At 43.0% G+C, this 67,181-nt stretch overlaps 3 protein-coding genes and 1 pseudogene across 4 annotated transcripts; 3 read left to right on the top strand and 1 right to left on the bottom strand.

Annotated features, from left to right (window-relative positions):
• The first annotated feature begins 1,130 nt into the window (after positions 1–1,130).
• Positions 1,131–2,124, top strand: LOC116011872 (annotated as a pseudogene).
• A 14,591-nt stretch (positions 2,125–16,715) lies between these two features.
• Positions 16,716–19,549, bottom strand: LOC116014342 (transcription termination factor MTERF6, chloroplastic/mitochondrial). Of its 2 annotated transcripts, none has more exons than XM_031254381.1 (2): positions 19,325–19,549; positions 16,716–18,036 (listed from the first exon to the last, which is right to left on the bottom strand). In XM_031254381.1, exon 2 carries the CDS (start codon positions 18,029–18,031, stop codon positions 17,045–17,047), a length of 987 nt encoding a protein of 328 aa, XP_031110241.1. In that variant the 5' UTR covers positions 18,032–18,036; positions 19,325–19,549; the 3' UTR covers positions 16,716–17,044. The 2 variants fall into 2 exon arrangements, with proteins under 2 accessions (XP_031110241.1, XP_031110240.1); XM_031254380.1 differs by having other exon boundaries at positions 19,348–19,549.
• Positions 19,550–24,893: 5,344 nt separating this feature from the next.
• Positions 24,894–25,433, top strand: LOC116013146. Its single transcript, XM_031252799.1, has one exon. It carries the CDS (start codon positions 24,894–24,896, stop codon positions 25,431–25,433), a length of 540 nt encoding a protein of 179 aa, XP_031108659.1.
• Positions 25,434–30,259: 4,826 nt separating this feature from the next.
• Positions 30,260–31,621, top strand: LOC116013145. The gene has a single exon (XM_031252798.1). The coding sequence runs from the start codon at positions 30,260–30,262 to the stop codon at positions 31,619–31,621; it is 1,362 nt and encodes a 453-aa protein (XP_031108658.1).
• Positions 31,622–67,181: the final 35,560 nt, after the last annotated feature.

The following is a 67,181-nucleotide window of genomic DNA, read 5'->3' as shown; positions in this document are numbered from 1 at the left end:
ATATATATATAACATTATAGTTTATTTTTAATTGAAACATGAATTTAAAATCAAAAAAGTTAAATCCGAGCTCAAAATTGGACTCGAACTTGAGTTCGAGCATAAACCCGCGCTTGAATTCAAGCTCGAACTCGAGCTCGAGCTCGAGCTCGAATAATTAAGCTGCTCGAGCTGAACTCGAGCAGCTCGAAAATTGCCGAGCTTGAGCTCGATCGAGCTCGAGCTCGAACTCGAGCCGAGCCTTCCTTAACGAGCTCGAGCCACCCTAGGCTCGAGCTCGGCTTGGCTCGTTTACACCCCTATTTGAAAGTTATTACAAAATCTATATCTATATATCTATATTATATTATATCTATATACTCCGTATTAAAATAAAAGTGTCATTTTCCTGCTTATTTTTTTAAAAAAAAAAAAATTAGTTTGAAATTTAAAATCAGTTAACATAAGATTAGAATACTTAACAAAATTAAATCATATTTAAGTTAATACCTTAAATTCAGTATATATATATATACATATATATATATACACACACACACACACACACACACACACACACACACACACACACACACATATATAAACTTGATTTTAGATTTTACTGTCACTAATGAAAGAATGTTGAGCTCAAGCAACCAGATTTTCTGCAGGGTGGATGAAAGGTGCATTTCATGGTGGAAAGAAGGAAATGCAGGAATCAATACATGAGAGCCTTAATTTCATTCTCAGCACAGCTCCAATGTGGGGGACATGTTGGTTGTTTGATGTTTGTTCAGTTACATCTTTTATTATTCTTCATCCTTGATTTTTCTATAATTAGATCCCTCCTTCCTTTATCTATTATGTAACTGGATGGAAAAGTGTAAGTGTTTGAAGAATCCTTGAATTTTCATTTTATTTGTGTTTGGTAGCAAATCTAAATGTTCAAGTGCTTTTGAAATCCCCCTTCCTTTGTTGTTTTATTTTTTACAAATACCTAAGCCAAAGCCTATAATGGCCTTAAGCAATAGGGCCTACTTCGCTTCCTCAATAGGCAGATATAGAGCTACAACTGGGAGTAATAGAGCCCAAGAATTTATTTGCCCAACCGGAGTAACCAAAAGCAGCCTGATTCAACCTTGTTTTGTTTGAATTCATTTTTATGCCAATTTACTGACCACACCATTTCGATGAGTTTGGGTCAACCTAGAAATGTTGGGCTTCCACTGCTGAATCTTGTGAAGCTAAAAGGAGTGCCCATTTTGCAGCAACTGCACCTTGAGGAACGGCTGCTACGAACTTCATCCGATAATTGGTGCATCATTAATGATGGAACAAACACACCCACCATTGTTATGGGTATCTCTGGGTAAGCTTTACTCACCGAGATTTCTATTGCATTTGAAAATGAAGCTGATCACTTAATGCTAACAACCGATCGTGTTGAACATGATAAGGTTATGTGTATGAATAATTTAAGCTACAAAATCTTAGATGAATTTATTGATTAATTGCTAAAAGAAATTTTTTTTAAGTGGATACAATATTGGGCTTGCTGAATTTATGAGGAGGAATGGTTGATGTTATGTATATCATCTTAGCTTGAATATTTGATAATTGTGATGCCAATATGTCATGGATCTGTCTGTCTCTACATGAAGGATTTGATGATAGAGTTCCAAAGCTTTTACCTTTAGCTAATTACTTTTGGCATTGCAATTAGTTTGAAGTTTGATTGCTTTTCATTAAGTGTTTTCTGTATGTTTTCATCAAAGATTTCTTTTTGTAAGCTTTTTTTTTTATTTTTTATTTTTTATTTTTTATTTTTTTACAGCAATCCCACTGAACTTCTTGAAATCAATTATGTTTTACGAGACAAGATACCAGTTATCAAGTGGAGGTACTGTAATAGTTGATCATGGGACAATATTTGCAACTTTTATATGTAATAAGGATGATGTTCCCAGTGTACAACCGTATCCCCGACCTATCATGTCATGGAGCAGCTTATTATACAGTAAGGTATTCCAAGGAGTTGGGGATTTCTACCTTCGTGAAAATGGTAAGTTCATTCTAAGTTCCTTTCGTTTTAAGATCGTTATTACTTATCATAAATTTCACTTGTTTCTCAAATGCTTGGTCTGATCTAGAACCTCCCTAGCTAGCTTTTGTTTGTTGGCTGGCTACATGTTAATCTATTGTGTGAGCTAAGCACTAAGGACCCTGTGAAGAATATCTTTGATAAATGCATTACAATAGGGCTTTAGAAGTCTATTACTTAAGGTGGAAATTTCTTATTGTTACAGGCAGGAACTGTTATTGAAACTGTGGAGCATCTTGTAGAAGAGCAAAGCTTGGATCCACTCTCTTTTGAGAAGTAGGCTTCTTGAGATTTTAAAAATACATTACATTGTTACCTTAACTCACAAATAGTAGCTAATAGTTTACTTTTGATCATAGTATTGTTTTTCGATGATAGGACTCTGTTCAAGTGTAATGATTTAAAGTATTGTGTTAGTATAAAGTTTGATAATAATTTAATTGTGTGATGATATAAAGTTTGGTGTTAGTTTGATAGTATTAGGTAGTCTTAATGATAATATTGTGTTAGATATAGTGCGTTGATATGGATTTTAAATTGTAGCAGGTACATGAATTAAAAAAAATTAGGGGTTTTAATTAAAATAAATAAAATATTTTTTTTAAATACTAATCCGCTTAGGAACGGTAGCGGATGATTTTTTTATTTTTTATTTTATAGATCATCTGCTACCGTTCTTAGCTAGGAACGGTAGCGGATGACCAAATATTAAAAAAAATAAATAGTAATCCGCTACCGTTCCAGAAAGTCAACGACATTTAGTGACTCTCCCATCTGCTACTGTTGTACAATAGCAGCGAAAAGTCTTTTACAATAGTAGCGGATCTGCAGTTTTGTACTAGTGTATGGAAGAACAATATCCCATAATGGGAACATTCCAAAAAATTACCATACATTTGGAAACTGGACTCAAACCTTAAGTGTGCACACTCCTACATGAGGATTCCAAGCCCCAATGAGTAGTTAAAAGCTCAAGTAGGCAGGATATGTTTCTACTGACTACCTCTCAAAACAAGGTATACAACCCTAGTGGTAAATTCATATAACCACTCATTAACCAATAGGACACAAGGCCCTAGTACCCGGGATAAGTTCATGCCAAGTGCTTCACAAAACAGGGCGTAACCCTAGTACTCGGTAAACACCCTGATAATGACGTTTTTCACGCATGCATCAAGCATCAAATTACAGTATATGGTTAAGATACCATTCAACTGGAGATGACTCTTGTAATGTTAGGAATTGATGTTATGTGGAGTTAAACACAAGCTAAAACTACTCTTTTAGAAGCTAGACCTATCGTTAATGAGTTTGGTTGATATGGTTTAGCAAATAACAAATTTTGACAAACTGACGTTATATGTCAATAAAATAAAAAAAAATAGTATATATTATTTACGACGTCGGTTCTTGGCAAAAACCGACGTCATATGTTTTTAATATATATTTTTTTAAAATTAAAGAGAACCGACAACGTATGTTCTAAATAAAATTAAAAAAAAAACGTAAAGACATACTGTAATACTCATATTTTTAGAAAAGTAATTATATTTATGTTTATTAAATGAAGTCAACAAGTCAAAGTTTCTTAAATATGATATTGGATAAAATTACCAAATTACCCTTCCTTACTCTTAAAGGCTAAGGAATCACTTCATCTTGGATAAATATCTCATTTGAATGAAAAAGGATAAGAAGATTGACTAGAGAGATAAGGGAAGGAAACTTCTTGAATCTTTGAGCTCCATCTTCTTCAAGCTTAGGTCTCAAGTAATTGGAGTATTGTAGGTAAGTTTGACCTCCATATTTCACTCTTTTTGAGTTGGGTTTATCATTAGAGCCCTAAGATTGATGTTTCGAAAATGTTAGGGATTTTGACAATGAGTATTTGGGTGAGCTAAATAGCTAAGATTTGGATGTGTTTAGGTAAGTGGTTAACTCTTCTCTCCTTATTTTGCAAAACCCATAACTTATTTGGAATCTCTACCAATTGGAATACCCATTTTAGGGTTAGTTTGAGTTAACAATACGTTGGGCTTTTGATATAGTATGACTCAAGCTATTTATGATTGTTAAAGTGTGAGTTCACTATTATGCGATTTATGAGTTATTATTATTAATTTTTAAGTATATGTTTGAAGAAGTGCTATGATATGTTTTTGGGACTGTTAAACTTGATTATAGATATCTTTGGGCATGCCTAAGTATGGATTTTGTGAATAGGTGAACATGACCTTTTGGACTTTAATTGTAAGTGTGATTTGTACTAAGGGGTTTTGCTATAAGAGATGATCAAGTAAGTTATTTGGCAATTATTAGTTTATGAAGTCAGATTTGTTTTGCCAAGTTATGAGCTATACGGATTTCATATTACTTTTGGATATGCACTTTGTTATGTGGTGTATGTTAAGGAAACGATTTTGCTACAATGGGACATTTGATTATAAGAATTATTTGGAATGTTTGACTAAACTCATGAGGCAACCTACAATTTGTTATTTGTTTTGTTTGGCTTGGAACGTTCCTAAATGCTCATTCCGAATCGTCGAGCTGACTCATTCCGAATCGTCGAGTCTTTACTTTTGAATTATTTGTTGGAACGTTCCATCCGGCTCATTCCGAATCGTCGAGCCTGACTCATTCCGAATCGTCGAGTCTTTTTAGATCATTATACCAATAATGGCCTATGCCACAAGGTATAATGGTGGGAGTAGGTTGCCAATAAGTCATGGGTTAAAGAATGATTTGAGCTTTGAAGTATTGTGTTATGAAATAATGTTGATGCTCATGTAGCTAAAGCTAAAGTTTCTACTTTGGAGAACCTGTGTATGGTATGATGGAATTATATGGCTTCGATACAGTTTGAAGATCGTGATTTGCACCTATTAAATTACTCTAAAGCTTATTGTCTTTTATTAAGGTTACTTGATCCGGGTTGAGAAGAGTATCACTTACTGGGCATTAGCTTATTATTTGTATTTTTCCTCATGTTTCAGAGTAGTTAAGGATATGTGAATAGCATGATGCGCAAGTGGTGGGGTCTCGAAGCTGACTTTTGAAACTAGGAGAAAACTTAGTCCTAGTATTGGAGCATATCACGAGCTTTTGGTTATTCGGATATTCCCTTCGACCATTTGTATTTCTGGTAAATCATTGTGCTTGATTTTAGTGCTTGTGATGCATTTTGGACATACTACTATTGATTGTAAATATTTAATAGTGGTGAATTGATGACTGTTTTGGGAAGAACTAGTTCTTTGTTGTGGAATTATTATGTATTCAAGTGTTGTTATGAAGGTTTCGAGAGGTATGTATGGTTAGGCTTCGTATTGTTACAGGTTTTCATGTAATGATACGACCGGGTCATGTCCTAGAAGTGGGGCGTGACACATACGACGTCGATTCTCCCTAGAACCGACGTCGTATGTTATAAATAATTTATTTACAAAAGTTAAAGACTTAACGCCATATGTTCTGAATAAATTTTTTTTTAAAAAAAGAAGAAAAACGTAAACACTTGCGATTGTTTTTAATATAACATAGATCAGATCGTAAATGTAAACGCACACTCTTTTACTCTTCTTCGTTCCACGTACAAGAGCAGCAACAGTAAGTCTTCGTTCCACATACAGCAGCAAGTCGACGGCCTCCACAACGACTTCATAGCAGGTACGACGGCGACCAAAAATGGAAGGCAACGAGAGTGAGAAGATCTTCCTGCAAGTCGACGGCCTCCACAACCTTCGACGGCGATTCCTTAGTCGACTAAGCCTTTGATTTCTTCTAGCAGAAGATCTTCCTGCAAATTTCTCTCCCTCTCTATTTGTATATATTCCTTCTAGTAGTATGAGAAGCTATTTTTTTGAAATTGTTTTTATGTAGTTAAGGCAGCAACTATTCTGAAAACGTGGCTGAGGAGCAGTTAGCGGCTTTGTATATATTCCTTCCAGCAAGCTGATCGATCTTCTCCAGGTGGTTGAGGAGCAGTTAGGCAGGTCGAAGAAGAAGAGGAGGAGGAAAACGTAGGCATATTAGCATAACCTTTACTCCAACTGATCTAACCCTCTATAACCTTTACTCCAACAGTTTTCATCGCCTACAAATCTCACCAACTGATCTAACCATCCACCCTCCATGATCTAACATCAACAAGAGGCAATAACATTGAGTAGAAGAAGAACTGATACGGGGTGCGACTAGGCGGCAAAAAGCCGGACAGAAAATATTATACAGTTTTTTTAATTAAAAAACCGACGTCGTATCTATTTTTTTTTTTTAAAATAGAGATACGGCGTTAGTTTTTTGGAAAAACCGACGTCGTATCTCTATTTTTAAAAAATGACATACGACGTCGATTTTTAAAAAAACGACGTCGTATAATTTATTTATAAAGTTTGCTAGAACTACGTCGGAAAATAATAGACGTCGTATGCCCAAAATAACTTACGTAAAAATGTATTTTTGTAGTAGTGTCGGGACTTGGTTGATTCAAGCTAAGATGTCATATTCTACTAAGGATTAGTGGATTAAAACAAGGCATAGGGTAAGTGAGATGCACAAAAGTGTCCAAATACCACTGTTGTAGCTATTTGGACTTGCAACCTCACCTTGAACTCCACTCTCGTGGCAATCCAACCTAAAGTTGCCCAAACAAGAACACAAAGCATAAATTTTCCTTAATACCCGAAATACTCTCGTACTAGCATCAAGTGTGTGAATGTGTGGCTAGTGTACAAGCTCTACTCTCGTAGCAACACTTGGTGCGCTTGTCCTAGTATCTCTTCACCGACCTCTGATACTCGGCCATTCTACGCCAAGCTACATCTCTTCTTCCTCTAGGAAGTTCTTCTCTATCAGCAAACTTCCCTCATTCGCCTCATCAGTGTACTGCAAGACTCGGCTGCTAGGTTCAAGCACTTCGATAAGCACTTTAGCCTCAAACACATATGTTAAGGAGAAGGGTGTTTCATCAGTTGCCCTTCGCGGACTCGTGCGGTAGGCCGACAACACTCGTTCTAGGTCACTCACCCAACTTCCTCCAAGGTTGCTTAGCTTCTTTCGTATTCCATCCACGATGGTCCGATTAACATTCTTTACCTGACCATTCGCCTAAGGGTAAGCCACGGACACTTTGGTGTGCCGTATTCCGAACTGTTCACAGAACTCAACAAAGGGCCGACAATCAAACTGCCGACCGTTGTCACTTATCAGATGTTCAGGAATACCAAACCGACAAATCACGTTTTTCCAAAGAAACTTTCTGCACTAAAACTCGGTTATGGTGACAAATGGCTCGGCTTCCACCCACTTGGTGAAATAGTCCACGGTGATTATGCAAAACTCGTGTCGCCCTGGCGCGACTGGTATTGGACCCAACATATCTACCCCCATCTTGCAAAGGGGATGTCAGTGGTAACCGGCGTAAAGAAGAAAGCTGGTCTTGTTTTTTTCCGAGCAAAGGGCTGATAAACGGGACACTTTGCCACCTTCAGGATGCAGTCTCTGACTATGGTCAGCCAATAATATCTTTGCAACACTAAATTTCGTGCCAAGATATGAGCGCCTTGCTGTGCCGAGCAAATACATGAGTGCACTTCTTCCATCACTTTCTTGGCATCGGCCAGGAATAAACATAATAGGAGGAGTCCCCCGAAAGACCTCTTGTACAACCTTCGATCCTGCATAACATAGGATGGTGTCATTCTCTTGATTCTAGCTGCTTCTGTCGGGTCATCAGAAAGCTCGGCCTTTTCTTTGTACATGATAAGGTCGGCCAAGAACTGGGCCTCTGGAGTAATTTCCTCTTCCTCATCACTTTCCCCTTGGTTCCAGTCTTGCCGATTTATTACATTGACTTTCTCCGCACTCTCATCCCGAGCTTCTATACTTGGTCGCTCCACTATTTCTTTCCGAAAAATGCTCACTAAGCAATCTGGTATTCCACCTAACTTTATCTTAGACAGAACATCAGCCCCTAGTTTTCAGCTCTTGGAACATGATCAATCTCATAGGCTTGGAACTCCTTTAGGGGTCCCTCAGTCGTTTCCTTCTATCGCCTCATTCTTTCCCCTTTAGTCTCATCAGACCCTTTCACCTGCCCGACCACCAGATGTGAGTCAGTTCGAATGCGAAATTTCTTGGCTCCCAAGGCTTTAGCTACTCGCAGCCCGCCAAGGACGACCTCATACTCAGCTTCATTATTAGAAGTTTTGAATTGGTATTCCAAAGCATAGTACAATCAGAAGTCTTCTGGGTAGTTAGCATTACCCCCCCCTCCCCCCCCAATGGTGTTTTTGGCTTAAAGCACCATCAGCATGCATTTCCCACCATCCATCGGACTCGGGAATGGGCACAAAGTCATCCTTTGATTCTTGAGCCGTGCATTCAACTATAAAGTCGGCCAACACTTGAGCCTTGATCGTTGGTTGTGGTTGGTATTCGATTCTATACTGAGTAAGCTCTACGGCCCACTTGACTAACCGGCCAGAAGAGGTCAGGTTTTTTTAGCACTCCAGCTAACGGTTGATCTGTCAACACCCGGATGGGGTGAGCTTGAAAATAACAGACTAGCTTCCGGTTCGTCATTACCAACACATATACCACTTTTTCAAGTGATGAATAGTGAACTTCAAAAGCATTCAAGACCCTGCTCACATAGTATATTGGATGCTGAACTTTATCATCTTCCTGGATAAGCACCGAGCTAACGACCTGCTAAGAGACGGCTAAATAGAGAAATAGTACCTCGCCCTCCACCGGTTTGGACAATAGTGGAGGATAAAGCAGATATGCTTTGAGACCTTCAAAGGCGGTTTGGCACTCAGCAGTCCACACGAATCTTTCCCTTGCTTTTAAAGCATCAAAGAAAGGTAGGGAACGGTCGGTCGATTTAGAAAGGAATCGGCTCAATGCTGCCAGTCGACTTGTGAGACGCTGCAACTCTTTAACGGTCTTAGGCGAATGCATATCAATAACGACCCTAAACTTTCCAGGACCTTTCACCACCAGCATATCATCAACATAAGCAGCCATGGACTTGCCCAACAAATCTTTGAACAATTGAGACACCATTCTGGTATAGGTCGCACCAGAATTCTTTAGGTCGAAGGGCATGACTCGGTAACAATATACTCCGTCCAGAGTCACGAAGGCAGTATTTTCTTCACCAACCACATGCATAAAAATCGGGTGATAACCCCTAAAGGCATCCATGAAACTCAGTAAAGCACATCCAGTTGTCTCGTCTACCATCTTGTTGATCCTTGTGAGCGGAAACTGATCTTTAGGACAAGCTTTGTTTAGATCGGTGTAATCAACACACATCCTCCATGCATGCGGCTTTGGGACCAATACCACATTGGCCAACCATTTAGGATACTTAACCTCCCAAATGTGCCCAACAACGAGCAATACATCAATCTCCTTCTTCACAAACTCCCGATGATCAGTAGAAATGTGCCTTTTCTTTTGAACAATAGGTCGGTAGGTCAGATCTACATCTAATCGACGAGTGATTATTGATCGGTCTACCCCTGGCATATCTTCTAGTCCCCATGCAAAGATTTTCCTGTATTTTCTCAATACTTGTACAACTAATTCCTTGACATCCTCTAAAAGGCCCTTCCCGATCCTCACCCGTCTTTCAAGGTGGGTCAGATCAAGCTCGACTTTCCTCTAGCTCAACTGCTGGCTCAGGTCGTTCCAAGGCACGCTCCATCAAGTCTTCCTTCTTAGTGATGGTATGAATGCGAAGGTCCGACCTTCCCATCTTACGACAGGATTGCAAGTAACAATCACGAGCTACTTTCTAATCACTCCGCACGACCCCGACTCCAGTGGGTGTCTGAAACTTCATACACAAGTGTTGCAAAGATATCAAAGCTCCCAAATCTTCTAGCCCTGGTCTCCCCAGGATCACGTTGTGAGAACATTCTAGCTGAACAACCACAAACTCCATCTCTATGGTTTTAATATTTGGGTAAGTGCCTAGCTCGACCAATAGCTTTATGGAGCCCTCCTGTGATACACCGGATTAAATTCAAGCCTTAAACTCCGGTAATTATTCCTACCGTGTGATTAATTTTATTAATTGGGTTCTGTTTCATTAAATAGAGATGTATTCTATACTCTAGTTTATTTATTTAATCAAATGGCCCAATTCCTTGATTTAATCTTGTAAGGGATTTTCCATTGGATCTTTTATTCTTTATATTAAATTAAATATCTAATGGCCCAATCTTTGAAGGACCATGTTTTATATTTATTAAATTAATATTTAATGTGGATAGCCCATTCCTTATTAATGAGCCCATACTCTATCCTAACACCCTAATGATATATACACACTATGTATGTAATGATTTCCAAAGTTCATATAAAAGCCTTATAACAATAATTCCTAGCTTTTCCCTTCTCCTGCAAAAGATTTCCCATCACCCCTTTCATTTCCAAGGAACCCTAAACACACACTATCCTTCATCTTAACAAGACTTCAAGAAAGGTTACTCTTTTAGGAATCATGGTGCTTGGGTAAGCATTAATCTTTAGGTAGATTGCATTTCTTCTCATGATTTCTTAGTCTTTTTATAAGTTTTTATTATTTCTTCCTTGGGGTTTCTTGGGGTAAAGATGATCAAGGAGGTGAAGGTGACTTGAGGGATTGAGCATAGAAGTGGTGATTGCTTTTGGATTGATAAGCTTCAAGAGGTAATCTTCCATGTTACACTAAAACCTACTTTCACTCATGAATCTATGAATATTATTTGGTGTTGTGGAATCCTGTGGAATTTCTTGGTGTTTTAGCCTTTGATTTGTTGGATTGTGAGCCTATATTGTGGATCTATTGACTTGTGTTCATTATCCTTTCATCTTGATGAGTATGAGTATTTATTGTTATGGATTCCATGTATTATTTGGCTTTTGAGATGTGAAATCTGTGTGTTCTGAACATATTTCTTATTCTGGATTGGATTATCGTGTATTCTGTTCTAAGTCTGGATTCTGTTCTAAGTATGGATTTTGTGCGTTGAAGTTGTCCTTGCAGTGCGTTTCAATGGTATAATGTGTCCCGTTGGAATGTTCCGTAAGAAGACTAGTGGAGTGGTTTGGCAGAATGTAGTGTTCCGTGGGTTTGTTCCGTGACTATTTGAGGAGTGGTTCAACAGAATGAGGTGTTCCGTGAGGGGGTTCCTTCAGTATTGGTGGTGTGGTTCGGCAGAATGTGGTGCTTCGTGAGGTTGTTCCTTCAGTTCAAATTCTGGTTCTGTTCTAGTAATTGTTTGATGGTCTGTTGACTCTGTTGTTTCATCTTTAATTCTGGAATCTGTCCTGAACATATTGTTGAGTATTCCACCTTGGTTGTTGAGTAATTATTCATGATCATTGGTTATTTATCTTGACTTATTGAGTTAGTATTGTTGGTTGATTCCTTGGTTATTATACTGAGTATGTACTGTGTTCATATTCTGAGTTGAGCATTGTTGGTGGAGTAATTCCTTTGGGAATGAATCTGAATTTGGTATCTGGAGACATTGAGTCCTTATGAGTATTACTTTGGCTTATTGAGTCTTTAATATCCTTAGGAAGTGTTTGATGGAATTATGGCTTTACTTGTGGTTGGTATTATGAGAGCAATTGTTTGGGCATTGTATGCCTTTGTGGTAATGAGCATTATATGCCTCTATGGTCGGGCATCGTGCCTCTGTGGTAATGGGCATTCTATGCCTCTATGGTTGGGCTTTATGCCTCTGTGGTTGGGCTTTATGCCTCTGTGGTTGGGCTTCGTGCCTCTGTGGTTGGGCTTTATACCTTTGTGTTGTGATATTGGTATGGTGGTTGGTATTATGGTTTGGTGGTTGTGGTTTGGATCTTATCCTTTGTATTGTGGTTTTGGGGTCACTCTAAGAGAGTGATGTGAGATTGGGTTGGGTTTGGTTGGTTTCACTTGTGGTTATTCTGTTGAACTTGTGACTCAGTTGGTATCTTGTTATAGACTTGTTGTCTTATGCATTCGTTATTTGATATTGAATTCACTTGGAAGTGTCTTTGGTTTGTGATTCATTCAACTTGTTATTGTTGAGTCGTCTGATTTAAACAAAGAACAGTTTCGTTGGTGCGTATATTCTATACGTGTGTGCAAACCTATTTACAAACCATACTATACTATGTATTTCTCACGAGTGTGAGTGGTTGATTACTTAGCATTTCTTTGCTAATGTTTTCGTAACTGTTTTCCAAGTATGGAGTAGATTGAGCCGAGAGCGCGCTAGAGATAGATCTACTTCGTTCTATGCTTAGTCTAGTGGACTGTTTAGATGTTTTTCAGGCATGTGTGCCTTAGACTATGTTTTATGTATCGACTATTTCAGTTGTTTTATCTTATGGATTAGTATTGTGGATTCTTAGCCTGTGCATCTAGGTTCAGATTTGCCTGGATGTGGCATGACACCCGTTTGAGTATTAGTATGCTTCTGATTTATTCTGTTGTTAGTTCTGAGATTTGCTAGCTTTTATGTTAAGTTTATGCCTATCTCATCGTGAAATTTTAGGGGTGTCACACCTCCGCCTCAATCGAGTCACCCATGAACCCCGCCAAGGGAGTCATGACCAGTCTAAGAACATCTCTATCCAGCCCCAACTTATTGAAGGTGTCTAAATATAGTATATTGACACTGCTACCCGTGTCCAGTAACCCGTCTCACGACGGTGCCGGCTATGTCCATAGCTATAACCAAAGCATCTCGATGAGGACCGGCTCCTAAGGGTAGGTCTTCATCTGTGAAAGTAATGGGTTCGCAGCATATCTTCTTCACGTTGACTTCTCGTCCATACACGGCTCCGACATAGAGCTGCCGAGCCCAAGCGTTCCTCGACCCGGCCGAGTCACCTCCCTTCAGGTCCTCCGACAATCATATTAATGATATTCTTATGCTTCCAATTTGCTTCCTCGTCCCCTGAAGCAGGTTGCTTTCCTTTGTCACGATTACCCTCCCCAGACTGGCTTTGGTTTCCGTGCTGCCATGGTAAACCTTGACGCATCTGGTTAGGAGAAGCCGGCGCACTACTTTGGATAATAGCCTCCATTTCCCTCCTAATGAAAGCGCACTCTTCTGTTGAATGAGTGGTCGAGCGATGCAGCCGACAATACTTGTCGTTTCCCGAACCTTGGCCCACGGTCTCGGGCTTATCACCCGGTCGCACCTTGGGTGGCGAAGGTAGGGCATGAACTTCTTGGACCACGACCGATTGCTGGCGAAACGGTGGGACACCCGATCTTTTAGGGTTCCGGTCAGTCTCTTGGCGACCTAGCCGACTCTTATCAAACTTTCCCCAACGTTGTTCCTCTACACAAGGCTTTTTGGGTTAAGACGACCCTCCTCCTTGGATTTTTTTCTGCTTGATCGCGTCCTTCGCGTCAGCATGCCGGTTGGCTCTTTGGATGGCATGAGCGTACGAGGTCGACCACTCAGTATGGAGGTTGGTATACACCTTACCCAACCTCAAGTTCTCCATGAACAAGATTAGTAGCGTGTTATCTTCCAGGTCGTCGACCGCTTGAACCTCCTTTCGCCATCTAGCCAGGAACGACCTAAGTGGCTCGTTAGGGTCCTGCTTAATTCCAGACAGATACATGAAGTTTTTCTTAGGTCGCAAATTGGCGGCGTAATTGGTTAAGAAAAGCTCAGCCAACTGCTCGAAACTGCTCACTGAATGCTCGGGCAACTTCATGCACCACCTTTGTGCTGCGCCGATTAAAGTAGTTAGGAAGGCCTTACACATCAAAAGAACTTCAGCTCCGTGGATTTGCATCTGAGCCTGGAAACTGATCAGATGCTCCTTGGGATCACCCGTTCCATCATAAGTCAAATTCTTAGGTAATTTGAACTTCACCAGGGTCCTATAAGCCATGATCTACTGAGAGAATGGACATGCCCTTAGGAAAGACCGAGCATTGTCTGTCCTTCTGTTCACTTGATCCTGTAGATCCTGAACTTGCCTAGCTAACGCGACGACCTCATCCAGCTTTCGTCCTCGACCAGCCGGGGATTCTCCACTACTCTCATGAACTGAGTGCTCCTCGACCTGTCTTTGAACATCTTCGTACCTCCGCTCGCGCCTATTTCTACGCTCGTTAGGAGTGACCTCCCTTGGTACCTCATTTGCATTCAGATTTCTGTCGCTCGACACATCTCGATTTCCCAAGCTATCTAAGGTGGATTGACGCGGGCTTCTCGACCCAGCTCGAACTGGAGATCGGCGCGAAGCAGCCGACCTTTCTTGCTCCACCGATCGAACAGACCGAGACTACTGCTGCTGAACCCTCTGAGGCGCACTCTTCTCACGATTGAAAAACTCTCGCTCGTACAAGTCTGCCATTCTCGTGAGTGCTTCGAGAATTCCAGGTCTTCCTGGCGCGGGTGGCTGAGGTGGAAACACCTCTTCAGCTCGGACCTCCTCAACGACGGGGGCCTCTACTCGCACTTGTTCACTTTGAGCACAAGAATTATGGCGACTAAGCTACTCTCACAAATCACCAGCACGGGGTTGGGATAACTGCTCTCGTAGGTCCCTCCCCTGAAAAACAGTTTGCCCTACAGTACCATTCGCTTGTACCTGAGGTTGCGTTCTACCTTGACGACTCCTGGTGGTCACCATTGCTACGTACTTTCCACCTTCTCAGTCAGTTCGATCCACACAAATTTTCGTATCGATCCCCACAAACGGCGCCAATGTTGGTTTTATCAACCATGGATGGTCGAACAGCATGCCAACACTACCGGAAAATCGACTTAGTGTATTTGGGATGAAAGTAGAGCAGCGTTTCAGCCCTCTTTGTATAATGAATTCTTAACCTCTCTCAAGGCCTTAAACCCCTATTTATACAAGTTAAGAGGGATTTCTGCCTTTGGTAACCCTAAGCTACCATATACAAGTTGAGATTTCTTTCCTTATTACATTTAGATACTTCCTTAATCTATTTCAACCTTCTTTCCATATCTTCCATCTGATTCCCGCTCCCAACCGCCTTTGCCTTTAGCAAACCTTCTAAAACGCCTTTAGGAAACCCCATAGCCGCCTTCCACAGACCACATTTCCTACCTCGGCCACAGCCTCTGGGTCGACCAGACCGACTCATCACTCGAGAGTCCACTAAGCATATTCTTTTCATTCTCAAACTCGTCCTTGAACGTGTTCCACAAAATTGTCCTCAACATGCCATCACCCTTTCTTTCGCCTTTCTTATCGTTCCCTTCGATCGTCTCTTTCTCCCTTCCGAGCAAGGGAGCTCCAGGTGTCGAGCCTCTAACCCATTCCCTATCATATGGAAATTGTGATTGAGCTAAGTATTTCTCTTTTAGGGAATTGGATTAGAACTTGTTATGGTACTTCTATGATTATAATTGCAAGTGTTAATTGCAAGGAATTGGGACTATATTATAGCCTTCCTCCACAACCATATATGCAAGGTATTAGCACATATTGTACTTCTTATCTAATCCACAACCAAATGAAGTACAAAGAGCCAATATCGCATCCATTGAGGCTCAAACCCACCCCCTCCCATGTGGGGGTGCAACCGGATGCCACTAGACCACAAGGTCTTTGGCTCCCACTTTCATTTCATTGAACTCTTAGTTGATTGTTTTACTACTTGCTCTCTAGTTTGCCTTGTTACTTGTGATACTCTATTGCTCTTGCACACATTTGTACCTAGCTTCTTGTAGGTTCGTGTTCACTTGTACTCAACCGCGCATTATCCACTCCAATTTGTCATCCTTGAGATATATCCCGAGGAATCTTCATTCCTCAACTTGCTTTCCATCCCACGCATACTACAATTTTTGTCAGTTTCCATGTTTGTCTAGAATGGCTTGTGATACATTGTGTATTCCGATCACTATAGTTGCTAGTGAAAGCTCACTTAGTATTAGTTCTCGAGTTTTGACTAAGTATAGATCCTCCCTCCTCTTGAAAAATGTTGAAGCACACATTTTGCACTCACAATTGATTGCAAAGATTTACATATGAAGGTATTAATCTATTATTTATTACTCCGTATTATTTATGTCTTATTTAATAGCTAATGATATTAACTTATTATTAATAAAGATAATGATTTTTTTAATATAAATTGTATGTAGATGATCAAGATATTGAAAATGATGGCTTGATTAATAACAAGGCTTAATTGATTGATTGATTAATTATTACACTTTCAAGTCTCAAGGGAATCAAATGTACTTAAATAATTAATAACTTATGAAATTTGAACTTTTAAGATTTGTACCTTGATTTATTGTTTTATTAATTTATTTTTCCTATATACGGTACAGATCAATGATGAACGAGGTTTACGAGAATGAGGAAAGGCTTTATGGATTGATTGATAGTGTTTATAGATTATGAATGATTTTGATATTTTGCATGCCATTTTTTGTTATGTTTGACTTTTTTTTCTTTTTTTTTTTTTTAGGTTGATTAGAAACTTTTGAATTTTGTATTGGAGTGTTAGACTTGGAATGTTGAATTTTTTGAAATTTCAAATTTGGAATAGAATAGCTGATCGTCTGAAATGTAAGCATCATGTAAAAATTAAAAATTCCTATAGTATTAGTCATACAACAAAGCATTGATAGAACTTTTCGAAACTAATTTGAAGCCAAATGGATTGAAGTTATTACACCCTAAAAAGTAAAAACATCACATTACTAACGTACTTGTGTGGATTACTGCCTATTTTATTCTAAACCACAGATAAGTTCTACACTTTTACTAAACAGATACATAACCTCAAGCTCAAGAGCTCAACAATAAGAAAATAAAAAAATGTAGCAATTGATGCAGAAACCTAATCCATAATGGTTTTGTTTGAAAAGTACAAAATAAATACTAGCAGATATTGTACAACTGGGTTAAAAATGAACCGAGACTAGGGAGGGCAATCACAAGAAGAGCCTGGGAAATTTACTCAACTAAACCAAACTTAGAAAGGAATTTCTTGTCATTACAGTCCAGCATCTCACTCAGGCTACAGTCTATGTTCTTCTGTGTCAAAACTTTTTGTCTCAATTCTAATGTTTTCTTCAAGCCATGCCTAAAGTAGTCTGGATAATCTGCAACCTCATCGATTCGTCTGCCCATCACATCTACCAAAAACCTAATCCGCGGTTGTAGAGAATTGTTGATACTCTTAATCAGAACAGGGGGATAATGGGTCACTAAAGCTGCAATCTGACTGGCTTCAAATCCGCATGATCTCAAGTATGAGATATTGGGCTTCAAGATCTTATTCACATCTCGGCACAAAATTGCAGGGAAGTTAATAATCACTCTTTGCAGATCATGTTCTGTTAGACCCAACGACTTCAAGAAGTCAGAAGTGGGACGCAGCCTCTTATCGACACTATAACCCATTATAGATGGGTGCTTCACCAGTACTTTTCCAACCATCCCTTCCTTGGATAGGCCCAGATTGGAAAGAAAATCCACAATTTGTGAAATCTTGGATTCAATGCTGTAGCTGATAATTCTGGGGTTTATCAGTATCATCTTGCCGATTTGCTTCTCAGTAATACCAAGAGCTTCAAAGAAAGCAAGCAGTGGGCAGAGTTTCTCTTCAACACTGTGAGAGAGTATGTGAGGAAATTTAGTTATGGCAGAAGCTACCTCATCAGGTTTTGTTCCCAATGTTGCAAGACACTGCACCATTGGAACCAGTTTCTCATGCAAGCCCAGAGTAAGGATCTTGGGGCACTTTCGAATAATGGAAGGAAGTTTCCTCTCCTTGATGCCTATACTTTTCAAGTAATCCCAATTTTCCGAGGCATTTTGTCTCTGCATGCCCTCAAGACGCCTGCACTTCTGGAACATTTCATGAATACTTTTATCATCAAAACCTCTATCTTTGAAGAACCACATAATGCCAGAACTGTGGCTGCTTGTAGTTTCCATATTTCCTGAAAATAATTCAGAGAAGTTTAGGAAACCAAATTACGAAATAGAGGAAATTGTGGCGATAATAAAGCAACATTTTTTCACAAGTAAAATTTATTGATAAGTGCCAGAAGATGCAACCTAATAAAAAACTGGTCTACAACATCTATCCGGCAAAGATGCAATGTACAGATATCAACCTATCTAGTATCAAAACAGAACAAGAAAACATACACAAATCCTCCAAATGGTGTAACCAAACAGCATCTAGTGATTAGAGTTGACGTCTAAAACAGAGTCTTACTCTAAACAAGAGCCATTTACTTACATAATGACAATATCAACCACAAAAATTCTATGCTACTTGAAATATCATCACTAAAAGGGAGCAACTATTTTTAGATCTTCTCAAATCCCAACATCTCTATAAGAACTCTGAAACAATGCAATGGCTTTAAATGCTATACAATTCCTATTATCTAGCAACAGAAATCTATGGGTGGAAATGAGCTGAGCCAAACTTGAACCTAGGCTAGCTCAAGCTCAAGCTCGAAATATTTATAGTGGCACAAGTTTGAGTTAGAGCTGATCAAGCTTTAAAATTTTGGCTCAAGTTCAGCTCGCTAATTTTTATAATGCTCAAGCTCGATTCAGTTGACTCAAATTGAGCTCGAATTTGAACTGTAGCTTCATAAATTTGCTATTAAATTATAAACTGATGTATTCAAGCATAAATAGTAAAAACTAAAAAACTTTTAAAGTCCAAAATAAAATATAAAACTACTGTTCAAACCATCCAAACTCCAAATTTCAAATAGTTCAAAGCAATAAACTGTTTGAACCATTCAAAATCCAAATTTCAAGGGGACAGTAGCCTTACACCTTAAAATGGATAGTGAGTTTTGAAAGTTATTACACTTGATGATTTATTTATTTTTGTACAAAAGCATTAGAATAAGAGCTGTAAAAAGATGCACAGTCTTCGTCAATGAGAACAATTCATTCACTTTGTTAGAAGTATCATGGTGGGCACCTGAATGTTCTTTACTTCTTTGTGTGAAGTTGAGTCTGCGCAGCCATCATTAGGCTCACCAAACCATTAAACTGAGAGTTTACCCAGTATTAAGGTGATTAATTAATTATTAACTATAACTATGCCGAAATTTCAAAACTAGAAGGTTGCTTGTTTGAATGAAGTTTGGATATTACAATTGCAACCACGCCTAGAAGCATAAACAAAGTAAAGTATATGCAGAAACAGCAAAGAAAAAATGGTAATTTTTCGAATCTGAGAAAAACCGGAGACGCAACAAGCAATGAGATGAGGGGAAAACCAGAGACGCAGAGTGCGGTGCCGCTGTGGCAACGACGGTCTTGTTGCAGTGGAGCGGTGCCACTGTGGAATCCCGTGCTGCCGTAATGCTGCTATGGAAACGCCAGTGGCCGAGAGTGGAGATTTAGAAGTGCAAGACAGCCAAGACTACAGGTGCCCGCTCTTCGATTTTCACTATCGTTATCCTCTACTCCTCTGCCACTTTCTTTGCTAATCTTGTCGATTTGTCCCACACTCCCACTCTCCAATTCAACGGGCCACTTAATTGGGCCAAATGGGGTCCGGCCCGTAACAATATACAGTGTTTGTGCCTGCACTCTTATGGGCAATTTATATCGTGGATCAGGGTCCACAATGCGACGTTGTTTCATTGCTATTGCTTAACACTTTTTTTTTTGGTAATTCAATTTTTCGTTTCTTGCCGTTCATATGTTTACTTCTAAAAAAATAGCAGTTCCCTTCGTGCTTTGTTCAAATTGGCGATTTTCTCTCTCGATCTGATATTCGCGATTTGCTCTCTCTTTCATATCTCGTGGATTTTCAAACATTGTGATATAGATGAGGTGATTGCGCAGCAGGAATTGGCAGTGACAGACGACGGTAATGCTCCGATTGGATTGGCAGTGACAGACGACGGTAATGCTCCGATTGGATTGGCAGTGACAAATGATTATACTCCAGGTTTTTGTTATTGATTTTCGCTTGTTTTTGTTTTCGTTGTTGATGCAAATAATTGAATTCGTATGTGATATTCGTTGATTCAATTATTTGAGAGCAATTCTATGATTGTTGTTGAAAATTTAGTGTTATTGTGTTTGTATTGGAGGTGTTGTGTATTTGTGATTAGGGTTGTTGTATTCATGTGATAAGTTTCTGTATTTCGTATTATCATTTTATGTACGTTATGGTGATGAATTCTGTATGTTAATCACTGGAGTAGTGTAAGATGAGTTATGTGTTTCTTGTGATGAGTTTCTGTATCTGCTGTTATCATTTTCTATACATTATGGTCATGCATTTTGTACATTATGGTCATGAATTCTGTGGCAATATACAGTGATTGTGCTGCACTCTTCTGTGGAAAATTTTATTGTGGACCATCGTTCACACATCATTGTGGACCATGGTTCAAAACGGTGTCGTTTCTTTTAATGAAAAGAAACGGCACTCGTTCTACGTAGTTAGTTATGCTTGTTTAACATATTCAGTTTTATTTTATATACATTGCAGTTTCATTTCAGCACAATTGTAGTTTTATTTTGTTTCAACTACAGTTTCATATCATTCAACATTACATACAATAGTCTTATTATAGTGAGACATGTTATTGAAATTCAATTTATAGACATTGTTGTCTATTTACAATACCACTAAATTATAATTCGAATTCAACTACGGTTTCATTGGACAATATACACTCAAATATGTGAAACTGTTATTCAGTTTCATTTTATATGCATTGTAATTTCATTACAACATAACTATATACAATATCATTTCGATATAACTACAGTTTCATTTGATAATATGCACTCAATATGTGAGACATGTTATTTAATTTCTTTTTATTCATACTGTAGTTTCATTTCAGCAAAAATAAAGTATCATTTCTATTAAACTACACTTCTATTTGACAATATACACTCAATATGTGAGACATTTTATTCAGTTTCATTTTATACATACTGCAGTTTCATATCAACACAACTAAAATACCATTTCAATTCAATTACAGTTTCATTTGATAATATAAACACAACATGCGACACCGTTTCATTTTAGATACACTGTAGTTTCATTTTGTTATGAACACACAAAAAATACAAGATTTGTTAAAATGTAATGGCTTCCGTTTCCGTTTCTTTACTTAAAGAAACGACGTCGTTTTCGGACCATGGTCCACAGTATAACAACCTCTTCTATGCTACCTCCTAAATAATTTGTTTATGTTGTAAGTTTGGCCTGTTTTAGTTCTGACCGGCAAATTTTTGCAAATTATTGTGTAGGCCACGGTCCAAAACGACATCATTGAATTTTATGAGTTAGAATAATGTACATTATGTATTAGAATAATGTACATTATGTGTTCAAAATAATGAAACTTCTGAGTTAAGATAATGTACATTATGTGTTAGAATAATGTACATTATGTGTTAGAATAATGTATTTTATGTGTTAGAATAACGTACATTATGAGTTATAATAATAAACTTCTAGGTCAGATAATGTACATTATGTTTTCGAATAATGTACTTTATGTGTTAGATTAATGTACATTATGAGTTATAAAAATGTATATTGGATCATGGTCCACACAACTATGTGGACCACAATCGACATAATAACTATTGGCAAATTTTACTATAGACCATGGTCCAAAACGGTATCGTTTCTTTTAATTAAAAGAAACGGCACATGTTTCGTGTAATTAGTTATATTTGTATAATATATTCAGTTTCATTTTATATACATTGTAGTTTCATTTCAGCATAACTAAAGTTTCATTTTATTTCAACTACAATTTCATTTGACATTATACATACAGTAGTCTTATTATAGTGAGACCTATTATTGAATTTCATTTTATACACATTATAGTCTTATTACAACACCACTAAATTATAATTATAATTTAACTACGGTTTCATTGGGCAATATACATTCAAATATGTGAAGCTGTTATTCAGTTTCATTTTATATACATTGTTGTTTCATTACAACACAATTAAAGTATCATTTTGATATAACTACAGTTTCATTTGACAATATACACTCAATATGTGAGACATGTTATTCAGTTTCTTTTTATACATACTATAGTTTCATTTCAGCAAAACTAAAGTATCATTTCAATTCGACTACAGTTTTATATACACTCAATATGTGGGACATGTTATTCAGTTTCCTTTTATACATAATGCAATGCCATTTCAACACAACTAAAGTATCATTTTAATTCAATTACAGTTTCATTTGATAATATAAACACAATATGCTAGACAAATTATCCAGTTTCAATTTAGATAAACTGTAGTCTCATTTTGTTTTGAACACACAAAAAATACCAAATTTGTTAAAAATTAATGGTTGTCGTTTCTTTACTTAAAAAAACAGGGATGTTTTCGAACCATGGTCCATAGTATAACAACGGAGTTTTGACCTCTAAGAAGATAATGCAATTATTGCAAAGATTCAGACCAAAGTAATACTGAGCAAGAGATAAAGGTAAAGTAGAGAGAGACTGGAGAAAAATGTAAGTCTCGACTTTTCATTGATAACTATGTGTATATATATACATCAGAGTATAACTATACCTACATAAGAAACACCAAATAAGGGATAGTGGGACACCTAATAAGGGGTAGTTGGATATTGGCCATTATTAGGAACAAGTGTTTAGATTTTGATGATATCAAAAGACTTACAAAATTTTAGTCCCCAATTCATTTTATTTTCTTAGACATAGGAACTTTGTTCACTCTATTCGAATAGTCTAAATTGTAACTCGAATAGTTACATATCGGATAGTCAGATAGTCTACAAGAGGAAGGATCGAAGAGTTCAAGGATCAAAAAGTCAAGAATCGAAGAGTAGAAGATTGGAAGGTAACAAAGGTCAAAGAATGGAAGAACCTACCTACCGAATGTAAGGGACTTAGAATAGTACTCGAATAGTAAGGACAACCATTCGAGTATGAAAGGTTACATAAGGTTAACGTTCAAAGAAGTAACTCGAAAGGTAAGAGTTAACCATTCATTAAAGGACATTCAATTTCAGTAAGGACAACCATTCGAGTTAACCATTCAATTTGTCTCTTTGTCTTACACTAAAGGACATGTCATTAAATGCTCATTGGGATTAGTTCTTAGGACTTAATAGTCCAAGGTTGATCATCCACAATTTTAAGGTCTCAGATAGAGGGAAGCTCAGAGAATGTCTTCTAGCTTGTCCCTACGAGTGATTAATGACTCGTGTCTTAAATGCTCATAAGAATGATTGACTTTATCATTCTCCGAAAATTCTCCTCAAATGATTTTCCTTAACCATTCGGTCTTCTTGTTCATCAAGAGACGAGCCCTTCCATGATTCGGCTTTAACGTCCTCTTGGTCTTCGTTCAACTTTGCCATGTCTTCCGCCTTAACGTCGTTTATTTTTAAAAAAAAATTAAAAATAGCATACGATGTCGGTTAAATGCTATTAACCGACGGCGTATAGTTTTATTTTTTATTTTTAAATTAAACGACGTCGGTTAATAGCATTTAACCGACATCGTATTTTTTTAAATAGAAAATACCATACGACGCCGGTTAAATGCTATTAACCGACATCGTATGCTATTTATTTTTTTTAAAAAAAATATACGACGTCGGTTAAATGCTATTAACCGACGTCGTTTAATTTTTTAGAAAGAAATAATAATAACCAAACGTCGTCGATTTTTAGTATTTAACCGACATCATATGTTATTTTTTAATTTTTTTAAAAATATACAACGTCGGTTTTTGACGTTGTAGATATTATACGATGTTAGTTCTATAGTACTACGTCTGGAATAACGACGTCGAAAGAAAATCGACGTTAAAAGTGTCAAAAATTGACGTTAAAAGTCTTATTTGTAATAGTGTATATATTTAAATTGATTTGTTAATGTGATTAATAAATTTAATTTTTGATGGGTAAGTTTGGGCCATAAAGGCTTAGTGTGTGGGCTATGTTTGACAAACCAAACTAAAAAGGTAGCTGAAAGCTGAAAAGTAACTGAAAACTGAAAAGCTATAAGCTCGGAGCTGAAATTTGAAGAGCTGTTAAGCTTAAAAGTGTTTGGTAAAATTAGCTTTTTGATAAGCTGATAAATTTAAAAAGACTAAAAAGGACATCTCCATACAATTTAAATAGTTTTAAATTTAAATAGGTTTGTTTATATATTAAAATATAAAATAATGAAGTCAATATATTTTAATAAAATCTAAAGTAAAAACATATATTTGAAAATATATAAAGTAAAACAAAATGTTTATAATTAATAAGATTAGTTCATACAAAAATTAATGTTTAAACACAAATGTCAAATTGAAATTACAACTAAACATATTGAAGAGAAAATGCCAAAAGAAATTTTAATTAGGAGGGGTAAAGGATATTATTTATTTAAAACAATAACAAGTTAAAGAGCTATTAGCTTATTTTTGAAAAGCTTTTCAAAATAAACTCGTATTTTAAGTTACTAACTTATTTTAAAAATATTATCAAACAGAACTTATAGCTTATTAGTAACTTAAAATAAATTATAACCTCATAAATAAACTCTGCCAAACAGAGCCTGTATGTACCCATATTTTCTCTGACAATAAACATTTGTTAAATTAGTATTATAACATTGATGTTGGAGTGATTTAAAACTTCAAAAGTTTGAATAATTGAGGTAATTATTAGTCATTGGTATCGAAATGAAGAAAATTTTGTTGTTAGCAATTAATGGATTTATTTTTGGGGTTTTTTTTGCATGCATCAATCATGCAATAGGCCGGCTGTCCAAAACCTAAAAGATGGAATTCTTTCAAAAGGCGAAGAAGGTCCGTCTCCGGGGCCGGGGAGACAAGCACCTAATAGCCGCGGACGACGAAGAAACCGTGGTACAATGCCGGAATGGGTCCGCTGAAAACGCGGTTTGGAGGGTGGAAGTGGTGGAAGGGAAAGACGTGGTGCGCCTGAAGAGTTGTCACGGGAAATACCTGACGGCCTCTTGCGTTCCGTTTATTCCGGGAGTCACCGGGAAAAAGGTCCTCCAAACAGTGCCGGACGAAAACGAAGCAGCGTCAACGGAATGGGAGCCCATCAGGGATGGGTTCCAGGTGCGGTTAAAGACGTTCCAGGGAAATTATCTGCGCCCCAATCGCGGATTGCCGCCGTGGAGAAACTCGATCACCCATGATCCGCCAAACCGGAACCGGACGTATGAGAAGGCGCTGTGGGACGTGGAGGCGGTGGAGGAAGAGGAGCAGGCGGAGAAGAGTGGACAGGAACACCGGCGGACGACGTCGGAGGACGCGTTTGCCCGGACGGACGACGACTCGGAATTCACTTGATCGTTCGTTAAGCAGATCAGATCAGAGTTTTTTAGTTAGTTGGTTGGTTAATTGGTTTTTAAATGAAAATTAAAATTAAAATGCATGGCTTGGCTTCGATCGATCGAATTGGATCATCAGTTCATGGATTATATATATTCATGCATGGTAGCTGCTTCCACTGTACATTACATTTATTTATTTCTTAGCTACGATTTAATTTGTACTGTGCGTGATTCATATTCTATATTACGGAGTACTTAGATTTTTTAGTTTGATTAGCATTGGGTAAATACATAAGAAAAATTAAATTTATTACATTATACTTATTAGATTTTTTGTCATATATTTCAATTTTCGATATCATCTTTCTCCATCTCCATCATTATATATATATAGGTCATTGCTCTGGTGAGTCCACGTATTCCTATGAGTCCGTGTGGACAGATTTAGGTCATCGAATACTTGAGATCAATGACCACTTGCACAGTTGACGAAATCTATTCCATTGATCTTAAGCATTCAATGGCTCAAATCTGTCCACACGGATTCATAGGAAGAGGTGGACTCATTTGATCATGAGTATACCTCCTTTTAAGTAGGAACTAGGAACTAATCCAATCCATCAAATTTTTGGCAATCAATTGTCAATAGAGTAAATTTCCAAAATGGTCCTTCGACTATAGTCTTTTCTCAATTTCGTATCTTAACTTTCAATTGCACCTAATGTGGTCCTTTGACTATTGAAAATTAAGCCAAAGTGGTCATCCGTTTGCCTTCCGTCATCTTAGCGTCAAATATGAGGGCAAAATGGGAAATTTATGGTACAGAGTATTATAGCATCATCTTAGCGTCAACTCTGATGTCATAGTAGATTATTTTAAATTAAAATTATGAAAAAAGTAATCGCCAGTCAAAATGTGCTAGACTATGAATAACGAATCCAAAAAACTTCAACATGGACAATATCCCAGCAAAAAAAACACCCAACAAGTTAAAACATATTTCCTTCTGCAGTTTTGTCAAAGTTGGGTTGCATTGAGTTTCATGGACAAGATTTACAGACCATTTGCGAGCGAGCTCTTTCTCTTTGGCTTTAAGGGTGAGAGCAAGGTTGAGGGGGTTGAAGATGCCGACGGGGTAGCTGTACTCGTTCGGCGACAGAAGATGAGAATAAAGTGGGTAGCGTTAGATTGGGTGGGAGGAAGATGAGAATAATGATTTGGGAATTATATATATATATAAAGTGTGCGCATTAGATTATTTGCGAACTGAATTGCAGGCATATATTATGTACCTCGTCAAGCATGGATATAAGTTTCACTTCCAGCGCTGATGCTCGAGTCGATCTGAGAGGGATAAGGGAGGAGGATCCTTTGAGGAATGGAAAAGGGCGAATTGGCTGGGGTTTTAATTTGGATGGTGGTGCATGGTGTTGATGATTTTTCTAGTCCTCTGGATCTTGAGTTGACCTCTGCGGACGCTACAACATTCTTCTAACAGTTGTTGGACGGGCTTGGCGTACTTGGAATTTCTCGATCACCACTGCATTGCCTACTTTAAGAGAAGACCCGAAGTGGACTTGGTGGTTTTGGCCAACTAGGCTACCGCCTACGCCTACAGCGGGTACGCCGCCGCCACTCAAATTCAGAGTTTTATTTTATGGGTATTGTGCGGAGGCAAATCACGTGACTACTGATTCACCGCCTTGACGGAAGAATAGTATTCCACCGTCTTTACCCATTTGCAGCTCATCAGCCTTGGTCGTTTCCAGGTGTTGTAAGGAAGATGACAACGATAACACAACATGTGTAAATCATCATCCAATAATGGTCCTAGTTGACGCAACTAGGTTCTTGATGTATTGCCACCGTCTGAATGGTGTATAGAGTATATATATATATATACATGTCGGCTATGCATTGCAAGCGGATGAGCCATTCCTTTGTTGGCCCACTTTGACCATTAAACCTTCCAGATGAAGCATGTGGAGAAATGAGATGAAATTCCCTTTTTGTCCTCATATTTAACGCTTGGATGACGGTTGGCTAACGGATGACTATTTTGGCATAATTTTCAATAGTCCAAGGACCACATTAGGTGCAATTGAAAGTTAAGATACGAAATTGAGAAAAAGGCTATAGTCGAAGGACCATTTTGGGAATTTACTCATTGTCAATATTAAATTAGAATGAGTTAATTCCCAAAATGGTCCTCCAACTATGGCCTTTTTCTTAATTTAGTGCATTGACTTTTAATTGCACTCAAAGTGGTCCTCAAACTATTCAATTTTAAGCCAATTTGGTCTCCGTTAGCTTTGTACATGGCGTTAAACAGAAGGTTAAAAAGGACAATTTATATTGTTTGTCAACCTTTGACCAGTGAATTTCTTCCCCATCATTGTATATTACTTTCTTTTGCTGTCCGAGAATCCGAATGGTCAGAATGCTCTCGTTAGAGTTCTGGGTCGTAGTGGCTGCGACGCTGCTTGTGTGGAGTGCCAGAGGAGCCTACAGGATCAGATTCGTCATACACCAAGTTAAAATGAGAACTGTTTTCATTAATTTAATTAGGAAGTTAGGCCTTTATATGTATATGTTTAATTCTTTCATCATAATATGTTGAAAGATTCGGTCTTTCTGTGGTTTGTACAATGGGTTGTGACTAGAAGTTTGTGATCTGTTTGCTTGCTGAAAAATACAGATTTGTGGTCTTTGAACACCTTTAAACAAGTTGGATTTATCATGGATATTGATGGTATATAAGGGTGACTGGTTGGATGAATTGGTCGGTAGGAAGAAGAAGCCAATAAGCATCAATGTCTTGAACATTCGAGACTCATCCCGACTCCTTTGGAGGTCGGTTGATCGGAAGAAGAAGCCAATAAGCATCAATGTCCTGAACATTCAAGACTCATCCCGACTCCTTTGGAGGTCGGTCGATCGGAAGGAGAAGCCAATAAGCATCAATGTCCTGAACATTCAAGACTCATCCCGACTCCTTTGGAGGTCGGTCGATCGGAAGAAGAAGCCAATACGCATCAATGTCCTGAACATTCGAGACTCATCCCGACTCCTTTGGAGGTCGGTCGATCGGAAGAAGAAGCCAATACGCATCAATGTCCTGAACATTCAAAGCCCATCCCGACTCCCTTGGAAGTCGGTCGATCGGAAGGAGAAGCCAATAAGCATCAATGTCCTGAACATTCAAGACTCATCCCGACTCCCTCGAAGGTCGACCGATCGGAAGGAGTTATCTGACTAGATACATGAGCTCTCGGTCGATCGTCGACGGACCTCTGGGGAAACAATCCATAAAGACGAAGGCTTAGGAGAATCAACGGATATTTATGTTCAAACGCCTATCATTATATGTATTTAATGTATTTTATGAGCCATTACCTGCGGCATTAATTAGGAGATTTAATATGTAACAGTCCAGGTGCCTAAGATATATAGCTGTGCGGATCCTTTGAGAGGGGGACAGATTGACAATGAGAGAAGAGACTAAGAGATTTAAGAGTTTATACTAAAATATACTTGTTGTTCTTGCAATTTTCCGGTAGTGTTGGCCCGTCGGCCGATCGCCTGAAGATCGGGAAACCATCACTAGCGCCGTCCGTGGGGATCGAATAAAAGTGCCGCATCTCCGGTAAACAATGAGAGAGACGAGTAAAGCAATCAGTGCGGGGGGACGACCTCGCTCCAACGATTTACGTGAGCAATTGGGCCGGTCAAATGGCCGTGATTTGCGAGAACAATTAGCTCGGCCTAACAGTCAAGACCTACGTGAGCAGATATTAGGACACCCTAATGGAGCACCCTCTGGTGGATTAGACTTAAGGGAACAGCTGGGACGACAAAACGGTCAAGATTTGAGAGAGCATCTAAGCCGACAGAATTCCCGGCATACCGGGGAGTCACGCCAAGATACGATAAGTAACCGACCGCCACCAGCAGAGTTAGAGCAAATTGTGGTTCAAGTCATCAACGAAGTCGAGAGACGAAGGCTTGAGAACCTCGGTACAAACAATCAGGCCGATACAGTTCGTCCGGCGGGAGACGGGACTGCAAATCTTCAGACTACTGAGCAAGAAGGGCGTCAGAGGACCGACCACCTGGCCCCCCGTCGAGAAGACGGCAGGCGCCGAGAGGTAGTTCGGTCCGTCCTGGATCGTCTGAGTGACTCCCAGGGAAAGCCGCTGCGGAACCCACGAGGCTACCCGGGCTGACCGAGGGGGAATCGCCAAGAACGCCAAGCTGCGGCGGCTTGGCGGCGAGTGCAGATAGCTATGTCGGAAAGTAGTACAGAATCACCCATTGAACCCAAATACCGCAGAAGTCAAATGGAGGGATTTGAACGAAGGTTGCAGAACCTGCAAGACCAATTTGAAGGCAAGGTTAGGCCTTCCACAGAGAATTTGCTAACCTCTTCGCCCTTCACTGATGAAATTATGGACTATCGGGCTCCTACGGATTTAAAAATCCCGGAATATGCCACCTTTGACGGGACAGGAGATCCTCGAGAACACCTGGTCAGTTATCAGGCTAAAATGCAGGTATTAGGAGTAGAAGAGCCACTTATGTGCAAGGCTTTTCTCCCTACTCTCAAGGGACTTGCTCAAAAATGGTTTCTGGCACTACCGAGCCGTTCCATTCGATGCTTTAATGATTTGGCCGACCGATTTCTTACCTACTACGCTGTAAACATCAAGCCGCAGCGCAATCTTACCCACCTGAGTGGGATAAGTCAGGATGAAGGAGAAGCTTTGAAAACATATCTGGCTCGTTGGCAAAAAGAAGTAAACTATTGAAGGGTTAGACGAGCAAGTGGCTATCACCTTTTTTATGGAGTCGCTTCGAGCGGGCAAGTTGTTCATTGATCTCCACAATGACCGCCCGAAGACGTATGTGGAAGCTATCCAAAGAGCAAGTCGTCAGGCGGACACGGAAGAGGCGGTAAGACAAAAACGGCAGCGAGAAGCTGCTGGGTCAAACTCTAAGCGATCACGACCCGAGTCCAGGAGTCGGACGGAACCTGAGCACCCCAGCCGTACTGAGGTACGACGAGGATCCGAGAGGATGGGAGCTCCTCCCCCTCGCCCCACCATATCCCAGCCCGTTCACGAGGTTAAAGACACCCTGCCTCCCCCTCCGCCTTTGAAACATGGAGATCAGCCCGAGGTCTTGCCCTCGGGAGGGGTTTCTTCAAAGTATTGTCGATACCATCGATCGACTACACACACCACGGATGAATGTTCTTACCTGCGAAGAGAAATAGAGGCAATGATACAGAAAGGCGCTCCGCCTCCACCTAATCAATGGAGGCGGCATCCGGGTTCCGATAAGACAGATTCGCGTTCCGACCGAGGAAAACAGCCTGCCTCTGAGGAAGAGGAGGCTAACTGGAAACACAAGCCCGTCATTAACATGATAGTAGGAGGACCGGAAGGAGGAGATTCGTCTAGTTCTCGGAAAGCTTGGGCTCAGCAACTATATGTGGGAACCATTTACGGTCGAGATGATGGCTTGAAAAAGGTATGTCGCGAACCTATTCTGTTTACGGATGAAGACTTACCTAGAAGCCAACATCCCCATCGGGATGCATTGGTTATTGCCATGGACATCCATGGCACGGTAGTCCGAAGAGTTTTAGTGGATACGGGGAGTAGCGTGAACATCTTATATCTAGAGGTGTTCGAGAGGCTGGGGTTACAACGCAACAAGTTAATACCTGTGAAAACACCCTTGGCCGGTTTTACCGGGGACTCAATCGAGTCGGAGGGGTCCATACGTCTACCGGTTGAAATTGGGACCTTTCCCAATCTTCGGAGCATAGAAATGGAGTTCGTGGTAGTAGACCTATCCTGCTCTCATAATATGATTCTAGGACGACCCGGACTAGAAGATTTGGGCGCTCTCATTTCTCTTGAGCATCTTTGCATGAAATTCCTAACCCCGAATAGAATAGGAGTTGTTCGATGCGATCAAAAGGCAGCTAGGGATTGTTATTTACAGTCTTGCCGAGAGATTGGGAAAAAGGACTTGAGGGTTCATGCCATTACTAGTCGAGAGGAGCAGCTCAAGAGTCTTGACCGACCAGAGCCGGCGGTAGAACTAGAAGAAATTGAGATCGACCCTTTGCACCCTGAAAGACGAGTAAAAATTGGAATCGGTTTGGCTGAGAAAGTCAAACAGGAGATCATCTAGGAATTACGGAAGTACCAGAAGGTATTCGCTTGGGGCCCTGAGGATATGCCGGGAGTTGACCGGTCGGTTATCTGCCACCGACTGGCTGTCAATCCTAATCAAAAATCGGTAATTCAGAAGAAAAGGTACCTCTCGGCGGATCGACGAGAGTTCGTTAAAAAAGAGGTAGAAACCTTAATGGCTGCGCAACACATTTCGCGAAGTAAAGTATCCAGATTGGCTTGCCAACGTGGTGCTTGTACTGAAACCCCCCGCCTGGCGGATGTGTGTCGACTACACGGACCTTAACCAAGCTTGCCCGAAGGATCCTTTCCCCTTACCCAGGATCGACCAACTAGTTGATGAGACAGTTGGTTGCGACTTACTGAGCTTTATGGATGCCTTTCGGGGTTATCATCAAATTTTCATGCATCTTGCTGACGAGGAAAAAACCGCTTTCATCACTCCAGATGGGGTATACTGCTACCGGGTAATGCCTTTCGGCTTAAAAAATGCCGGAGCCACCTATACTCGAATGGTAGTATAGGACGACTGTTCAAAGAGTTGTTGGGAAAGTCCATGGCAGCCTACGTGGACGACATGCTTGTGAAAAGCAAAGATGAGAGAACCCACGCGAGAGACTTGGCGGCCACTTTCGCCATAATGGAAAAATACAACCTGCTGCTGAATCCAAAGAAGTGCGCCTTCGCGGTGCGAGGAGGAAAATTCCTTGGTTACATGGTCACCCGGAAAGGAATTGAGCCTAACCCTGAAAAGGTAAAGGCTATACTCGATATGTAGCCTCCCGGAACCTTGAAGGAATTGCAAAGGTTGACGGGGCGACTCGCGGCCTTAAACAGGTTCCTATCTAAATCAGCAGACCGAGCCCTACCTTTTTTCGAAGCCATGAAGAAAAGGGAAGGGTTCCGTTGGACGGAAGAGTGCTAGAAGTCGTTCAAGGAGTTAAAAGATTACCTACAGACTCCGCCACTACTATCCACCCCGAAGGAAGGGGAAATGTTATTTCTCTACCTGGCTGCCTCTCAGAAAGCTGTTAGTTCCGTCTTAATTCGAGAAGAGGAGCGAGTACAACATCCGGTCTACTACGTCTGCCGAGCCTTAAAAGCCTTGGAAATTCGTTACACCCCCTTGGAAAAGGTGGTGTATGCTTTGGTGATCACTGCCCGAAAGTTAATACCGTATCTCCAGGCTCATCCCATCCGGGTCTTAACCGATCAGCCTTTGGCATGTGTTTTACAAAATCCAAACTCTTCGGGGCGTTTGGTAAAATGGGCCGTAGAGCTCACACAATACGGGATCGAGTATCATCCGCGCCCCTCGGTGAAGGGCCAGGCCTTAGCCGATTTTATAGTGGAATGCACCGCTCAGAGTCCAGAACCCAACGCCAAGGCCCCGGTGGGAAATGCATGCCGATGGAGCCGCTAGCCAACACCATTGCGGAGGCGGAATCATGTTGACAACCCCTGAAGGCTTCCGCCTGTATTATTCATTGACATACGAATTCAAGGTCTCCAATAATGAAGCTGAGTACGAGGCCGTGATAGGAGGGTTACAGATGGCAAAAGCCCTTAAAGCCCAGAGGATCCGGATCAAGACCGACTCTCGCCTAGTGGTCAGACAAGTAACCGGAACATGTGAGGCAAAAAACGAAAGACTTGGTCGATATAAAAAAGTCACTGAGGGACTCCTGGGTGAATTTGGGGCTTACGAGTTAGAACATGTACCTCGCACTGAGAACACGGAAGCTGACATTCTGTCCAAGATGGCCTTAGGAGGAATACCGGATCATCTCGTAAGGATCTGTCAGAACGAATGAATCCCGCTACCCAGCATAGAGCAGAAGGTCTCTCCAAAAGACATTTGCATCACTGAGGAACTGAATCCCGAGGAACATCCGGGAGTGTTTTGGATGGAAGAAATTCGCAGATATAAGGAAAAAGGGGATCTCCCCGATGACCCGGCTGAAGCAGCAAAAATTCAGAGACGATCACCCGCCTATGTGCTGATAGACGGACACATGTACAAGAAGTCATTTGGGGGACCATTACTAAGATATCTATTCCCTTCTGAGGCAAACCAGGTCATGGAGGAGGCACACCGAGGAATTTGCTCGGCTCATCAAGGGGCCCATACGCTAGCCCGCAAGATAGTGTTACAGGGATACTATTGGCCTACTATGGTCAAGGACTGTATCAACCGAGTCGCGAGGTGCGCGATATGTCAGTCTTTCGCCAAGAAAGACACTCGGCCTACTTCTTTTTATACTCCGATCACGGCAGCTATCCCTTTTGCTAAATGGGGAATTGACATCGTGGGACCACTGCCTCAAGCGCCGGGACGGCTACGATTTTGTGTAGTGGCCGTGGACTACTTCACCAAATGGGTAGAAGTTGAACCCTTAGCAACTATCACCGAGTTCCAATGTCGCAAGTTCCTATGGAGAAAGGTTATTTGTCGATTCGGACTTCCGGAACACCTAGTCAGTGATAACGGGAGACAGTTTGATTGCCAGCCTTTTAGGGATTTTTGCCAACAATATGGAATACGACACACCAGGGTCTCCGTAGCTTACCCCCAAGCCAATAGGCAGGTTGAGAATGTCAATCGAACCATTGTGGATGGAATTCGAAGAAAGTTAAGTGACTTGGGAGGAACCTGAGTTGATGAGTTAGATTGAGTTCTGTGGGCGTACCGAACGACTCCTCGGAGGGCAACCGGGAGACCCCATTCTCTTTGACTTATGGTTTTGAGGCTAAAGTACCTGCCGAAATTACTACCCCAACCCTTCGAGTGCTACAGTACAACGACGATAGAAATGAAGAGAATCTACAAGTGGAGAAAAACTTCCTTGAGGAAAGGAGGGACGCGGCGTACGGACGAATGGCTGAATATCAGCAGTCGGTGAAACGTTACTATGATAAAAGAGTGAAGGAAAAGAGGTTTCAGGATGGGGACTTGGTTTTAAAAGATCGGAACGCCAGTCAACCTAATCTAGGCGGAAAATTTGCAATCAAGTGGGAAGGTCCTTACCGGATCCGAGAAGTCATTCGTCCGGGAACATATCGTTTGGAGACCCAAGAGGGGCAGGCTGTGGAAAGGAAGTGGAATGCGATACACTTGAAGAAGTTCTTTCAGTAGAAGGTTAGGCTTTTAAAAGATTGTAATGAAAATCATGAGTTTCAATAGAATGATCTCTTTTGCGATATCTTACTTTGCCGATACAAGTCTAGCAGTCTGTCTGCCTTTGAGTGAGTTAGGTTGAGATAACCTAAGTCTCATTTCGATCTCCGGATCCTTATGAGTCTGGCAGTATGTCTGCCTTTGAGTGAGTTAGGTTGAGATAACCTAAGTCTCATTTCGATCTCTGGATCCTTATGAGTCTGGCAGTCTGTCTACCTTTGAGTGAGTTAGGTTGAGATACCCTAAGTCTCATTTCGATCTCCGGATCCTTATGAGTCTGGCAGTCTGTCTGCCTTTGAGTGAGTTAGGTTGAGATAACCTAAGTCTCATTTCGATCTCTGGATCCTTATGAGTCTGGCAGTCTGTCTACCTTTGAGTGAGTTAGGCTGAGATAACCTAAGTCTCATTTCGATCTCTGGATCCTTATGAGTCTGGCAGTCTGTCTACCTTTGAGTGAGTTAGGCTGAGATAACCTAAGTCTCATTTCGATCTCTGGATCCTTATGAGTCTGGCAGTCTGTCTACCTTTGAGTGAGTTAGGCTGAGATAACCTAAGTCTCATTTCGATCTCCGGATCCTTATGAGTCTGGCAGTCTGTCTGCCTTTGAGTGAGTTAGGTTGAGATAACCTAAGTCTCATTTCGATCTCCGAATCCTTATGAGTCTGGAGGTCTGTCTCCCTTTGAGTGAGTTAAGTTGAGATAACCTAAGTCTCATTTCGATCTCCAGATCCTTATGAGTCTGGCAGTTTGTCTGCCTTTGAGTGAGTTAGGTTGAGATAACCTAAGTCTCATTTCGATCTCCGGATCCTTATGAGTCTAGCAGTCTGTCTGCCTTTGGGCAAGTGATAAGACTCCGAGATACCCTTATTTCAGGCACATTTTAGGGTGTTTTATCGCGTCTATAGCATCCTTACTTGGTAAATTATGTGCGTAAATGCTTGAAAATCACTAACTGATGCACAAAAGCTACTTTTAGCTTAAAAGAAATAAAACAGGAGCCCCGGGAGCAAATAGGACCAAAAGTTGAGCTTAAAGAGCAAACCAGGCAAGAGCGGAGCCCCGGAGGACCAAACTGGAAGGCCACACGCGTGTGAGCAGGCGTGAAAACTTTCCAGAAGCTTCCCACGCACGCTCATACGCATGTGAGAGGCGTGGAGACGGTGATGTGCGAATTTCAGCTAGGGTTGTCATTTCGGAGACTATTTAAACCCCTTTGATGAATTTCTAGAGGAGGTTCCCAAAAAATTTAGTTTTCCTTTTCTTAGTTTTTCCTTTGGAGAACTTTCTCCATTTTTCTTAGCTTTTTAGATTAGATCAATCTCCATTGTAGCAAGACAACAAGCTTGGATTGAAGATCTTCTTCTCTCTAGGTGATCTCTATTTTATTTCTATAATTTTAGCTATCTTGTTCTTGGATTAAATTAGCTTTTGCTTGCATTTCATATTATGAGTAGCTAGTTTAGTCTAGGGATTTGGATTGTGTGATTGAATATTGTTTGTGTGATGATCTTATCTCTATATCTTGGATCTATGAGTTTGTGTTGATGGATTATCTATTCTTGTCTATTGATTGTTGTTTTGATGAGATCTTGTTTGGATTTGGCCAATCTAGATGAGAGATTGAGCTCTTGACTCTTTCATGTCTTTGATTAGAGTTAGGATTTGAAGCTTGACACAATCGTAGTTCCTATGGACTTCTTAAGAATATTAGGATAGTGTGTAGCTTAAGTGTTTGATAAAATTCCTCTTAGAACTTTGGATGCTTGAAGGCACTCCTAAGTCAAAGAAGCCTTAGTACACAAGGTAGAAAAGGACTAAGACAACACACTCTTGAATAGACAATATCCTAGCAATCCTAATCCTTGACCTTAGACACTCCACTATGCAATATTCATGAACACTATCCAATCCCTACCCCTTTTACATATCCACAAAATCACTTTTACTTTAGTACTCTCTTGCACTCAAATCAACCAAATGAACTACTCTCACTCACAAATCCACCCTTCACCACACTCAAATCCTATGCATGATCCAATCAAGTAAACTCTCGAACGCTTGACACACCTCCACGTCCCTCCTTCGAGACCGACACTCGGGGAGCCACAGACTTTCCGTTTTAACATAAATATCTTTTGACACCTCAACCCTACGCAAAATACCGCAATGTCAAAATGACACCGTTGCCGGGGAGGGCAATAGGTTGTCATATGTTTTTGTTTACTTTGATTGCATGAATGCTAGATTTGAGTAATGTTAATCCATTCCACTTAATTTTGTTTTGTTTTTACTTGTTTTTGCTACTAACCCAATTGACTACTTCTAGTCAATTGTGGAAATTTTCGTTTCATTGGTAATTTTACTAGGTGAATGCACACGTGAGCAAAAGGAAATCAAGGTCTACTACCCTACATTCCTGAAATTAATAGAGCAACTAGAAAGAAAAATACCCAAGGATCACTAATGGCTTCATCAAGCGCAACAAGAAATCCACAAGGAAGAGACACAACCGTACCAAATCCACCCCCAGTTCCAATTAATCCACAAGTACCGATTAAGCATGAAGAACCAATTATTGAAGAACCACAAGCTAACAGAGCAAACAATCAAGAGAACATTCGTGAAGAAGAATATTATGGAAATCCTCAAGAACCACAAAGATCAATTGCAGATTACATGACTCTGGATTTTAACATACACAACTCGATCTATGTACCCCCAATGGAGAACGTCAACTTTCACGTGCATCCAACTATTCTCACACTGGTTCAGAACAATCAATATTCGGGATTACCATCTGAAGATCCCAACGCACATATCACAAGGTTTATACGAGCATGTGGGATGTACAGACAAGAAGGCGTTAGCGAGGAAATAGTTCGACTAAAATTATTCCCATTTTCAGTTATAGGAGAGGCAGCACGATGGTTGGAAAGCCAAGACGACAATCATTTCAGAACGTGGCAACAGTTGCATCGTGAATTCATGAACGAGTTCTTTCCCATTACAAAAACTATGAGGATTAGAAGACTGATACAAGAATTCAAACAAGGAAGACTTGAAAGTTTGGGAGAGGCTTGGCGAAGATTTAAAGTTCTTAAAAGGCAATGCCCACAAGATCTGATGCACCCATGGGACATGATTAGCTCATTCTATGGAGGGTTAACAGATGAAGGAAAGATGTTGCTTGACTCATCCTCCAGCGGTGCCTTTGTCTCCCTAGCTTTGCAAGAAGCTGAAGAACTAATCGAGAGAATATCTAAGAACACATCCTGTTGGTATGACCGGAGAGGAGATCATGGAGGAATTTATGAAGTTGATAATCGAGTGGCGAGTGAGGCCAAAATCGAAGCAATGAATCACGAAATCAAAAAGCTACAGGCTATGGTAGAAAAAATGGAAGGAAAGCCCAAGCCTTGCATGTCATTGACACTTTATTGTAATATCTGTGGAGGACATCATGACACCAATATTTGCACTTCTCCGTCTGCATCTGAACAAGTTGAGGCGGTAGATTACCAAAGGAACTCCAACTTCAATGCTTATGGACAAAACCAAAGATCAAACAACAATTGGAAACAGGGAGAGAGTTGGAACAATAGCAACAATGATGGATATCAAGCGCAAAGACAATACAACTATGGAAACAAACCTGCATATGGACAGAATGACAAGAACAGACTGATGTACAATCAAAACCAAGGAAATGGAAATCAAATGACCCAGTTCAGGCCACAATACAACTCTCAACTTGATTTTACGCAACAAAGGAGGGATGACATCCGTGAAGTAGATGAAAGACTCACAAGGACGATCATGGAACTGAAAAATAATCGGGCAAATCTGAAACAAGAGATTACTCAAGAGATTAGACAATAAATTTCTAGTCTTCGACAAGAGTCTAAAGCCACACTTAAGACGATTGAGAAAAATTTCTCAAATGTTTAAGATGATGTCAGATCGACACCACGGACAACTCCCGAGTAACACTAAAAACAATCCGAAAGAGAGAGTCAACGCCATTGATGCAAAGGAAGAAACACATGTGAAATGTGATCCAGTGGATGTTATCTGTGGAAAATGTCAATGTAAGGTAGATGACCAAAGAAACAAGACTACCTCTTGTAGTCCCAATCTCGAATTGAAGAACGCGAGCGGTTCATGCATCATATCAATGAAGGAACACAAGGAGAAAACCACTTCGGAAGGATGCCCAAAAGAAAAGGAGCTACCACGAGACAACATCAAAAGTTCAAAAGAGAAAGAAATGGCTCGAGAAGGTATAATTAATGCTTTTATTCAAAAAAATTTTAATAACAAAGAATGCCGTGAGTTGTTTGAGAATGACATTTGTGATAATTTTACATGTTTAAGCCAAGAACCTTCGGCTTGTTTGACTGAGGGATACCCCAGAAAGAAAGGTGACCCTGGAGCTTTATTGATTCCTTGTTCCATACAGAACATGGAACCTAGAAGCACTCTTGCTGATCTTGGTGCTTCTATTAATGTCATGTCTTCAAATCCTTTTGAAAAATTGAACTTACCACGTTTGAAACCGACGAGGCTGACTCTACGTTTAGCTGACGGAACCACACGGTATCCTGAAGGCTTAGCGGAAGATGTTTTAGTAAGAATAGGAAAATTTCTTGTGCCTGTCGATTTTATTGTTTGTAAGATGGGTGATGATGATCCCCATGAATCCTTAATTCTTGGAAGACCATTTCTGGCTACTTGTCGTGCACGAATAGATGTTAGTTCAGGTGAAATTACCCTGAGATTCGAGGGACAAGCCACAAATGATGAAAAGCAAAAAGCAAAAGAAGGAACTGATGACGATAAAAAGGGCAAAGATCAAACCAAAGATGAAACCAAAACCGAAGTGGAGGAATGATAAGCTTACATGGAAGAACACGTGGGTACCAAAATGCTTCTTACCCACTACCAAGGAATATGGTTGAATTTTAACCAAGGTATGATGCGTCTAGCCAATGACGTAAACCGTGGCGCTTCTTGGGAAGCAACCCAAGGTTTTAATAATATGTTTTTACATCATTTTTATGCTTTCGTTTTTCATGTTTTTGTTCTAATAAATTGCTACAATCAAATGGAACCATGTTTTGAGGACTAACTTGTAGGAGTCGGGATTGAAAATTGCTTTGGAAAGGCTTAAATTGGACATAGGTATGAAGGGAAAAGCCAAAAATCGGAAGAAAACAATGCAGTGGACCTACATGAGGCTCACACGTGTGTAGCCGTGCGTGGGAATGAGGCAGTAGCCTCCCACGCACGCCCACACGTGTGTAGCCATGCGTGGGAGCAAGGCAGTAAGCTCCCACGCACGGTCACACGAGTGTGACCGGCGTGGAAGCCCTCCTACGGAATTAAAACCCTTGTTCGGCCATTCCACGCCATTTTGCCCCCAAAACCTATTTTTCTCTTCTCTTCTCCACGCAAGGAAGAACCAAACTCAAGGTTTGAACATATCTCTTACTTTTTACCTTCAAAGAAGATCAAATACATCAACATCAAGGTAATTTCTCATCTTTTTAACTCTTTATCCTTGAATATTCATGAGTTTGGAAGAGCTTGAATGTGAAATTTATTCTACATTCCCTTGCATGATTTTGAATGTTTTGAATGTTTAAATTGGTTTATAATGCTTCATAGAACTATCCTTTGATGTTTCTTTCATTGTTGATGGTTACATTGATGGATTGTTATATATTTTTAAGCTTCAAGTGTGAACACCATTGATGAACAAATGGGTTTGTTAGATTTCTTGTTTAAATTATGAAATTGATGCTTGAATTGATGAATAAACTTGTTGTAGAACTATTATATGCCATCAATTTGATTTTTCACATGCTACATTGCCCAAATTGAATTTTCTATTTCAAACCCTAATTTCGAATTTGGGGAAGAAGATGAAGTTGACTTTTTGAAATTCTTGACTTTTGTAGTTGACTTCTTATTTGACTATCAAATTGATATATCTTATGATGAATTTATGTATGTGTGTGATAATGGAATGATATTGTTGATATTCTTATGCTAGAATTGTCCAAAATATAGGGGAAACTATAGCGAAATTTTCGAAAATTCTTAGCCTTATATGTTGCAATCCATTATCTTGACAAGGAATTTTACACAATTATAATGGTGACTTATTCAAAACCAATTACCATGAATGTTAATTTCTATAATTTGTAGGATGGGACGCTCGAAGGAAATTGCGAAGAAATCAAAGCATGATCAAGGAGAATCAAGTCGATCGAGGACACGGCAGCAAGTTACAGCTCCGCAGGAGCCGGGGTCAAGGTCATTACGACACTTGACACCCATCTAACTCACAACAGTGGATAATTATAAAGGGAAGCAGCTTCTGTTGGCCGTCACTTCGACGATAACGTTTTAAGAGAATTTGGTTGTTTGAACGAAGTAAATAAGCTTCTTAGGCACCCACAGCTCCGCTATCTGTTTGAGTGGAGAGGACCCACCTATGCGCCTGTCACTTGTGAATTCTTGGCGACCTTGGAAATTCGGAAGGAGGTCAACAATGCAAGAGAGTCTATTTCATTCACTCTATTCGGCAACCACTACTGCATGTTTGTAAACACTTTGGGTGTTACGCTCGGTTTCCATGATGCAGTGAGCGTATCCATGCCATATTTCATAGATTTCAAGGATGATTTTGATTCAGACGCAGTTGCTAGACAATACTGGAGAAGCATCACAAACAATGCCCCATACAACTCTTCAAACTTGAAGGCTATCAGATTAGCCTTTGCTATAAATCTCTCAAGTAGAACCACAAATCGCAACAAGGTATACAAGCAGGATCTATTCTACATGTGGTGCATGGAGAATGATGTTGGCATCAACATGGGCGTTCAAGCTAGAAAGTGGCTCTAGACCCAGCAAAAGCCTAAGGTTCAGACTGTGTTTATTGGACCTTTTGTTACTAAACTGTGCATCGGGTTGGGCCTATTGGACCGGTTGATGGGAGAGAGATCTGAAGGTTGCACAATTTATTTCTCCGTGGGTGAGTTCTTTGTCGCAAAATTAAAGCTTGGAGGTGATGATGCACCTGATCTAGAGGCTTCTGATGATGATGATGATGAGGATGAGGAAGAGAATGAGGAGGAGGATGTTGTACAGGAGCAAGGCCCTACTCCCATGGATTGGGCCACGATGCAGAACTTTCATAGATAGCTCCATGAGGAACAAATGAACTACTGGCGTGAGCAGCATACATAGCAAGAAGGCCACTTCACATCCATCTCCGCGAGACAGGATGTCCACACCGAAGATCTCAACCGCATGAGACAGGCGGTGGAGGATAATGATAGGAGAATTGCCGCTCTTGAAGCTAGATTCGACAGGCAATTCCATCCCTTCGGTGATGACTGATGCCTTCCTTCGATTTTTCTCGATCCTGACCTATTGACATTTGATACTGAGTTCCTTGATAGTGGTTATTATGGTTGCTAGCCCCATCTGAACATTAGGATCCCTATACACGGGGTTCCAACTTTTATTTCCTTTATTTCTTTATTATGCTTTACTTATCTTTATCGCTTTATGTTATTTAATTTCCAACTGCTTTACTTTTCTGCATTTCTATTCGAATAATTCTACTTATTTATATGCTTTATTATCTATGTTTCTGTTTTTATTGCTTTTATATTTCTGTCAGTTATAATAATTGAATAGTACTCCGAAAACCCTTTTTGTATGTTATGTCTCCATTTCTTATAGAGCATCTATAACGGGAGCAGGCCTATGCTGGAAGCTAAAGTGTGGAAAGAGGGATGCATACTTGGTTTATCCTCTTATCCCTTTTCTAATTTTAAGCCCCGTTTTGATCTTTAAAGTGTGGAAATATTTTCTTTATAGCTTTGTGTATGAGAGTATATTAGAGCTTACCATGATTAATAGGATCGTTTGATGCATACCCTATATCCCAGAGCAATTTCCAAAGTGTGGAAAGGGATTTTTATTTGTCTATCCTTAGTATCCCTGTTCGTTCCTTTACCCTGTACGTATGGAAACATCGAGGACGATGTTTACTTTAAAGTGTGGAAAGGAAGTTACTTTTCGCACCCATAAGAGTGTTTAAAGCCAAATAAGTTTATATTCTTGCCTGCTTGCATGATGTTCACCTCTTATTTACGTAGGACCTTAGTCAAGGATCTCTCGAAGTAGGAGTGTGTACTCTTTAATTTGAGAAAGATAAAACTAGCGAGGCCCGGAATTGAACTAACCTTGGTAGGGCATGGGGCAAAAGGTGAGCCTAATGGTAAGCTTAATGAGAAAACAAAACCCTTGAACATTAAATACAAAAAGGCATGAGGGGTTGACATGAGGAGAAGTCGAAAAGGCAAAAGGCCAGAAGCCAATTTGTTGGGTTGTGTCCAAACCATAGTCTTCGGTAAGCAAAAAGCTTTATTTGGAGTCGGTTGTTCACATAAAAAGATCCCAAGAATTGAGAAAATAGAGCTGAGGTGAGCCGCTTTGCTAGGATTCGAGTACCCATTGCACTGACCTTCGAAAAAGCATGGAGCTCCATGTGAAGTCGGGTGGCTCGATGACGTTATCCTAAGAAGTGAGAAGAAAGAGGGACCGCGCTAAGCCAAAAGCGGTGAGTGGTCCATGCCCCTACCCTCATTTACATTTACGTTGGGCTTTGGCGTATAAGGATGGAAAGTTGATTAGCTAGTGCACATCGTTCCCACTAGTGGGATCGGCTAGAGGCCCTATTTAAATAAAAGGTGAACCAAAACTTCGGAAATGCATGCTTGCGTATGGTGCGAGGAGTGTGATCCCTTGTTTTACTTGTTTATCTACGAAAGGTTTTTATTTCCCGAAAATATTTCTTGAGTTGCTGACATCTGACCAAAATCCTTTGTAGATAACACAAATGATTTCTCCCGTTTCAACAGTCTTAGACACCCATCATTTTGATTTGCCAAAACCTTTGTTTTGCATGAGAGAGTATCTCGGAGACTTATGTGCTTAGAGAGTAAAATGTCTTGCTTGAGGACAAGCAAGAAACAAAGTGTGGAAAATTCGATAAGACTCCGAGATACCCTTATTTCAGGCACATTTTAGGGTGTTTTATCGCGTCTATAGCATCCTTACTTGGTAAATTATGTGCGTAAATGCTTGAAAATCACTAACTGATGCACAAAAGCTACTTTTAGCTTAAAAGAAGTAAAACAGGAGCCCCGGGAGCAAATAGGACCAAAAGTTGAGCTTAAAGAGCAAACCAGGCAAGAGCGGAGCCCCGGAGGACCAAACTGGAAGGCCACACGCGTGTGAGCAGGCGTGAAAACTTTCCAGAAGCTTCCCACGCACGCTCACACGCGTGTGAGAGGCGTGGAGACGGTGATGCGCGAATTTTAGCTAGGGTTGTCATTTCGGAGACTATTTAAACCCCTTTGATGAATTTCCAGAGGAGGTTCCCAAAAAATTTAGTTTTCCTTTTCTTAGTTTTTCCTTTGGAGAACTTTCTCCATTTTTCTTAGCTTTTTAGATTAGATCAATCTCCATTGTAGCAAGACAACAAGCTTGGATTGAAGATCTTCTTCTCTCTAGGTGATCTCTATTTCATTTCTATAATTTTAGCTATCTTGTTCTTCGATTATATTAACTTTTGCTTGCATTTCATATTATGAGTAGCTAGTTTAGTCTAGGGATTTGGATTGTGTGATTGAATATTGTTTGTGTGATGATCTTATCTCTATATCTTGGATCTATGAGTTTGTGTTGATGGATTATCTATTCTTGTCTATTGATTGTTGTTTTGATGAGATATTGTTTGGATTTGGCCAATCTAGATGAGAGATTGAGCTCTTGACTCTTTCATGTCTTTGATTAGAGTTAGTATTTGAAGCTTGACATAATCATAGTTCCTATGGACTTCTTAAGAATAGTAGGATAGTGTGTAGCTTAAGTGTTTGATAAAATTCCTCTTAGAACTTTGGATGCTTGAAGGCACTCCTAAGTCAAAAAAGCCTTAGTACACAAGGTAGAAAAGGACTAAGATAACACACTCTTGAATAGACAATATCCTAGCAATCCTAATCCTTGACCTTAGACACTCCACTATGCAATATTCATGAACACTATCCAATCCCTACCCCTTATACATATCCACAAAATCACTTTTACTTTACTACTCTCTTGCACTCAAATCAACCAAATGAACTACTCTCACTCACAAATCCACCCTTCACCACACTCAAATCCTATGCATGATCCAATCAAGTAAACTCCCGAACGCTTGACACACCTCCGCGTCCCTCCTTCGAGATCGACACTCAAGGAGTCACAAACTTTCCGTTTTAACATAAATATCTTTTGACGCCTCAACCCTACGCAAAATACCGCAATGTCAACAAGTTAGGTTGAGAAAACCTACCAGACAAGTCCTCGACTGAGGGACTCGGGACATATGAGTTTGGCAGTCTACCTATTACGAGTTAGGTTGAGAAAACCTACCAGACAAGTCCTCGACTGATGGACTCGGGATATAACTGTTTCTTATTATTTTTAAACTCGCTGGGAGAATCATCAATCAGAAACTGGAAACGAAGAAAAAACGAAATAAAGCTAAGGCAAGTGAATGAGAAGAAAAAACAATTGTTCATTCAAAACATAGAAAGCCTGAGATAATCAAAAAAGGCCTGACAAAAGAGTTCAAAATAAAAACGCAGCGAATATTTTTTAAGCTAAGCCCCCGGGTTGCCACCAGCTGTCTCTCCTTCTGTTGAGCTAGTAAGGGGAGGGTCGCCAGAGTTTCCACGAAGGCGAGAATGTTGCACCAGGCCGCCTTCCGCCGGCTCTTCCTCCTCCGTTATATTGAGCATCGAAGGCACAGGATTACGATCCATTCCCGCCAGAGCAGTCAAGTTAGCAGCAGAATTCAGATATGAGGAATCCATCGGAATCTGCCCACCACTTGAGTTCTCCGGAGTGACCCTATCGGTTTCTCCGGCCCCCTGTTGACGTGCGGGGGTAGCAGGAATGCGAGAAGGGAGCTCGGCTAGTGGTGCTGGAAGGCTCCATGCCACTGGGTCAAAGGTCGGATCCCTTTGCTGGAGAATCGGGTAGATATCACGTTGCATGTCCAAGGACCCCATGTGGTAATCCTCCTCCCCTATGTCCGTCAGATAGAGCCGGCCCTCATCAGAACTTAGCCACTCCATAGCCAGCAACCTTAGCCTTGAGCGAATGTTGGCCACCACGTCTTCTTCAAAGGCTCGAGAAAACTTATAAGTAGCCACGGCCAAGTCCGCAGCTTCAGCATTCTTCTTCCTCTCCGCCTCCAGTTCCGACTCCAGTTGATCCACTCGAAGTGCCGAGTCATCTAGCTCTTTCTCCCGCTTATGAAGGTCAGCCAGCCCGCAGAGTTGGCACCAACTCCGCATCCGCCAAGAGAGGACTCATCCTCTTCCGCATTTCAGACTGGACAGCCAGGGCTTGTCATTTGACTAAGGATAAGAAGAGCGGTATAAAATCCATGGAAGAGAAGAATTTTTTAACCATAAGTTCGTAGCTTACCCGGTATAAGTAGCGAGAGACGCCCTCAAAGATCTTCTCGGTAGGGTGACTTTCATAATGGGCAGCGTCCTTGGGAAGGATAACTTTATCCAGCCAGTTGTGCACTGGGAAAGCGCCCTGGACAATGCCGTCATCGGCATCAATTTCAAGGCCGACGGCCACCCTTTTTGCTGAAGGGGATGGCAGAGAAGCGTCGGCGGGGCGTTTTGAGCCAGAGGTGGCAGCGGGAGGAGGAAGAGCCCGGCGAGTCTGGCGACTGCGTGAGGGTTCTGCAGAACGGGTGGGGGAGTCATGAACAACGATGGGGTTGGAGGAGGCGGCACGGCTCCGAGAACGCTCTTTAAGTGCAGCGTGGCGGCTAGACATTTCTGAAGAGAGAGAGAGAGTGGCAGGGTCGCCGGTAAGGGCTTCGACACTTGCTTCTTCGCCTTCTTCCTCTGTTCCTTCCTCTTCCTCAGCAAGAGGTGCCGGGTCAGGATCTACGAACAAATATATTAAAAAAAGTAAGAAATAAAGAGAGAATTTTAAAGTTGGATGACTCATCACCTGGAACGGCCGCTCCGGCAGGCAGAAGTCCGTTTGCTTTGAGGGCCTTCAGGTTTGACCATGTGCTGACTTGGAGAACACCCAACTCTTTCAAAACTTTGACCCCATCGGTCGTGCTTTGGCTTGGAGGGGGTTTCTTGAGGCATTTGAAGAAAAGGGGCTCCCAAGTCAAAGAAAAATCGAAGGCAGGATAGATGGGAGAGGGGCGCACAAACAGAAAGAGTGGTTTCCACCCTTTAAGAGAGTCAACCAGTCCGTCAAAAATCTTACAGCCGCTCCGCTGAGAAATTTGGACATAGCCCGGGGAGTTGGTCCTTACTCTATTAACTAGATAGAGTTGAAGGAATAGGTTGATCGTCGGCACAATGCCGAAGTTAGTACAAACGGTTTGAAAGCAGGTGAGGAGGCGATGAGAATTGGGAACAAGCTGACCAGACGAAAGAGCGAAATAACGAAAAAAGAGGGAAGTAAACGGGTTCACGGGGACTCGGAACTCGTGGCGAATAAACTGGAGATGCACCCCCACAAATCCTCCAGGAGGAGGCTTAAACACGTGAAGCTCACGAGGAGCGTATATTTCAGCCGCTAGGCCTCTTCCAGTTCGCGGGTTGAAATTTTGGAACGAAGGCCCGCTCGGCGGCCGACACCCTCTAGTTGGCCCGGAGACCTTTGGAGATCAGTGGGTAAGGCAGCAATGGCCTGTATGGGCGCCGGATTTAAAGGGGCAGAAGAAGAGGCGCCTTGTGCGCTTAACGAAGTCGAAGTATTAGGGTTCGTCGTAACCCCAATACGGTTGGGTGAGGAAGACATAACGAAAAGAAGGAGCAAGGAACCTACCTGGCTGACTCGAAGGCAAAGAAAACAAGTTCAAAGGAAGGTTCGACTGGACTGGAGTTGACTTGTGGATCGCCGGAGAGTGGTCGAAAAGTTGAGCTAAAAACCGAAGTTGCACCGGAAAGCAGAAATCCGATGAGTCTTTGCTTGGTGAAGAAAGTGAAACAGTGAAAAGTAAAAAGAGGACGGTGAATTTTGATATTTATAGGCAAAGGGCAATAAGTGGAGATCATGACACGTGGAGGGCGAGATTTAATGAGCTGACACCGAAGAGATGTGAAACGTACAAGAAAAGTTATTTCCTTCGGGAATTACAATCGGTGCGAAGAGTAAACGGTGGCAACGTTTAAGTAACCCGTGGGCCTACGGTGGGACTCCGAAGGTTAGACCGGAGTCCTGAAAATGGAGTCGGCACTCGGTCAACCGTGCCTCCCTGAAAAGGGAGTGTGGAAAGAAGTCATAAGGTTGGAGTTTTGGTTAGGCTGGAATCCTGAAAATGGAGTCGGCACTCGGTCAACCGTGCCTCCCTGAAAAGGGAGTGTGGAAAGAAGTCATAAGGTTGGAGTTTTGGTTAAGCTGGAATCTTGAAAATGGAGTCGGCACTCGGTCAACCGTGCCTCCCTGAAAAGGGAGTGTGGAAAGAAGTCATAAGGTTGGCGTTTTGGTTACGCCAGAGTCCTGAAAATGGATTCGGCACTAGGTCAACCGTGCCTCCGTGAAAAGGGAGTGTGGAAAGAAGTCATAAGGTTGGAGTTTTGGTTAGGACGGAGTCCTGAAAATGGAGTCGGCACTCGGTTTTGGTTAGGACGGAGTCCTGAAAATGGAGTCGGCACTCGGTCAACCGTGCTTCCCTGAAAAGGGAGTGTGGAAAGAAGTCATAAGGTTGGAGTTTTGGTTAGGCCGGAGTCTTGAAAATGGAGTCGGCACTCGGTCAACCGTGCCTCCCTGAAAAGGGAGTGTGGAAAGAAGTCATAAGGTTAGAGTTTTAGTTAGGCCAGAGTCCTGAAAATGGAGTCGGCACTCGGTCAACCGTACCTCCTTGAAAAGGGAGTGTGGAAAGAAATCATAAGGTTGGAGTTTTGGTAACGCTGGAATCCTGAAAATGGAGTCGGCGCTCGGTCAACCGTGCCTCCCTCAAAAGGGAGTGTGGAAAGAGGGCATAAGGTTGGAGTTTTGGTTAGGTCGGAGTCCTGAAAATGGAGTCGGCACTCGATCAACCGTACCTCCTTGAAAAGGGAGTGTGGAAAGAAATCATAAGGTTGGAGTTTTGGTAACGCTGGAATCCTGAAAATGGAGTCGGCGCTCGGTCAACCGTGCCTCCCTCAAAAGGGAGTGTGGAAAGAGGGCATAAGGTTGGAGTTTTGGTTAGGTCGGAGTCCTGAAAATGGAGTCGGCACTCGATCAACCGTACCTCCTTGAAAAGGGAGTGTGGAAAGAAATCATAAGGTTGGAGTTTTGGTAACGCTGGAATCCTGAAAATGGAGTCGGCGCTCGGTCAACCGTGCCTCCCTCAAAAGGGAGTGTGGAAAGAGGGCATAAGGTTGGAGTTTTGGTTAGGTCGGAGTCCTGAAAATGGAGTCGGCACTCGATCAACCGTACCTCCTTGAAAAGGGAGTGTGGAAAGAAATCATAAGGTTGGAGTTTTGGTAACGCTGGAATCCTGAAAATGGAGTCGGCGCTCGGTCAACCGTGCCTCCCTCAAAAGGGAGTGTGGAAAGAGGGCATAAGGTTGGAGTTTTGGTTAGGTCGGAGTCCTGAAAATGGAGTCGGCACTCGATCAACCGTACCTCCTTGAAAAGGGAGTGTGGAAAGAAATCATAAGGTTGGAGTTTTGGTAACGCTGGAATCCTGAAAATGGAGTCGGCGCTCGGTCAACCGTGCCTCCCTCAAAAGGGAGTGTGGAAAGAGGGCATAAGGTTGGAGTTTTGGTTAGGTCGGAGTCCTGAAAATGGAGTCGGCACTCGATCAACCGTACCTCCTTGAAAAGGGAGTGTGGAAAGAAATCATAAGGTTGGAGTTTTGGTAACGCTGGAATCCTGAAAATGGAGTCGGCGCTCGGTCAACCGTGCCTCCCTCAAAAGGGAGTGTGGAAAGAGGGCATAAGGTTGGAGTTTTGGTTAGGTCGGAGTCCTGAAAATGGAGTCGGCACTCGATCAACCGTACCTCCTTGAAAAGGGAGTGTGGAAAGAAATCATAAGGTTGGAGTTTTGGTAACGCTGGAATCCTGAAAATGGAGTCGGCGCTCGGTCAACCGTGCCTCCCTCAAAAGGGAGTGTGGAAAGAGGGCATAAGGTTGGAGTTTTGGTTAGGTCGGAGTCCTGAAAATGGAGTCGGCACTCGATCAACCGTACCTCCTTGAAAAGGGAGTGTGGAAAGAAATCATAAGGTTGGAGTTTTGGTAACGCTGGAATCCTGAAAATGGAGTCGGCGCTCGGTCAACCGTGCCTCCCTCAAAAGGGAGTGTGGAAAGAGGGCATAAGGTTGGAGTTTTGGTTAGGTCGGAGTCCTGAAAATGGAGTCGGCACTCGATCAACCGTACCTCCTTGAAAAGGGAGTGTGGAAAGAAATCATAAGGTTGGAGTTTTGGTAACGCTGGAATCCTGAAAATGGAGTCGGCGCTCGGTCAACCGTGCCTCCCTCAAAAGGGAGTGTGGAAAGAGGGCATAAGGTTGGAGTTTTGGTTAGGTCGGAGTCCTGAAAATGGAGTCGGCACTCGATCAACCGTACCTCCTTGAAAAGGGAGTGTGGAAAGAAATCATAAGGTTGGAGTTTTGGTAACGCTGGAATCCTGAAAATGGAGTCGGCGCTCGGTCAACCGTGCCTCCCTCAAAAGGGAGTGTGGAAAGAGGGCATAAGGTTGGAGTTTTGGTTAGGTCGGAGTCCTGAAAATGGAGTCGGCACTCGATCAACCGTACCTCCTTGAAAAGGGAGTGTGGAAAGAAATCATAAGGTTGGAGTTTTGGTAACGCTGGAATCCTGAAAATGGAGTCGGCGCTCGGTCAACCGTGCCTCCCTCAAAAGGGAGTGTGGAAAGAGGGCATAAGGTTGGAGTTTTGGTTAGGTCGGAGTCCTGAAAATGGAGTCGGCACTCGATCAACCGTACCTCCTTGAAAAGGGAGTGTGGAAAGAAATCATAAGGTTGGAGTTTTGGTAACGCTGGAATCCTGAAAATGGAGTCGGCGCTCGGTCAACCGTGCCTCCCTCAAAAGGGAGTGTGGAAAGAGGGCATAAGGTTGGAGTTTTGGTTAGGTCGGAGTCCTGAAAATGGAGTCGGCACTCGATCAACCGTACCTCCTTGAAAAGGGAGTGTGGAAAGAAATCATAAGGTTGGAGTTTTGGTAACGCTGGAATCCTGAAAATGGAGTCGGCGCTCGGTCAACCGTGCCTCCCTCAAAAGGGAGTGTGGAAAGAGGGCATAAGGTTGGAGTTTTGGTTAGGTCGGAGTCCTGAAAATGGAGTCGGCACTCGATCAACCGTACCTCCTTGAAAAGGGAGTGTGGAAAGAAATCATAAGGTTGGAGTTTTGGTAACGCTGGAATCCTGAAAATGGAGTCGGCGCTCGGTCAACCGTGCCTCCCTCAAAAGGGAGTGTGGAAAGAGGGCATAAGGTTGGAGTTTTGGTTAGGTCGGAGTCCTGAAAATGGAGTCGGCACTCGATCAACCGTACCTCCTTGAAAAGGGAGTGTGGAAAGAAATCATAAGGTTGGAGTTTTGGTAACGCTGGAATCCTGAAAATGGAGTCGGCGCTCGGTCAACCGTGCCTCCCTCAAAAGGGAGTGTGGAAAGAGGGCATAAGGTTGGAGTTTTGGTTAGGTCGGAGTCCTGAAAATGGAGTCGGCACTCGATCAACCGTACCTCCTTGAAAAGGGAGTGTGGAAAGAAATCATAAGGTTGGAGTTTTGGTAACGCTGGAATCCTGAAAATGGAGTCGGCGCTCGGTCAACCGTGCCTCCCTCAAAAGGGAGTGTGGAAAGAGGGCATAAGGTTGGAGTTTTGGTTAGGTCGGAGTCCTGAAAATGGAGTCGGCACTCGATCAACCGTACCTCCTTGAAAAGGGAGTGTGGAAAGAAATCATAAGGTTGGAGTTTTGGTAACGCTGGAATCCTGAAAATGGAGTCGGCGCTCGGTCAACCGTGCCTCCCTCAAAAGGGAGTGTGGAAAGAGGGCATAAGGTTGGAGTTTTGGTTAGGTCGGAGTCCTGAAAATGGAGTCGGCACTCGATCAACCGTACCTCCTTGAAAAGGGAGTGTGGAAAGAAATCATAAGGTTGGAGTTTTGGTAACGCTGGAATCCTGAAAATGGAGTCGGCGCTCGGTCAACCGTGCCTCCCTCAAAAGGGAGTGTGGAAAGAGGGCATAAGGTTGGAGTTTTGGTTAGGTCGGAGTCCTGAAAATGGAGTCGGCACTCGATCAACCGTACCTCCTTGAAAAGGGAGTGTGGAAAGAAATCATAAGGTTGGAGTTTTGGTAACGCTGGAATCCTGAAAATGGAGTCGGCGCTCGGTCAACCGTGCCTCCCTCAAAAGGGAGTGTGGAAAGAGGGCATAAGGTTGGAGTTTTGGTTAGGTCGGAGTCCTGAAAATGGAGTCGGCACTCGATCAACCGTACCTCCTTGAAAAGGGAGTGTGGAAAGAAATCATAAGGTTGGAGTTTTGGTAACGCTGGAATCCTGAAAATGGAGTCGGCGCTCGGTCAACCGTGCCTCCCTCAAAAGGGAGTGTGGAAAGAGGGCATAAGGTTGGAGTTTTGGTTAGGTCGGAGTCCTGAAAATGGAGTCGGCACTCGATCAACCGTACCTCCTTGAAAAGGGAGTGTGGAAAGAAATCATAAGGTTGGAGTTTTGGTAACGCTGGAATCCTGAAAATGGAGTCGGCGCTCGGTCAACCGTGCCTCCCTCAAAAGGGAGTGTGGAAAGAGGGCATAAGGTTGGAGTTTTGGTTAGGTCGGAGTCCTGAAAATGGAGTCGGCACTCGATCAACCGTACCTCCTTGAAAAGGGAGTGTGGAAAGAAATCATAAGGTTGGAGTTTTGGTAACGCTGGAATCCTGAAAATGGAGTCGGCGCTCGGTCAACCGTGCCTCCCTCAAAAGGGAGTGTGGAAAGAGGGCATAAGGTTGGAGTTTTGGTTAGGTCGGAGTCCTGAAAATGGAGTCGGCACTCGATCAACCGTACCTCCTTGAAAAGGGAGTGTGGAAAGAAATCATAAGGTTGGAGTTTTGGTAACGCTGGAATCCTGAAAATGGAGTCGGCGCTCGGTCAACCGTGCCTCCCTCAAAAGGGAGTGTGGAAAGAGGGCATAAGGTTGGAGTTTTGGTTAGGTCGGAGTCCTGAAAATGGAGTCGGCACTCGGTCAACTGTGCTTCCCTGAAAAGGTAGTGTGGAAAGAAGTCATAAGGTTGGAGTTTTGGTTAGGCCGGAGTCCGAAAAATGGAGTCGACACTCGGTCAACCGTGCCTCCGTGAAAAGGGAGTGTGGAAAGAAGTCATAAGGTTGGAGTTTTGGTTAGGACGGAGTCCTGAAAATGGAGTCGGCACTCGGTCAACTGTGCTTCCCTGAAAAGGTAGTGTGGAAAGAAGTCATAAGGTTGGAGTTTTGGTTAGGCCGGAGTCCGGAAAATGGAGTCGACACTCGGTCAACCGTGCTTCCGTGCAAAGGGAGTGTGGAAAGAAGTCATAAGGTTGGAGTTTTGGTTAGGCCGAAGTCCGGAAAATGGAGTCGACACTCGGTCAACCGTGCCTCCGTGAAAAGGGAGTGTGGAAAGAAGTCATAAGGTTGGAGTTTTGATTAGGCCGGAGTCTTGAAAATGGAGTCGGCACTCGGTCAACCATGCCTCCCTGAAAAGGGAGTGTGCAAAGAAGTCATAAGGTTGGAGTTTTGGTTAAAGGGAGTGTGCAAAGAAGTCATAAGGTTGGAGTTTTGGTTAGGCTGGAATCCTGAAAATGGAGTCGGCTTGGAGTTTTGGTTAGGCTGGAATCCTGAAAATGGAGTCGGCGCTCGGTCAACAATGCCTCCCTGAAAAGAAAATGGAGTCGGCGCTCGGTCAACAATGCCTCCCTGAAAAGTGAGTGTGGAAAGAAGTCATATGGTTGGCGTTTTGGTTACGCTAGAGTCCTGAAAATGGAGTCGGCACTTGGTCAACCGTGCCTCCGTGAAAAGGGAGTGTGGAAAGAAGTCATAAGGTTGGAGTTTTGGTTAGGCCGGAGTCCTGAAAATGGAGTCGGCACTCGGTCAACCGTGCCTCCCTGAAAAGGGAGTGTGGAAAGAAGTCATATGGTTGGCGTTTTGGTTACGCTAGAGTCCTGAAAATGGAGTCGGCACTTGGTCAACCGTGCCTCCGTGAAAAGGGAGTGTGGAAAGAAGTCATAAGGTTAGAGTTTTAGTTAGGCCAGAGTCCTGAAAATGGAGTCGGCACTCGGTCAACCGTACCTCCTTGAAAAGGGAGTGTGGAAAGAAGTCATATGGTTGGAGTTTTGGTTAGGCCGAAGTCCTGAAAATGGAGTCGGCACTCGGTCAACCGTGCCTCCCTGAAAAGGGAATGTGGAAAGAAGTCATAAGGTTNGTGCCTCCGTGAAAAGGGAGTGTGGAAAGAAGTCATAAGGTTAGAGTTTTAGTTAGGCCAGAGTCCTGAAAATGGAGTCGGCACTCGGTCAACCGTACCTCCGTGAAAAGGGAGTGTGGAAAGAAGTCATATGGTTGGGGTTTTGGTTAGGCCGGAGTCCTGAAAATGGAGTCGGCACTCGGTCAACTGTGCTTCCCTGAAAAGGTAGTGTGGAAAGAAGTCATAAGGTTGGAGTTTTAGTTAGGCCAGAGTCCTGAAAATGGAGTCGGCACTCGGTCAACTGTGCTTCCCTGAAAAGGTAGTGTGGAAAGAAGTCATAAGGTTGGAGTTTTGGTTAGGCCGGAGTCCTGAAAATGGAGTCGGCACTCGGTCAACCGTGCCTCCCTGAAAAGGGGGTGTGGAAAGAAGTCATATGGTTGGCGTTTTGGTTACGCTAGAGTCCTGAAAATGGAGTCGGCACTTGGTCAACCGTGCCTCCGTGAAAAGGGAGTGTGGAAAGAAGTCATAAGGTTGGAGTTTTGGTTAGGCTGGAATCCTGAAAATGGAGTCGGCACTCGGTCAACCATGCCTCCCTGAAAAGGGAGTGTGCAAAGAAGTCATAAGGTTGGAGTTTTGGTTAGGCTGGAGTCCTGAAAATGGAGTCGGCACTCGGTCAACCGTGCCTCCGTGCAAAGGGAGTGTGGAAAGAAGTCATAAGGTTGGAGTTTTGGTTAGGCTGGAATCCTGAAAATGGAGTCGGCACTCGGTCAACCATGCCTCCCTGAAAAGGGAGCGTGGAAAGAAGTCATAAGGTTGGAGTTTTGGTTAGGCTGGAATCCTGAAAAAGGAGTCGGCACTCGGTCAACCATGCCATCCTGAAAAGGGAGTGTGGAAAGAAGTCATATGGTTGGCGTTTTGGTTACGCTAGAGTCCTGAAAATGGAGTCGGCACTTGGTCAACCGTGCCTCCGTGAAAAGGGAGTGTGGAAAGAAGTCATAAGGTTGGAGTTTTGGTTAGGCCGGAGTCCTGAAAATGGAGTCGGCACTTGGTCAACCGTGCCTCCGTGAAAAGGGAGTGTGGAAAGAAGTCATAAGGTTGGAGTTTTGGTTAGGCCGGAGTCCTGAAAATGGAGTCGGCACTCGGTCAACCGTACCCCCCTGAAAAGGGAGTGTGGAAAGAAGTCATATGGTTGGCGTTTTGGTTACGCTAGAGCCCTGAAAATGGAGTCGGCACTTGGTCAACCGTGCCTCCGTGAAAAAGGAGTGTGGAAAGAAGTCATAAGGTTGGAGTTTTGGTTAGGCCGGAGTCCTGAAAATGGAGTCGGCACTTGGTCAACCGTGCCTCCCTGAAAAGGGAGTGTGGAAAGAAGTCATAAGGTTGGAGTTTTGGTTAGGCCGGAGTCTTGAAAATGGAGTCGGCACTCGGTCAACCGTGCCTCCCTCAAAAGGGAGTGTGGAAAGATGTCATAAGGTTGGAGTTTTGGTTATGCCGGAGTCCTGAAAATGGAGTCGGCACTCGGTCAACTGTGCCTCCCTGAAAAGGGAGTGTGGAAAGAAGTCATAAGGTTGGAGTTTTGGTTAGGCCGGAGTCCTGAAAATGGAGTCGGCACTCGGTCAACTGTGCTTCCCTGAAAAGGGAGTGTGGAAAGAAGTCATAAGGTTGGAGTTTTGGTTAGGCTGGAGTCCTGAAAATGGAGTCGGCACTCGGTCAACTGTGCTTCCCTGAAAAGGTAGTGTGGAAAGAAGTCATAAGGTTGGCGTTTTGGTTACGCTAGAGTCCTGAAAATGGAGTCGGCACGCGGTCAACCGTGCCTCCCTGAAAAGGGAGTGTGGAAAGAAGTCATAAGGTTGGAGTTTTGGTTAGGCCGGAGTCCGGAAAATAGAGTCGACACTCGGTCAACCGTGCTTCCGTGCAAAGGGAGTGTGGAAAGAAGTCATAAGGTTGGAGTTTTGGTTAGGCCGGAGTCTGGAAAATGGAGTCGACACTCGGTCAACCGTGCCTCCCTGAAAAGGGAGCGTGGAAAGAAGTCATAAGGTTAGAGTTTTAGTTAGGCCAGAGTCCTGAAAATGGAGTCGGCACTNCTTGGTCAACCGTGCCTCCGTGAAAAGGGAGTGTGGAAAGAAATCATAAGGTTGGAGTTTTGGTTAGGCCGGAGTCCTGAAAATGGAGTCGGCACTCGGTCAACCGTGCCTCCCTGAAAAGGGAGCGTGGAAAGAAGTCAGTCAACCGTGCCTCCCTGAAAAGGGAGCGTGGAAAGAAGTCATAAGGTTGGAGTTTTAGTTAGGCTAGAGTCCTGAAAATGGAGTCGGCACTCGGTCAACCGTGCCTCCCTGAAAAGGGAGTGTGGAAAGAAGTCATAAGGTTGGAGTTTTGGTTAGGCTGGAGTCCTGAAAATGGAGTCGGCACTCGGTCAACTGTGCTTCCCTGAAAAGGTAGTGTGGAAAAAGTCATAAGGTTGGAGTTTTGGTTAGGCCGGAGTCCGGAAAATGGAGTCGACACTCGGTCAACCATGCCTCCGTGAAAAGGGAGTGTGGAAAGAAGTCATAAGGTTGGAGTTTTGATTAGGCCGGAGTCTTGAAAATGGAGTCGGCACTCGGTCAACCATGCCNAGGCCGGAGTCCGGAAAATGGAGTCGACACTCGGTCAACCGTACCTCCTTGAAAAGGGAGTGTGGAAAGAAGTCATATGGTTGGAGTTTTGGTTAGGCCGAAGTCCTGAAAATGGAGTCGGCGCTTGGTCAACCGTGCCTCCGTGCAAAGGGAGTGTGGAAAGAAGGCATAAGGTTAGAGTTTTAGTTAGGCCAGAGTCCTGAAAATGGAGGCGGCACTCGGTCAACTGTGCTTCCCTGAAAAGGGAGTGTGGAAAGAAGTCATATGGTTGGAGTTTTGGTTAGGCCGAAGTCCTGAAAATGGAGTCGGCACTCAGTCAACCGTGCCTCACTGAAAAGGGAGTGTGGAAAGAAGTCATAAGGTTGGAGTTTTGGTTAGNTTAGGCCAGAGTCCTGAAAATGGAGTCGGCACTCGGTCAACCCTACCTCCTTGAAAAGGGAGTGTGGAAAGAAGTCATATGGTTGGAGTTTTGGTTAGGCCGAAGTCCTGAAAATGGAGTCGGCACTCGGTCAACCGTGCCTCCCTGAAAAGGGAGTGTGAAAAGAAGTCATAAGGATGGTGTTTTGATTAGGCCGGAGTCCTGAAAATGGAGTCGGCACTCGGTCAACCATGCCTCCCTGAAAAGGGAGTGTGGAAAGAAGTCATAAGGTTAGAGTTTTAGTTAGGCAGAGTCCTGAAAATGGAGTCGGCACTCGGTCAACCGTACCTCCTTGAAAAGGGAGTGTGGAAAGAAGTCATATGGTTGGAGTTTTGGTTAGGCCGAAGTCCTGAAAAGGGAGTCGGCACTCGGTCAACCGTGCCTCCCTGAAATGGGAGTGTGGAAAGAAGTCATATGGTTGGAGTTTTGGTTACGCTAGAGTCCTGAAAATGGAGTCGGCACTCGGTCAACTGTGCTTCCCTGAAAAGGTAGTGTGGAAAGAAGTCATAAGGTTGGAGTTTTGGTTAGGCTGGAGTCCTGAAAATGGAGTCGGCACTCGGTCAACTGTGCTTCCCTGAAAAGGTAGTGTGGAAAGAAGTCATAAGGTTGGAGTTTTGGTTAGGCCGGAGTCCTGAAAATGGAGTCGGCACTCGGTCAACTGTGCCTCCCTGAAAAGGGAGTGTGGAAAGAAGTCATAAGGTTGGAGTTTTGGTTAGGCCGTAGTCCTGAAAATGGAGTCGGCACTCGGTCAACCGTGCCTCCCTGAAAAGGGAATGTGGAAAGAAGTCATAAGGTTGGAGTTTTGATTAGGCCGGAGTCCTGAAAATGGAGTCGGCACTCGGTCAACCGTGCCTCCCTGAAAAGGGAGTGTGGAAAGAAGTCATAAGGTTGGAGTTTTGGTTAGGCTGGAATCCTGAAAATGGAGTCGGCGCTGGGTCAAAAAGGCCTCCCTGAAAAGTGAGTGTGGAAAGAAGGCATAAGGTTGGAGTTTTAGTTAGGCCAGAGTCCTGAAAATGGAGTCGGCGCTGGGTCAAAAAGGCCTCCCTGAAAAGTGAGTGTGGAAAGAAGGCATAAGGTTGGAGTTTTAGTTAGGCCAGAGTCCTGAAAATGGAGTCGGCGCTGGGTCAAAAAGGCCTCCCTGAAAAGTGAGTGTGGAAAGAAGGCATAAGGTTGGAGTTTTAGTTAGGCCAGAGTCCTGAAAATGGAGTCGGCGCTGGGTCAAAAAGGCCTCCCTGAAAAGTGAGTGTGGAAAGAAGGCATAAGGTTGGAGTTTTAGTTAGGCCAGAGTCCTGAAAATGGAGTCGGCACTCGGTCAACCGTACCTCCTTGAAAAGGGAGTGTGGAAAGAAGTCATATGGTTGGAGTTTTGGTTAGGCCGAAGTCCTGAAAACGGAGTCGGCACTCAGTCAACCGTGCCTCACTGAAAAGGGAGTGTGGAAAGAAGTCATAAGGTTGGAGTTTTGGTTAGGCCGGAGTCCTGAAAATGGAGTCGGCACTCGGTCAACCGTGCCTCCCTGAAAAGGGAGTGTGGAAAGAAGTCATAAGGTTAGAGTTTTAGTTAGGCCAGAGTCCTGAAAATGGAGTCGGCACTCGGTCAACGGTGCTTCCCTGAAAAGGTAGTGTGGAAAGAAGTCATAAGGTTAGAGTTTTAGTTAGGCCAGAGTCCTGAAAATGGAGTCGGCACTCGGTCAACGGTGCTTCCCTGAAAAGGTAGTGTGGAAAGAAGTCATAAGGTTAGAGTTTTAGTTAGGCCAGAGTCCTGAAAATGGAGTCGGCACTCGGTCAACGGTGCTTCCCTGAAAAGGTAGTGTGGAAAGAAGTCATAAGGTTGGAGTTTTGGTTAGGCTGGAATCCTGAAAATGGAGTCGGCGCTCGGTCAACAATGCCTCCCTGAAAAGTGAGTGTGGAAAGAAGTCATATGGTTGGCGTTTTGGTTACGCTAGAGTCCTGAAAATGGAGTCGGCACTTGGTCAACCGTGCCTCCGTGAAAAGGGAGTGTGGAAAGAAGTCATAAGGTTAGAGTTTTAGTTAGGCCAGAGGCCGGAAAATGGAGTCGACACTCGGTCAACCGTACCTCCTGGAAAATGGAGTGTGGAAAGAACTCATAAGGTTGGAGTCTTGGTTAGGCCGGAGTCCGGAAAATGGAGTCGACACTCGGTCAACCGTACCTCCTGGAAAATGGAGTGTGGAAAGAACTCATAAGGTTGGAGTCTTGGTTAGGCCGGAGTCCGGAAAATGGAGTCGACACTCGGTCAACCGTACCTCCTGGAAAATGGAGTGTGGAAAGAACTCATAAGGTTGGAGTTTTGGTTAGGCCGGAGTCCTGAAAATGGAGTCGGCACTCGGTCAACCGTGCCTCCCTGAAAAGGGAGTGTGGAAAGAAGTCATATGGTTGGCGTTTTGGTTACGCTAGAGTCCTGAAAATGGAGTCGGCACTTGGTCAACCGTGCCTCCGTAAAAAGGGAGTGTGGAAGGAAGTCATAAGGTTGGTATTTTGGTTAGGCCGGAGGCCTGAAAATGGAGTCGGCCCTCGGTCAACCGTGCTTCCGTGCAAAGGGAGTGTAGAAAGAAGTCATAAGGTGGGAGTTGTGGTTAGGCTGGAGTCCTGAAAATGGAGGCGGCACTCGGTCAACTGTGGTTCCCTTAAAAGGTAGTGTGGAAAGAAGTCACAAGGTTGGAGTTTTGGGTAGGCCGGAGTCCGGAAAAGGTAGTCGACACTCGGTCAACCGTACCTCCTGGAAAATGGAGTGTGCAAAGAAGTCATAAGGTGGGAGTTGTGGTTAGGCTGGAGTCCTGAAAATGGAGGCGGCACTCGGTCAACTGTGGTTCCCTTAAAAGGTAGTGTGGAAAGAAGTCACAAGGTTGGAGTTTTGGGTAGGCCGGAGTCCGGAAAAGGTAGTCGACACTCGGTCAACCGTACCTCCTGGAAAATGGAGTGTGCAAAGAAGTCATAAGGTGGGAGTTGTGGTTAGGCTGGAGTCCTGAAAATGGAGGCGGCACTCGGTCAACTGTGGTTCCCTTAAAAGGTAGTGTGGAAAGAAGTCACAAGGTTGGAGTTTTGGGTAGGCCGGAGTCCGGAAAAGGTAGTCGACACTCGGTCAACCGTACCTCCTGGAAAATGGAGTGTGCAAAGAAGTCATAAGGTGGGAGTTGTGGTTAGGCTGGAGTCCTGAAAATGGAGGCGGCACTCGGTCAACTGTGGTTCCCTTAAAAGGTAGTGTGGAAAGAAGTCACAAGGTTGGAGTTTTGGGTAGGCCGGAGTCCGGAAAAGGTAGTCGACACTCGGTCAACCGTACCTCCTGGAAAATGGAGTGTGCAAAGAAGTCATAAGGTGGGAGTTGTGGTTAGGCTGGAGTCCTGAAAATGGAGGCGGCACTCGGTCAACTGTGGTTCCCTTAAAAGGTAGTGTGGAAAGAAGTCACAAGGTTGGAGTTTTGGGTAGGCCGGAGTCCGGAAAAGGTAGTCGACACTCGGTCAACCGTACCTCCTGGAAAATGGAGTGTGCAAAGAAGTCATAAGGTGGGAGTTGTGGTTAGGCTGGAGTCCTGAAAATGGAGGCGGCACTCGGTCAACTGTGGTTCCCTTAAAAGGTAGTGTGGAAAGAAGTCACAAGGTTGGAGTTTTGGGTAGGCCGGAGTCCGGAAAAGGTAGTCGACACTCGGTCAACCGTACCTCCTGGAAAATGGAGTGTGCAAAGAAGTCATAAGGTGGGAGTTGTGGTTAGGCTGGAGTCCTGAAAATGGAGGCGGCACTCGGTCAACTGTGGTTCCCTTAAAAGGTAGTGTGGAAAGAAGTCACAAGGTTGGAGTTTTGGGTAGGCCGGAGTCCGGAAAAGGTAGTCGACACTCGGTCAACCGTACCTCCTGGAAAATGGAGTGTGCAAAGAAGTCATAAGGTGGGAGTTGTGGTTAGGCTGGAGTCCTGAAAATGGAGGCGGCACTCGGTCAACTGTGGTTCCCTTAAAAGGTAGTGTGGAAAGAAGTCACAAGGTTGGAGTTTTGGGTAGGCCGGAGTCCGGAAAAGGTAGTCGACACTCGGTCAACCGTACCTCCTGGAAAATGGAGTGTGCAAAGAAGTCATAAGGTGGGAGTTGTGGTTAGGCTGGAGTCCTGAAAATGGAGGCGGCACTCGGTCAACTGTGGTTCCCTTAAAAGGTAGTGTGGAAAGAAGTCACAAGGTTGGAGTTTTGGGTAGGCCGGAGTCCGGAAAAGGTAGTCGACACTCGGTCAACCGTACCTCCTGGAAAATGGAGTGTGCAAAGAAGTCATAAGGTGGGAGTTGTGGTTAGGCTGGAGTCCTGAAAATGGAGGCGGCACTCGGTCAACTGTGGTTCCCTTAAAAGGTAGTGTGGAAAGAAGTCACAAGGTTGGAGTTTTGGGTAGGCCGGAGTCCGGAAAAGGTAGTCGACACTCGGTCAACCGTACCTCCTGGAAAATGGAGTGTGCAAAGAAGTCATAAGGTGGGAGTTGTGGTTAGGCTGGAGTCCTGAAAATGGAGGCGGCACTCGGTCAACTGTGGTTCCCTTAAAAGGTAGTGTGGAAAGAAGTCACAAGGTTGGAGTTTTGGGTAGGCCGGAGTCCGGAAAAGGTAGTCGACACTCGGTCAACCGTACCTCCTGGAAAATGGAGTGTGCAAAGAAGTCATAAGGTGGGAGTTGTGGTTAGGCTGGAGTCCTGAAAATGGAGGCGGCACTCGGTCAACTGTGGTTCCCTTAAAAGGTAGTGTGGAAAGAAGTCACAAGGTTGGAGTTTTGGGTAGGCCGGAGTCCGGAAAAGGTAGTCGACACTCGGTCAACCGTACCTCCTGGAAAATGGAGTGTGCAAAGAAGTCATAAGGTGGGAGTTGTGGTTAGGCTGGAGTCCTGAAAATGGAGGCGGCACTCGGTCAACTGTGGTTCCCTTAAAAGGTAGTGTGGAAAGAAGTCACAAGGTTGGAGTTTTGGGTAGGCCGGAGTCCGGAAAAGGTAGTCGACACTCGGTCAACCGTACCTCCTGGAAAATGGAGTGTGCAAAGAAGTCATAAGGTGGGAGTTGTGGTTAGGCTGGAGTCCTGAAAATGGAGGCGGCACTCGGTCAACTGTGGTTCCCTTAAAAGGTAGTGTGGAAAGAAGTCACAAGGTTGGAGTTTTGGGTAGGCCGGAGTCCGGAAAAGGTAGTCGACACTCGGTCAACCGTACCTCCTGGAAAATGGAGTGTGCAAAGAAGTCATAAGGTGGGAGTTGTGGTTAGGCTGGAGTCCTGAAAATGGAGGCGGCACTCGGTCAACTGTGGTTCCCTTAAAAGGTAGTGTGGAAAGAAGTCACAAGGTTGGAGTTTTGGGTAGGCCGGAGTCCGGAAAAGGTAGTCGACACTCGGTCAACCGTACCTCCTGGAAAATGGAGTGTGCAAAGAAGTCATAAGGTGGGAGTTGTGGTTAGGCTGGAGTCCTGAAAATGGAGGCGGCACTCGGTCAACTGTGGTTCCCTTAAAAGGTAGTGTGGAAAGAAGTCATAAGGTTGGAGTTTTGATTAGGCCGAAGTCCTGAAAATGGAGTCGGCACTCAGTCAACCGTGCCTCTCAACCTTGAAATCACACAAGGGCAAGAGGCAATTAAGGCATACTCCCTCTCAACCTTGAAATCAACCGTGCTACAAGGAGGAAGACCACAAATCCACAAGCTAGAGAAGAGATGGCATTAACAAGCGCAAATAGAGGAGGATCCCATGGAAGGGGGATTCCTCCACAAACTTCACCCCACTCTCAACCCACCCACTCAGAGATAGAACTCAAGGGGGACCTCAAATCCCACTTGAGCCAACAATTGAGGAGGAGCTACAAGTAGACATTAGAGGGCATCCAGACCTAATCCGGGTTGAAGAATTCTTTGATGCTCCCAATGAGCAAAGGGGCTGGACAATCGCGGAGTACATGACTCCGGATTTTAGCATGCACAATCCTATTTATGTTCCACCCGTGGAGAACCAAAATTTTCACATCCACCCATCGGTGTTTAATTTGGTGCAAAATAGTCCGTTTAGCGGGTTGCCTTCTGAAGATCCACATGCCCACATCACTCGATTCATAAGGGCATGTGGATGTTTAAGCAATAAGGCGTGTCCGATGAAGTGATCCGATTGAAGCTCTTCCCATTTTCAGTGATAGGGGAGGCATCAAGATGTCTTGATAGCCAAGATGATCATCACTTCCAGTCATGGCCCCAACTCCACAAAGAATTTATGAATGAGTTCTTCCCACTAACCAAGACGATGAAAGTGCACAAATGAGTGCAAGAGTTCAAACAAAGTCAACTTGAGAGTCTTGGTGAGGCGTGGAGGAGGTTCAAAACACTCAAAAGGCAATGTCCGCCAGATTTGCTACATCCTTGGGACATCATAAGTTCCTTTTATGTAGGTCTCACGGATGAGGGGGAAATGACTTCTCATCTTGTGGTGCTTTTGTATCTTCATCACCATCCGATGCGGAGGAGTTAATTGAAAGAATATCCTCAAATACTTCTTTTTGGTATAACAAGAGAGACAACCGGGCCGGAATGTATGAGGTGAAGGAAAGTGTTGCAAGTGATGCTAATGTTGAGGCAATGAACCATGAGATTAAAAGATTGCAAGCGATGGTGGAAAAGATGGAGACAAAAGCCAAGCCTTGTATGGCACTTGCTTTGTATTGCAACATATGTGGAGGCCCTCATGACACTAATATTTACACTTCTACTTCCGCTTGTGAGCAAGTGGAAGCGGTGGATTATCAAAGGGGAAATGGCTATAATCAATATGGTGGGGGTGGAAGCAATCAAGCTTGGAAGCAAGGTGAAAATTGGAATACTAATGGGGGGGGGTGGTACCAAGAGAGACTCCAAATGAATCAAGGTGGCAAGCCCACCTATGGTCAAGGTTGTGAGAGAGACCGAATTGCTTATGGTCCAACTAATCAAGGATGAGCACAATTGACTCACTACCGACCACCTTTTGTTTCCCATTTGGACCATCCCGGTCAAAGGAGCGATATAAGAGAGCTTGATGAGAGATTGTATTGTCCAAGGTAATTTTGGAGCTTAAGAAAGATAAAGTTAATCTCAAGCAAGAGATCACTCAAGAAATNCCGAAGTCCTGAAAATGGAGTCGGCACTCGGTCAACCGTGCCTCCCTGAAAAGGGAATGTGGAAAGAAGTCATAAGGTTGGAGTTTTGATTAGGCCGAAGTCCTGAAAATGGAGTCGGCACTCAGTCAACCGTGCCTCTCAACCTTGAAATCACACAAGGGCAAGAGGCAATTAAGGCATACTCCCTCTCAACCTTGAAATCAACCGTGCTACAAGGAGGAAGACCACAAATCCACAAGCTAGAGAAGAGATGGCATTAACAAGCGCAAATAGAGGAGGATCCCATGGAAGGGGGATTCCTCCACAAACTTCACCCCACTCTCAACCCACCCACTCAGAGATAGAACTCAAGGGGGACCTCAAATCCCACTTGAGCCAACAATTGAGGAGGAGCTACAAGTAGACATTAGAGGGCATCCAGACCTAATCCGGGTTGAAGAATTCTTTGATGCTCCCAATGAGCAAAGGGGCTGGACAATCGCGGAGTACATGACTCCGGATTTTAGCATGCACAATCCTATTTATGTTCCACCCGTGGAGAACCAAAATTTTCACATCCACCCATCGGTGTTTAATTTGGTGCAAAATAGTCCGTTTAGCGGGTTGCCTTCTGAAGATCCACATGCCCACATCACTCGATTCATAAGGGCATGTGGATGTTTAAGCAATAAGGCGTGTCCGATGAAGTGATCCGATTGAAGCTCTTCCCATTTTCAGTGATAGGGGAGGCATCAAGATGTCTTGATAGCCAAGATGATCATCACTTCCAGTCATGGCCCCAACTCCACAAAGAATTTATGAATGAGTTCTTCCCACTAACCAAGACGATGAAAGTGCACAAATGAGTGCAAGAGTTCAAACAAAGTCAACTTGAGAGTCTTGGTGAGGCGTGGAGGAGGTTCAAAACACTCAAAAGGCAATGTCCGCCAGATTTGCTACATCCTTGGGACATCATAAGTTCCTTTTATGTAGGTCTCACGGATGAGGGGGAAATGACTTCTCATCTTGTGGTGCTTTTGTATCTTCATCACCATCCGATGCGGAGGAGTTAATTGAAAGAATATCCTCAAATACTTCTTTTTGGTATAACAAGAGAGACAACCGGGCCGGAATGTATGAGGTGAAGGAAAGTGTTGCAAGTGATGCTAATGTTGAGGCAATGAACCATGAGATTAAAAGATTGCAAGCGATGGTGGAAAAGATGGAGACAAAAGCCAAGCCTTGTATGGCACTTGCTTTGTATTGCAACATATGTGGAGGCCCTCATGACACTAATATTTACACTTCTACTTCCGCTTGTGAGCAAGTGGAAGCGGTGGATTATCAAAGGGGAAATGGCTATAATCAATATGGTGGGGGTGGAAGCAATCAAGCTTGGAAGCAAGGTGAAAATTGGAATACTAATGGGGGGGGGTGGTACCAAGAGAGACTCCAAATGAATCAAGGTGGCAAGCCCACCTATGGTCAAGGTTGTGAGAGAGACCGAATTGCTTATGGTCCAACTAATCAAGGATGAGCACAATTGACTCACTACCGACCACCTTTTGTTTCCCATTTGGACCATCCCGGTCAAAGGAGCGATATAAGAGAGCTTGATGAGAGATTGTATTGTCCAAGGTAATTTTGGAGCTTAAGAAAGATAAAGTTAATCTCAAGCAAGAGATCACTCAAGAAATCCGGCAAGAAATAATGGCTATGAGGCAAGAGTCCAAGACAAAAATGAAGACATAGAAACCCAAATCTCACAAATGTTTAGAATGATGTCTGAGAGACAATCTGGACAATTGTCGAGTACCAAAGAGAACAACACTAAGGAGAGGGTCAATGGCGTCTCCGTGGTAAAGGAAAACCTTGGACAGAGAGATGCCATGGATTGGATTTGTGAGGACTTCGGTCCTAGTGATGTGTAAGCTAAGGAGGTTGAGAAGACCACCTCTTGTGGTCAAGTGTTTGAAGCTATGGAAGCCACCTTTTGTGGTTTCCAAAAGAAAGAAGATGAAAAGATCACCTCTTGTGGTCTTGAAATTGAAAATGAGAAAGAAGAAGAGAAGACCACCTCTTGTGGTCTAGAGTTTCAAACCGTGGAGACCACCTCTTGTGGTCTTGCAAGCAAAGAAAATGGAGAGATCACCTCTTGTGATCTCAAGGCTAAAAAGAATGAAAAGGTGTTTCCAAAGCACCAATCAAACACCCCTGGAAAAGAAAAACACTTGGGCAAAAAAAGGTACATTTAATGCTTTTTGGCAAAAGTTTCATTGTGATGCTCAATTGCGTAAATTGTTGGAAATTGATGATGATATTGAGGAGTATGCTTGTGTGGGCAAAGAGATTTCAACTTTGATTTCTACGGGGGTTCCCAATCAAAAAGGGTGACCCCTGGGTTTTTTTTGTTCCATGTGCCATCAAGGACGTGGAATTCAACAAGGCCTTAGCCGACCTTAGAGCCTCTATCAATTTAATGTCATCGTGTGTCTTTGAGGAGTTGAAATTTTCATATTTGAGTCCAACTCGACTCACCCTTCGTCTTGTCGATGGGACCATTCGGTATCCCAAAGGTATAGTGGAGGATGTGTTGGTTAAAGTTGGCGAATTTGTGGTGCCCGTGGATTTTGTTGTTTGTGATATGGGCGAGGAGGATTCAATTGGTCGATTGATTTTGGGGAGATCTTTCTTGGCTACGTGCCGTGCCATTATTGATGTTGGCATGGGCGAAATAACTCTCCGATTTGATAGAGCCAAAGTTGAAATGGGTAAATGTGTTAAGGAGGGGGTGTGTG

The sequence above is a fragment of the Ipomoea triloba genome, chromosome 3 (assembly GCF_003576645.1).
Source record: "Ipomoea triloba cultivar NCNSP0323 chromosome 3, ASM357664v1".
In the NCBI taxonomy this organism is placed as follows: Eukaryota; Viridiplantae; Streptophyta; class Magnoliopsida; order Solanales; family Convolvulaceae; genus Ipomoea; species Ipomoea triloba.
This window is presented reverse-complemented; position numbering and strand designations above follow the sequence as displayed.

What these genes read in the sequence shown, in the direction of transcription:
- LOC116014342 (XM_031254381.1), bottom strand. Translation starts at nt 18,031, where the DNA reads ATGGAAACTACAAGCAGCCACAGTTCTGGCATTATGTGGTTCTTCAAA.
- LOC116013146 (XM_031252799.1), top strand. Translation starts at nt 24,894, where the DNA reads ATGGAATTCTTTCAAAAGGCGAAGAAGGTCCGTCTCCGGGGCCGGGGA.
- LOC116013145 (XM_031252798.1), top strand. Translation starts at nt 30,260, where the DNA reads ATGGAGTCGCTTCGAGCGGGCAAGTTGTTCATTGATCTCCACAATGAC.